The 72,089-nt window shown below is 42.1% G+C and overlaps 1 long non-coding RNA gene across 1 annotated transcript; it reads right to left on the bottom strand.

The window, feature by feature from the left end:
• Positions 1 to 16,830: 16,830 nt before the first annotated feature.
• Positions 16,831 to 52,954, bottom strand: LOC131495030 (uncharacterized). Its single transcript, XR_009253730.1, has 5 exons — positions 52,809 to 52,954; positions 28,975 to 29,033; positions 18,191 to 18,287; positions 17,218 to 17,273; positions 16,831 to 17,125 (listed from the first exon to the last, which is right to left on the bottom strand). It is a non-coding gene; the product is annotated as an uncharacterized LOC131495030 (long non-coding RNA).
• Between the last annotated feature and the right edge of the window lie 19,135 nt (positions 52,955 to 72,089).

Consider the following 72,089-nt stretch of genomic DNA (forward strand, 5'->3'; position numbering starts at 1 on the left):
ACCCAGCCATCAAAAAGAATGAAATTTTGCCATTTGCAACAAGGATGGAGCTAGAGAGTATTATGCTAAGTGAAATGAATCAGAAAAACAATCACCATAGGATTTCACTCATATGGAATTTAAGAAACAAAACAAACGAGTAAAGTGGACACAAAAGGCAAGGAAGTACTCTATGGAAAACTGATGGTTACCAGAGAGGAGGTGGGTGGGACTGGGTTAAATAGGTGGAGATTAAGGAGTGCACTTGTGATGAGCACCAAATGATATATGGAAGTGCTGCATCACTGTACTTTACACCTGAAATTAAAATTACACTAGGTTAACCCATATTTAAACAAAAACCTAAAGATGTAAAACAAAAATTAAAATTCTTGAGGGTTTAAAACTTCAGCTTATACTTCAAACCTGGTATTAACAGTAATAACAGCTAACATCTACGGAACATTTACTTTGGGAGTTTCACTGGGCGTGGTTTTTATGTTTTCTCTTGTCATTTCCATAAACTTAGTCATGCAGCTGTTTAGGGTCTCCAAACTATGTCCCACTGTACTATACTCACACCCAGGCAGCGTCATTTCATACGTAAAGTCTTGATATAGGTCAATGAACATTTCAATGCACACATGAACTTGTACCAATATTAATAACTTTCCCTAACACATACCACTTAGTCTGCCACTGTGGACACTAGGCGCCTGATCTGAATACATATCTTACAATACTCTGAGTACCTTTTAGCTCAGAACTTTATCATCCCAGCAATTAAAACAATGCACTTCAAATGGACTCAACCACTACTACAGAACTAGAACCATACAGGAACATTCAGTGTACAGCTATTTGACTTACTATGAAAAATTAAAAAGAGACATTGACATGGGGATTAAGAAAACCCTGGGGAACTGGGAGATGAAACCATTGGAATTTACAGGCACCAAGTTAAATGCATCATCAGGTATGTGCTTATGCTTGTACTGAACCATCACAACGTATGGTACAGGTGCCAACTTCCGACTTGCTCCACACCATACTCCCACTCTTTGTAAGCAATGTGTGCAAGTGTTAGCAAGGGAAGGTCCACGTGCCATCCACATTAGACTCACTCACGTCATTAAAATGTCAACTCCCAGGCACCACCCAAAATATCTGGTGTCTCAGCTTGCATTCCCAGCAGCAGATGCTGAGACCAGAACTGGTAAGGGATCATGAGACAGGGATGGAAAGGAGCATACACTAAGCAGGTTAATGAGTAGTTCACTGCTTTGACATCCAGGGCCAAATTTCTCTAAGTCTAGGAGATGGTTTAGAGCCATGATCTCAAGTTATTTGGTCTCAGAACCCTTTATACTCTTAACACGTTATTGGAGCACAAGCCACACTTTGTGTGAGCACAAGCCAGTCTCTCTCCTCTCTCTCTCTCTCCTCTCTAACCCCTGTGGGATTCTTGCTTTCTTTCTTCCTCTGCCCCTTTGCCACTTGCACCTCTCTCTCTATCCCTCCCACCCCCCAAAAGAAGATACTAAAAAAAATTTTAAGTATTCTCTAAACCCAACATGGGGCTTGAACTTCCAACCCAAAGATCAAGAATCACATGCTCTACCAACTGAGCCAGCCACAGGAATCCCATTAAAACTAATTTTAAACAAACTCACAAGCATACATTCCATTAGCCACCATAGGAGTGACCTTACTAGCTCTAGGAGACTCCACTGTACCCTTAGGGGTAAAAAAAAAAAAAAAAAAAAAAAAAAAAAAAAAAAAAAATCAGCAGCAATGGAGATAATAATATCCTGGTAGTAGTTCAAAATAATTTTCAGCTCTCAAACTCATAAGAATTTAGGGTTCCCCAGAGGGTCCTAGAACATACTTTGAGAACCACTAGGATAGCCAGATCTCAAAGTTGTGTACCATTTAAAGGTTAAGGAACTGGGTTATGCTCCAACTCCCATTCCTGATGGTTTTGAGAGTGCACTAATTCCCTGGAATTTTCCAGCCTGCTGTGCATGCAGGTAAAGATGTCCCTTCAGCCAGAAGGAAAATCCAGGCAGAGAGTGGTAGATGCTTCTGGTATGGGGTCTCTGGGGGCAAACAGGAGGAAGAGGTGCCTGGGGAATACATGCAATGTACGGACAGCATCTGCCGTAACTAGACACCTGTACTTTAAACAGATTCCCTCCATGTTTGATGCACATTAAAACACTAGTGCACTAGGAGCACAGTCTCCTAGGTCCTAGGTGAATCCTCTCCACCTCCATCCAACCAGTATTCCTTTTTGTTTTGATCTTTCTAGTCTGTGTTGTGATGGTTACTTCTGTATCTGAGCATTCAATACTACTTTTAGAGAACTGTCTCCCAGACTGCAGTTGTTTGAAGCTCATACTTTATTAACTACAGGGTCATTCTCAAATATGTTTTTTATAAGTCTTTTAAGGAGGTTTTGATTTCTGCAAATATGCTCTACGAAAATTCTATCACCTACCACTTACAGTTCCAGAACTGGCTGCTTTATTCATTCGCTACTAAAACAACACGTCTCTCCTGCTTCAGTATTCAGTAAGCCATGTGTATGTATCTCTGCTATGATGCAAGAGAAATTTCCAGCCTCTGGTATTTGGGTAGATATACTATCTTCTGGATTGGGCCCAAGAAGAAAAGGATTCATTAAGAAATACTGTTGTCAGCTTCTAACATATTACTGTTTGTCCCAGAGAAAAGTGAAGGTCTCTGAATTCTCCCAATCCACTTCACCAGAGTAGTCAAGGAGACACTATTCAAGTCAGGCACTCTTTGACTAGAAGTAAGAGTGAATGTCTGGGTTCAGGTGCCACTGGCAGGCTCTGTGCACCTAAGCATGGGTGATGCTGCAGGAGGGTAAGGGGAAAGTATGTGCTGGATCCTACTTACACCAACTCACATGAGTCGAATGTGCACACTTCTTTCCAACTCTGCCATCCACAAGGTCTCACTAGTAGCTTGAAACTAGCCATAGAAGGAATATTGCAAATATTTACACTATGAAAATTCCAACTTTTTAAAAAAGAGATCCAGTTGTTAAACACTTACCAGCACACCACAGGTAAGGAATTTCAAGAGGAGGTGGCTTCACTGGCATGAACAATGGTCTTCTGCTTGTCCAGGTAGCTTCCCCACGCTTACACACTACCCCATCTACCACCCAAAACACAGCTCCCTCCAAGGTTTTGAGATACTAGAACGGTCTGGTCCTAAATCCTTTAGCAATGCCCACACTGCTGACACCCTGTTCCAACAGCTCCGTGTACTTAATACACAGATGCTTTTGGGATCTCCTCCCATGGCAACACCATCCTTCTCTTGGTGGTGGTGGCAGGGGGTAGGGGGAATCCTACCTGCTGCTAAGGACCTAATATAAAACCAAATCTCCCCACACTTCTCATCTTTTGGGGGAAGCCACGATCTCGCGGTCCGTGAGTTCGAGCCCCGCGTCGGGCTCTGTGCTGACGGCTCAGAGCCTGGAGCCTGTTTCAGATTCTGTGTCTCCCTCTCTCTGCCCCTCCCCCGTTCATGCTCTGTCTCTCCCTGTCTCAAAAATAAATAAAACGTTAAAAAAAAAAATTAAGAAAGGAAGCCTAGAACTCAGAAAACTGACTGTAGATTATCAGGAAAGCTTTATGTTCTATCCTCTCTCAAATTCTCACCATCTCCAACAGATGCTGAGTCCTAGAGAGATCATCAGCAGACATAATGTTGAAAAAGAAATGTTGAGAAAGTCCTTGAGCAACAAGATAGCACATCACTCAGCAGCTGCACGGTAGCACAGAGTATGATAAAACAGGACTAACTTCATCCTCAAAATGAACTACAATTTTATATCCCATAGCGCATTGGTCCTTCTGGAGGAAGGACAATGTGGTTTAGGAGTTGTTCTGCAACTTCTAGCCCTTTGGCTGGTCACAGAACAGAAAGTCAAAAAGGTCCTGAACAACACATTTTAGGTCGTCCTCATCTCCTAACTTGTCGTATGCTTGCCTGGTTGTGTGATGAGGAATGGCTTACGTCTGCGGAACTTGGCAGTCACCATGAAAGTCAGCCTTGACCAAAACAGTGGCCAAACCAGTTTTTGGAATTCTCCCCCTGACCTGAACCATTGACACAGCCTCTGTCTCCCTCTGTAGGCCATTCCCTCACACCCAGACACGGATCAACAAATAGAGATCTATACTGAACAAGGGCTGCTAACAAAGTCGTGGAACTAGAGCCTGCCAAGGGAAATCCCAGGTCCCTAAAAATACAGAGCACGACCAGGTCTGCACTAGCTCTTCGTATGAAGCCATGATTCAGAAAAAGTAGCTTTTCCATCAATGGGCAGGATCTAAAAGATCAAACAAAGCATGAAGCTTGACTCAGGAGAAAAAGCAACAAAATAAATTAACAGGTCAGTCTCAGGCTGAATGGCTAAATACACAATCTATCCTACCTTGTAGACTCAAGAAAAAAATATCTGCAATCTCTGGGCAAAAATGAGGTCTCAGTAAGATCCCAGTTCTCTGATCACACTCCCACTGGCTTGTTACACTGATGTAACATGGAGCTGATTTTAGTCTACACTATAAGACGACTCCGTGTTGCCTGCCTCCTCTCTAGCCTCAGCGATCGATCACAGAAGCTGCAGCATATTGCAGCGCCTTCTCCTGACAGCAGTAGCCAGAAACTAAATACAGCTCCGCAGATGCATTTCACATGGTGTATTCTTGCCTTACGGAGGGAAGAGTCTGCCAAACTTTCCTGCTCCAGGTCTGAGAGCTGCATCCACCAAGTCCTGAGACCCTAAAGCTGCTCCCTCTAATCAGTCCAGACAGAACAGAAGGAACCAAGCACCTCAGAGGCTTGCCCTATATGTACAGGCTTGGGAGTCTCTGGATTCTTGACATTAAAGCATTCAAGAAAAAAGTTCACATGCAGATGGATAGATTCAACCCTCCAACCTTTTCTCTAGACTGCCCCACTGTCTCCATCATTGCAACACATACTCTTGAAACCACAAAAGGGATTTCCCAAGGCAGTGATTCATTCCTTTTCAAATCATATTTAAACACATTTCTGCCCAAAAAGCACTAATTTGGATAATTCTCAGAGCTGACTAAAACTTAGGGAAACAGCAAACAGTTGACAAGAACTTACGGAGTCAGCCCTAACAGAGAAGAGTGGGGGCAGTGTTGTAGTCTTGGAGAGCCCAGTCAGAACTGGGTTTGCAAGCCATCTCTGTTACTAGTTGTGGACTTCGGTCAAGGAATTTAGCATTTCCATGTCCCCATACCCCCAGTAAAAAACAACACCTACTCCTTGGTTTGCTATAGGAGAAATAATTTCATGCATGTGAAAACTTACCACTTGGCCTGAGTGTATTTAATAAATGTTGTTGTAGGTCATACACTCAATACTCAGAAATGAATAGAGAAATGTCAGGGCTCTTGAGAATTGAGACTATCATAACAATGGTCTATTTCATTGCATGAGGTCAGGTTAGAACCTTAAGAAGAGACTGAGTGAAATACTTTTGTGAACAACTTTTGGAGTTCTCTCCCCAGCCTCCAGGACCCCATCCCACTCACTAGCATGTCCTCCAACAGTCCTATCTATACCACCCAGTTCTTCCTTCCCAACTGCAGCTTAATCAATGCAGTCAATCAGAGGAGAACACTTGACCCAGACAAAGACAATGAGTTTTTGTCTTCTAGGAATTAAAATCTCAACCAGTGTTGAGTAAGTCTCCATGGGTGGCCTGGAACAATAGGATGTTGACCTAGGAGAAAGCATGTGGAATAGAGAAGAGAAATCTGGTCTTCAGAAGGAGAAAACTCAGCAGATATGAAGGAAATGAGATAAAGGTGGAGAAACTGTTTTTTTCATTCCTGAAGCCTGATTGCATTTAGATTCCTTGAGACAAGCCTACACACAACACTAGCCTTTTTCTTGTTAATGCCAGACCAAATAGGTTTCTAGTACGCCCTCTAGGAGAAGATCAGGTGTCAGGTTTAGTCCCTTTTGGTCAAGGAAATTGAAACAGGTGCCCAGGAGGCTTCAAAGCGCTTCAATGCTTCTAGTCTTAACCAGATAGGTTGTTCATTCAACTCCCTTCAATACATTAGACCTTAATATGCCCATGTCTCCCAAATCCAGGCCGGACTTGCCTAAACTCCATACCTGTAAATCCAACTACGTATTAGAATTAACCTAAGAATTCTTCACTGAACCATCTACTGGGGAACAAGCAGAGCACTAGGCATTTTACACACAATTGCTTAGTATGTAGATTATTCTCTTTTTACTTATATAGAGACAAAAGGTTAAGTGACTCACCCAAAGATTTACAGAAAGGAGAAGAGTCAAAGACTGTTTAACTCCCCCACAAAGCTGAGGTTCTTTTCTAATTATACCCTTTATAGCTCCTCATAATCAGCAGATTAAAAATGGACTGGACGTGGCATGGGAAGACCAGAGTTCGAATCCAGTTTTGTTTCTTCACAGTTACAAGATCCCAGGCAGTCACTTCAAACTCTTAGGCTTAACTCTTTAATTTCTTTATCAGCCAGTGCAAGAACAGCAGCCCTACCTACCTACCCCAAATTGTGGGAGGATGAATACATATGTGGAAAGCACTGCATAAATACTGAAGAGTTACACCAATAATCCTGCTACTCAGATCATTTAGCCTTTGTGGTTTCAGCATTTGCATGATAAAAACACCCGATCTACATTTTGTCCAGTCTTTCTGATGCTTAAATAAGATACACATGAAACTTTCGAATTCTAAAGAGCTATGCAAGCTTAAGGGATTCGCATATTAAACTGATACAGATATGGTCCATGACCTCTTAAAGTATGTAGTTTTAAAAGAAGGCAGAAAGTTTAAGAAAGTAAGGGCAAGTAGGAAGCTCTAAATACAGAATAAAGTTTCTATTATTAAGTGTCCTGATCTGTCTCTATTACTGATCTCTGACCTTACCTGAGGCCTTCCTGAACCCGTGGCTTGATGTAGCCACTACTTATGTTCTCAAGTGCCTGCATACTCAAGTTTTGTATACAACTAACTACCTGACAGGTATCTGTTTACACCCCTGTACTCCTCTCTAGACTAGGCTTGGAGAGCAAGCTGTAGCGTAAAATGCCTGACAACTGGCTTGATGGTAACAAAAAGCTTTTGACTGCAGAACACCCACTTGAAAGACATCCATTTCCAATCAACACACTGCCAGTCACACAACTCTGAAGAACCAGCTGTCCCACAGGTGAAGTCCCCCTTTTTATAAAGTCCTAGGTGACCTACGTAATTGACCTTCTGAGTGACCCCACTTCTCCCGCTTTAATTCCTGCTTTTATGTTTTTAGTTTGCCAACAGCAAAGCTCCACCCAGAGGGCCCCCCCCCACGCACCCCTGCTACCCGCGGGCTGGGGGTGGGGGGAGACACCAGCCCACAGGCCCCTGCTGCCCAAGGCCCAGCGAGGGTGGGGGGGCACAAGCCTTCCCTGCTGCCCGCGGCAGAGCGGGGGACCCAAAAGCAGACCCCACCTGCTACCCACTCAGCTACAACGATGTAGCTACAATGCTAAGAAATATAACAAAGATGTTATCTTACACTTCAGCAGGTCCGAAGTCCAACACGAGGTCTCACTGAGCAAAACTCAAAGGTGTCAGCAGAATTCCATTCTTCTCCGGAGTCAAATCCATTTCTTTACCTTCTCCAGCTTCTAGGGGCCACCCACGTTTCTTAACTCATGGTCTTCTTCCATCTTCAAAACCAGCCACGTTACAGCTCTCTGAGCTTCAGGTACCCACACCTTCTGACTGAGCCTCTCATGCCTCCCTTTTCTCTTCTCCACCGCCGCCCCCACCTTTAGGGGTTTGTGATTATGTAATACACCTGGATAACCCAGGCTACTCCTGCTAAAGTCAGCTGATTGTGAGCTTAATTCCATCTGCAAACTTAATTACCCTTTGCTGTGTAACCTAACATATTCCCAGTTTCCAGAGATAGGACTGAGCATCTTTGAGGGTTATTACTTTACCAAAGTGACACTTGAACAAAAACCTAAAGAAGATAAGGAAGCAAACCTTGTGGAAATTTGGGAAGAAGAGCTTTCCAGACAAAGAAAAGTGAAAGCCACGCCATTTATGTGCGTGTGTGTGTTCTGAACTACTCAAGACTTGCATAGACAGTTAGTGTTGAGTAAATACAAACACTATAGGGAATGGATTTTTTTAAGTATAATAAATTAGAATATTAAAGCATTGTTTTGTCCAGAGAGGTTAAACTATTTTATTCTCATCGCTGAGAAAGAATGTTAAGCCTGAAGATAACTACTTAAAATTCATAGATACCAGAACAATACTGGCTACTTGGCCATTTTCCTGTAAAATCTCACAGAATTGCAGATTATGATTGGAAGAGACTTCAGCAACCATCTTGTATCTTTTTTTTGTAATTTTTTTTAATGTTTATTTATTTTTGACAGAGAGAGAGCATGAGCGGGAGAGGGGCAGAAAGAGAGGGAGACACAGAATCCGAAGCAGGCTCCAGGCTCTGAGCTATTAGCACAGAGCCCAACACGGGGCTCGAACCCACAGACCAGGGGATCATGACCTGAGCCCAAGTCGGACACTCAACCAACTGAGCCACCCAGGCGTCCCAGCAGCTATCTTATATCTTAATCAATTAGTATATGACACAGAGTAGCTGCTCAGTAATTATTTTCTGAATACCCTCAGATTAAATGTGAAACTGTAACACCATCACCCCTTTACCCTCTCCCCCTGTTCTCTTATTTTGTGGAAGCTGCCATATGTCCACATGACCTCATGCCTCTACCCATAGATTATCCCCACCATAAGCAACCAGCCCAAGCTGGGCCCATCAGAGCTTTTCCCTGAGATCTTGAACTTGGCACCCTAAAGCCGTCTCTGCTGACTGGCAGAAGTTTTAAGGTATACAATTTGGGAGCTTTCCTGAGACAATATAAGGCCGATACCCAGAGAGAAACAAATGCAAGTCAGTGGCATCTTTGAGCACCTGATTCTAATATTTTCTGAGGCTCTGATGAAGTTTCTGTGCTTCTAAAGCCGTGTTATTCAATGTTTTCTTGGAATCCATGAGCCAATTAATTCTCCTTAGTTGTGCCTCTTTCACTGCCTAAGGACTTGCAACCTTAGACTCACATAGGGAGAATGTGGAAAGGAGAGAAGGTGAAGTCTTTTATCCACAGGTAATATCCACAGTTAGTGAAAGATCCAGGGCTCAACAAAGGTTTCTCCCCCACTGAATCCCCTTTGTGATCTCCCCACTGAGTAATAGATCCAAATGATGGACTCTGCCTTCACGCCATTTCCTACATTTATTCATTCATCTCCACTTCCACAGCCACCTTGCTAGTCCAAACAACCATCATTTCTCACCTGGACTACCATTTCCTATTGTACCAAGAGGGGAAAAAACAAAAAAAACAAAAAACAAAAAACATGCTCTTACATTCCATGCAATGCTCTAGAATGCTTGCTTTTCTAACCCAAACCAGTCCTCCCTCCACCTCACTCCATGTGGTCTAACCATGCAGGCCTTCTTTCAGTTCCTAAACCTCAAGTCTTTTCTGTCTTAGGAGCCCTTATGTAGCTATGTCCTCTTTCTGGAAGGTTCTTCCCTGACTCTACATACCTAACTCCTTCTCACCTCTCATCTCCCTGCCTTCTTCGGAGCACCTATTAAAATAGGCTCTTCTCTTCCTTTTGTATTTTCCATAATACTTTACTTACTGTAAACAATTTTGAATTTGGGATTAAAACAGTGTTTGCTTTTTTAAACAAATTGCTCAGTAGACTGTTAGTTCTACATGGGCAGGAATTTATTTGTGTTACTCACAACTCCACACCTAGGACTCAGCCAAAGAACCTAGCATTCAACATGATTCTTCACTTTCTCTCACACACTACATCCAACCCATGAGCAAATCCTGTTGTCACCACCTTAAAACTTTTTCAAATATGGCCACTTCCAATGTCGTCCTCAACAAAATAACCTCTTATTTCAACTGAAGTATGTCCTCCTGGAAGATCCTCCTGCTTCCTCTATTGGTCTCCTGAAGTCTATCACCCCAAAGCAGAGATCCTCCCAGGAATTCTCTTACAACATAAATCGTATCATGGCATTCCCCTCTTTAAAACCCTCTATGTCTTTTTATCACTCAAAAAAATATCTAGGGGCACCTGAGTGGCTCAGTTGGTTAAGCATCCCACTTCGGCTTAGGACATGATCTCACAGTTCATGAGTTTGAGCCCCGCGTCAGGCTCTGTGCTGACAGCTCAGAGCCTGGAGCCTGCTTAGGATTCTGTGTCTTCCTCTCTCTCTCTGCCCCTCTCCTGCTCACACTCTGTCTCTGTTTCTCTCTCTCTCTCTCTCTTTCTCTCAAAAATAAACATTTAAAAAATTTTTAAAAATATCTAAAACTTGGAAATAAGGCAAGATGTTCTTTGGAAATACTATGTTCTTTCAACATAGTTTACCTATGTTTAACAGGTAAAACAGGTTTTGTTTAACAGGTTTACCTAAGAAATGTTTAATTACCAATGAGAAGACACCTTAATTTGTCTTTGCTATTTAGTTTTTAATTAGAGCTCAGTCTGTGAAGTTCCATGTTAACGTGTACATTTCTGTCTGCTAGAAAAGATGACACCAAAGGTATCGGTTGCATTGTTCTGTAGGATATGAACCAGTGTATACGAAATTTACTTCACCATTTTCATTGAATACTTGACTATATAAATCTTCATTTTTTCCAATCTTCTTTTGAACAAGGTTTATCATCTTACCAGTTCCCTCATTAATTAATAAGTTGTGTAAAATATTAGATACATATTCATTTTACATGTGCCTAAAAGTCATCTTTTTAAAGTTTTGAAAAATTGAACTTGACAGTTTTGGATGTCTCACCAAGTTGTCCAAGTGGACTCATCTGTTGGAGCCAGTTAAACTGTAATTGCCCCAAAAAGGCACCTGGTAAGTATTTTAAGCCCACACACATTTTTTTCCTCCTGAAATGATCCCTGAGAAGCACTACTCTTAGTCTAATTCTACTCTAACGAAGTACGGTAGACGGGGTGACTTATAAACAACACAAGTGTATCCCTCATAGTTCTGGAGGCTGAGAAATCTGAGATCACGGTGCCAGCAAATCTGGCATCTGGTGAGTACCTGCTTTCCGGTTCACAAACAGCACCTCCTCACAGTGTCCTCACATGATGCAAAGGGTGAGGGATCTCTCTTGCACCTCTTTTGTAAGAGCACTAATCCCATTTCTGAGACTCTGTCCTCGCAACCTAATCACCTCCAAAAGCCCCACCTCCTCATACCATCACCTTGGGAGTTGGGATTTCAACAGATGGATTTTGAGGAGACACAAATCAGTATACAAAACATTACAAATGTATTTTTGTCGTTTCTTTTTTACTTTTGTGACTCTGTGGTTTGTTGGGGTTTTTTTTGTCTTGTTTTTGTTTCTAATTCTTAGCCAGGTTTGGTTCTGGTTTCATGATGCCCTATCTTTGTTCAGATGGATTAGGTTCAAGACTGAACCTCTGGAATACAAGCTTAACAATGAATTATTAGAATAATAATAATTGTATTAATAATAATACTGTCTAACATCTGTTGAATGTTTATTATGTACATGTATGAATTATTTAATCCCCATAACAAACTCCATCAATAGGTATTGTTTTTTTTCTATTTGACAGATGGAAACAATACACACATATCATTTTATTTGTTTACAAAGCAATTATGTCATAAATTTTTCATTTCACCTTGAGAAGGATTCTATAAAATCAGAAGTGGAAGAATTCTTATTCCCATTTTGCAGATGGGGAAATTGACATTCAGGTGTTAGATGGCTGATTCAAAGTCTCAAGTTTTCTGCCTCCAAACCCAGTTATTTTTGCTTCCAAAGTCCACCCCCTTAATATAAAAGAGCAAAATTTTGTTTTAAAATGACACTAAAATGAAACTAAAAAATAAACAAAAAATGTTTAGGTAGTATACCCAGAAGGGACATTACCTTATAATAAATTACCCAGAGCCAATTCCAAATAAAATAAATAATGACAAATGATAAGATGGGGAGCCTGGGTGGGTCAGTTGGTTAAGTGCCTGATTCTTGATCTCGTTTCAGGTCATGACCTCATGGTTCATGGGTTCAAGCCCCACATTGGGCTCCACGCTGATGGTGCAGGGCCTGCTTTGGATTCTCTCCCCCCACCCCTGCACCTGCCCCACTCGCTCTCTCTGTCTCTCTCAAAATAAATACAATTTTTTAAAAATTCAAAACTAAAAAAAAAAATGCTAAGTCCTTTCCACAAAACTGCTTCCTACATTTAAAACAGAAAAACACAACATACACATTAACCAAAATATTTTAAAAGATCTCTTTATTTTACTTTGGACAGCATAAAGATGTTTTCTAAACCATTATATGTTTAAAATATCAGTAGTAGTTTTTGGTAACCTCTGAAGTGAACCAAGAGAAATCATTCTTTTTTTTTTTTCAATATTTTGACAGGCTGAGACTATTCCTAAAAGTTATTGCTCTAACTTGAGACAGCGCCAAAGGGGTTTCAATTAAACTAAATTTCCCTTTGTAGGCCTTAAAAATGAACGTTCACCAGACTTCTTGCCAACTCTCCAGGAAGACTTAACTAAAAGGTCCAAGAATATGCTGAACATCAGATCCAAGGAATGTGTCAGTCTGAATGGACTGCATATCATAACCCAAGAAAATAGAATCTCAATGACATTGGGAGAATCTATAAATCCACTAAGAAATTATACCTACTGTACACTGTCATCATAACTGAGATTAAGAGATTCCCATAAGGGCAAAGCTAGACTTACAATTTCAGAGTCCTAACACTAAGAAGTGCTTGTATTTATCAAGAGTGGAGTTGAAATTCACTAAAATTTGAGTGATCTCAAATGGTTATGAACCTATGAATCTACCAAATTCTCTTGGAAAAAATACCAGTGAATGGCCATATACTCAAATGGTGATCATCCTTTGATTTTTTTCCTCTCTCAAATTATATACTAAAATACTTCTGCTATTTTTTCCAAAATATTTTTTGCCTATGGTGTTAAAAGTCCTTGGTGCAATATCTTCCTCAAATTACAACTCCATCACTCTGCTTACTTATGTATGCCAGGCATTTTTTTACTAGATTCAGGATATTTAGAAGGTCAATGTATTACTACTGCCAGTGAGCCCACTGGTGTATTATGAAGGAAACAGATGTGTTGGTACACATAACCTCACACCCATATAACAATTTGTGATAAATGCTAATTCCTATTCCTTATAGAGGTTTTCTCTGATCTTTTCACAAAACCACCACCTTCTCTTCTTAGAAAACATCTTTAGCTACACTTCTATTTAATTAGTACTTATCAGACCTGTAGTCACTTTTATGGCTAAAAGTTCTAATCAATGTCACAAGTGATGCAATGGAGGCAGTGGGGAGTATATGAAAGAAACTAAGGCATCACCAAGACTAATATCAGGAATTATATTTTTATTGGGAGCAGGGGAAACAATGGAGATCTGTTTACAAATTTGTTGTCTATGGCTTTACTTCCCAAACTTTAAGAACAAAGATTTATATTCAAACAAGCCTGCGTTCAAATTCTGTTCTGCCTCTTACCAGTAATAAGATCTTATAAAAGTCTTTATTCTCCTAGCCACAGTTTCCTCATTTGTCAAAATGAGAGAATAACACTTGCTGTGCAGTGTTGAAATATCAAATAATGAGACAATGCATGTAGGGGGCTTGGTGAAATGCCTAGCACATAATATGTATTAGTTTTACATACAATCTTGGGAGTCTTGTAGACTCTCCAAAGATAACCCATGGTCTCCTGACTCCCCCCAAAAAATCTATGAAACCTACATAAGAACTCCTGCTTACACTTTTACGAAAAATCCTCAATTACCCTGCAGGTCACTTTTATAATTCAATAATCCCATGAGTTTCAGCATAAGGATGTCCTGAAGATGAAGAGTACAATTCAGACCTAAGAATCACTGGCTCAGAGAGGCACTGACAACAGTTTATGCTGGGCTGGTAGCCAAAAGAATCAAATTTAAGGGAAGAAAAGAGGAGTTTTATATAAAATATAGGGAAAACAACCTATAACTCGTTACTTTTCTCATTCATTTAGTGCAAATCAACCGGCCACAGAGTCAGTGTTTAATTTACTCTCCTATCAGATGACCCATCTTTATAACCCCATGCTCATTACTCCAAATCTAGATGTGTGGTTTGGCTGTGTATGAAGGCTGTAACCATAAATGTCAATGTAAACAGACATTTTTTAGAAGGGCGATAAAATCAAAACAATCTATTTTCAGGAAACCAGTGTGCAAATGTATCATAATTTTTTTTTCTACAATTTATAAAACTCTGGTCAAAGTACTTGTCAGGAAAAAAAAAATGTTTCTTTTAGCCCCTCAGTCCTATTCCAAGCACAGGTAATGGCAGTGTTTAGTTACTGGATAATTTAATTACTGGAATAATTTGAAGTTCTGGAGCACTAAAGGTTAACAGTAGCAACACAAACTCAAATTTAGCTTACCCCTTGATGAGACCAGCTCAACCCCATACCTAATAACAGCCATACAGAAAAAAGGGCATACTCATTTCTGAGCATAAATGTTATTTATCTCAGTCTCTGTACTTCTCACATGGTGTGCAGCAATGAATCAAAATTAGGAAACACATTAAAAACAAAAATTAACAAACAACAACAATAACAAGAAAAGAAGGAAAAAAAAAAAAAAACAAAAAACACCACTGTCAAGAGATAAAGCAATCAACAGAACCAGACTCAGATGACTCAGATGTTGGAACTATAAGGCCCAAACTTTAAAATAACTACCACTGATATGTTAAAGAATATACTGGAAAAGTTAGAGCACATGCATGAATATAAGGGGAATTTCAGCAGAGATGTGATATAAAATAAGAATCAAATGAAAATGCTAGGATTCAGCAACTGAAGGGGTAATGAATTAGGTGATGGCTGAGCTGCTTTAACCCTGACATTCTATGATTCTAAGACAACCACACCTAGAAGGTAAGTGAAGAAAAATCAAAATAAGGAAATGCATGGTTTACATGCAGAAAATATGGGGCAGCTGATAATTTCCCAATGGGATTGTTCCTTCACATCTGCAATTTAAAATATAAAAAGAAATGAGGAATTACTGCATGCACCTCTGGTTAGGAAGTAAATTCTATCAACATAAAAAAAAAATGCCTAGTGGGATGCTGATATGAGCCACTAGGCTCTCTCTTCTTTAACAAAGGCAATTCATGAGGCTGCACCTAAAAGCAGGGTTGAGTCTGTACTGGTTCTATTTAGATGAAGGCTTGGAGCATCCAAGAGGTTCCTTTAGGGGTCTATATTCCAAAGATAGAACACCCCAATTCAAAGGCCAAAGTTGGGACACAGTTACAGAATCAGAGTCTTAGAACAGGAAATGACATGGTGGCTTCAAGAACAGAGAGATGAGCTAACCCAGAAATCAAACATAGTTATCAAACATAGTCATCAAAATCCAATTATTAAATACAATCAGTAAGAATGAAAATTCCATAAAAGACAAGACATGGTTGGGGCACCTGGGTGGTTCAGTTGGTTAAGTGTCCGGCTTCAGATCAGGTCATGATCTCACGGTTTGCGAGTTTCAGCCCCGCGTCGGGCTCTGTGCTGACAGCTCAGAGCCTGGAGCCTGTTTCGGATTCTGTGTCTCCCTCTCTCTCTGCCCCTCCCCTGCTCATGCTCTGTCTCTCTCTCTCTCTCTCAAAAATAAATAATAAACACTTAAAAAATTCAAAAAAAAAAGACAAGACATGGAAGTTCAAGTTGGGTATAGCCAAAATTTGGAGAAAAGGAAGGGATTTAGTTAGTAGTTCTAAGTATAAATAGTGAGAGTAGTAAATTGACCCTAGTTGTAAACACTTTTTCAGTTTTTTCATGGAGCCCAATCCTTGAAGCTAAGGCTGACAACAGCGACTCCAGAAACTAAATTCAAAACAAAAGAATTTTTCAGATAAGACACAATGATGACCTCTACCTACACCTGCCAAAAAAGAGAACTGAAACGATTATCCTGTTGCTAACAATTTAAAATGTTTAAAAACAACTAAAGAACATGTCCAGAAAGTAAATGCATAGAAAATGCCTTATTGTTTCTCAACTAGAGGTGAAATTACCCCACTGGGAGGAGTTTTGGACAGGTAGGAAGAGGGCTGGTTATCATTAAAAACCAGAAAAATGTACTATTAGCATACAGATGGTGCATGCCATGTACTATAAATGCCCTACAGCAGGTAGGGGAGGGGAGGAAAAATGATTTTCCTACTACCCTCCTAGGTTCAATGCAGGGGTCCATGAACTGAACTGAAAAAAGACAGGTTAACAAGGAAAAAAAAGTTTTAAATATGCACATACTGTTTAAAAAAAAGAAAACAACACATCCAAAATGGAGCCACTTGTGTTAACCCCATTTCAATAAAGCAAGACTTAATACCTAACCTAATTGCAATTTCAGCCTCTCCCAGGAATGTAATCTTAACCAGTCACTGTGGAATTACCTGGTCCATACTATGAGGTAATCCCCCAAAGAAAGGTGGCCTCGCCTGAAACAATCAGCAGTTTGCTGCCTCCTCTTGCCCATACTCTTTAAAGCTTCATTCTATTTGCTAAATGTGATGCTGCCTATCTCATGAATCATTGAATAAAGTCAGTAAGATCTTTAAAATTTTAAATTTTATTTTTTAACAGTACACACAGGAGTTCACAAAGAAAGATGTGGCTCAAGATGCTTTTTACCATCTTAGGCTAAACAAAGGAAAAGGGGTTTGGGGCTTCTGAGAGGGGGAGGCAAGTCATGGGAAGTTAAAGGGAGGAAAGGTTTGATAAATAGGACTGTCTTGCTATGCAGGTGAGAGTCTCCCAGGTGATAAGAGTTGCCTCCAGGGTGTAGATCTCTTCCAAAAATGGAGCCGTTTTTACAAATGGAAAGTTCCTTTATGAATGTACATTTCCTTTAAAAGAGGGGAAAATTATACTCTATTTTAAGCAGTTAGTGGGAAATAAAGAGCTTTTCCTGCATTTGCTGGTTCTCAGTGGCCCTTACCTCAAAATGATCCCATGAAATGAAAAGTAGTCCAGCCCAAAATGTCACTATCATCTCTGTGAAGAAATCAATAGGATTGATTTGGGACTCAAGGCATAATAAAGAGGGTAGGAACAAGAGAGACTATTATCTGCCTTGGTGACTTATGAACAAATTAGGAAATGTAAATGTTATGTTGAAAGGTGGCTAATCCTTAAAATTAAAATAATTCCTGATCAGGGAAGCCTTTCTTCTGGGGTGCCTGAATGGCTCAGTTGGCCACACACATGCTCTCTCTCTTTCAAAATAAATAAATAAAACTTTTTAACAAATTAATATAAATTGTTACCTAACCTCTGTGCCTGTTCCCTTATCTGTGAAATGGGAATAATACCAACTACCTAATAGGGCTGTTAAGATTTAATTGAGTTAATATATTTAAATCATTTTGAACAGTACGTGGTACACAGCAATTCCTAAACAATATTCTTTTTATTATATTATTTCTAAGAAAAAAATTAAACCACAAAAATTTCCATTAAAAAATTTTTGTTTGAATAGCCTTAACTCCATAATGAAAGGTCTTCCCCATCAATATAGATGCTTTTCTCCTCTCTAGCTCCCTAAACCTACCCATTCAAGGAAATATATAGTGAAAGTCCTTTCCACCAAACCCCAATGCTTCTCCAAGCAGAGACTGCACAGCCCAAGGAGATTCGGAAAGAACAAGTCTCTGCCAAAACCTATTTCCCAGAAATCATGAGACTGGCACTGGCCCCAGCTATATTCCAAGGTCACAATTAACAGGTAATTAGCAGCAGCCTTTGCCAGTCCAGTAACTATAAGTCCCATTCCTCATGCTGTGCTGTTCAAAGAGCCTTGTGAGTCAACTCTGATGGCACGAGGTACAGTCTTCAATTTTGTGGAAGGTTCTTCGTTGGGTTGGTGGGGGGCACTCACAAGAAAGGTTTAAAGGGGGCTCAGCCCCACCTACCTGCACCACAATGGCCTGGGTGTTTCCCACACTCTGTTCTCATCCTTTAACATTTCCTAGTGATGAAGTTTTGGGGTGATGGTGGGGTGGCCCGGAGCTGAAAGCCAAGAAAGAATTCTTGAAGATGTCTTTGGTGCAAAAAAGATGATTTTATTAAAGCATGGGGATAGGACCCATGGGCAGGAAGCACTGCACTGGGGTCATGATGGGTAACTCATTATATACTTTCAGGTTGGAAGGTGGTCAGTGATAGAGTAAGTCTCTAAAGTATCTTTGAAGCAAGGTTCCCAGGACCTTGAGGGGTTAGGTGTTGCTAGGGAAATGCTATTTATTACCATTTAATAAAACCTCAGTTATGAGACCCTCAGATGCACATCAGGGGGCCATAAGCTTGGAGTATGATTGCCAGCATATATCTTGGGGCAGTTGAGATAAAGGAAGTTGACTTACAGGATCCTCAAGGTTGGGATAATGTTAAGCTAAGGTTCTCTTCTGCCCCCAGGAAAGTGTCATCCTTGAGGCAGCTGGGCTCCTAAAGGGAGGTCACTCTGCCAGTCTCAAGGACTTGTCAATGGGTTATAGGCAGTAAGGGAATTTAATTTTTCATTTGCCTTAGTTTCCCACATTACGATGGAAAGCACTTAAACCCCTTTCCTTTGTTCTTGGGTAGCCAGGAGTGTCCGAGGAATATCACACACATTCATCCTGGGGAGGGGTGTGCCAGCCTGTATTTTGCCCTCAGCTTGCCCCAAGCTGCCTCATCACTAGGACACTGCCTGCACCACTGGATGTTTCCGGTGCCCACTGCCCTTTCTCACAGAGATGCAGTCACTTGCATCTTACATGACTCTTCGGCTTCATTTTACCACAAATGAGATGATTTGGAAGATTGAAAGTCTAGAGACAGTTTGGGAAATCAAATAATTTATATGCTGATTATGTCTTGATCCCTGGGCCCAGATAGGCAAAAGCATGCCATAGAAAGAAGAGCCTAGTTTATAACCCCAGGAGCCTAACTGCAAGTCAAAACAGCAGTCCTAACAATCAGGAGTTTAAAGGGAACTGAATCCAAGGTGGAGAATATTTTCTGAATTCTGCTATAGGTTCTACCTCAATCTGAGGGGGGAAAAAATTCCTGACTCTATAGAATATTTTCTTCTAATTATACGTATTAGTGAGATAAAGTAATTAAACACCCAGATAAGGGTTTGAATCTTGACTCTACTACTTATAGGGGACTTTTTGTAAGTTTTTCATGTCTCTGAGGCTCAATTCCTTCATTGTTAATGATAATAGTATTGATGGGGTTTCAGAGTAATGGAGATTTGGAACTGACAGCCAAGAAAGAATTCTTGAGATGTCTTGGTGCAAAAAAGTGATTTTATTAAAGCACAGGGACAGGACCCATAGACAGGAAGAGTTGCACTGGAAGAGTGACTGGTTACAGAGGAAGAAGGTCGGGGAGGTAAAGACAAGGGGAAGTTTCATATGCTAAAGAAGGATTTTCATATGCTAAAGAAGACTCACAGGATACTGGAGGCCTTAGCTATTGTCAGGCTAAGGTTGTTTTTCCCTCTAGCAAAGCTTTAACATTAAAATAGTTGAGAGTTCCCGGAAAAATGTTTTACTCTGCTGACCGCAAGTATTTGTCAATGAGCTGCAGGTTATAACGAAATTTAGTTTTATCTGCCATTTCCACATCACTTTGTTTTCCACATCAGTATTACCTACTTCATAGGTTTCCTGTGAGGATCAAATGTTATAATGTATTTAAAGCACTTAGGAAGTTCTTGGCATATAGAAAATATTCAATAAATGGTGGCTACTATTACTACAATTATTACTTTAATTAGCATCACGACCATTAATTACTGTATTGCATTGCTCCTCAACCAAATTGATGAAGGAGCATAAGGCAAGCTGAGAGCAAAGCACAAGCTAACAACACCCCCCAGGTGGGATGTGTGTGATATGCCTCAGGCACTCCTGGCTGCCCAAGAACAAAGGAAAGGAAAGAAAACATATGGTTAATTGATAGAGATCACAGTCATGCAGGACACAAGTCTCCATCAGTTTACAAATATCTTAGTAAATTATAAGAAAAAGCAGTCTTATCAATAGCCTAATCTCCAGAAACCTACAGACTCCATTTCCTGGAGCCCCTAATATCACGCTCTGCTCCATAGTGATGCAGGGAACTAATGCAAGAAGGAAATGGGAGGTAAAATTAAATGTCCTTATAACCTGCAGCCCATTTACAAATACTTGAGGTGAATACAGAGTATACCATTTCTCCTGGAACCCCCCCACTGTCCTAATGTTAATGCCTTACTAGCAGAAAAACAACTTTAGCTTGACAATAGCATGGCCTCGGGTATCTTAGGAGTCCTATTTAGCATATCAAACTCTTTCCAGAGGCCTCCTTCTTGCCTTTACCTCCCCCCAACTCCACAGTATATAACCAGTCACTCTTCACAACTCCAGTGCAGCTTTTCCTGCCCAGGGGTCCTATTCCTGTGCTTTAATAAAATCATGTTTTTGCACCAAAGACATCTCAAGAATTATTTCTTGACTGTCAGCTCTGAAACCCCACCACTCCAAAACCTCATCAAAATAATGAGAAGCTTGCTATTAGGTATATTGACAAATAGTTCTTGATCTCCTACTATGTGCTAGATATTATCTTAGGGACTGTACATAATGCAGAGAAAGTTTCTCCCCTAATGAAGTTTACATTCTGCCATGTTGTGTGTATTATAATTAAAAATAATATTTGGTCTTTGTCCCTGGTTCCTGGCATGTAATTCCCAAAACCCTTGGATTTCCTCAGTGGTAGGATTGTGTTTTGTTATTCATAATGATTCCCTTTTGACTATAACTGAGTTTATGCTAAGGAGGTGACTCAGGATTGGGGCTGGTCACCAGAAAAAATCAACCACAAGATTAGAAGTTTAGAAATTTCAGCCCATACCTGAAGGATAAGGTGGAGGGGGGGGGGGGGGTGGGGGGGGGTGGGGGGCGTTGCTGAAGATCAAGTTCAATCACCAATAGCCAATGATTTAATCAATGGTGCCTACAATAATTAAGTTTCAGTAAAAATTCTGAAATGATGCAGCTAAGGGAGCTTCTGGGTTGGCGAACATGTCAATGCTGGCACAGCCTATGCATCTCCTCCATTTAGCTATTCCTAAGACATATCCTTTATAATAAGCCAGTAATTATTAAGCAAAGCACTTTCCTGAGTTCTGTGAATTATTGAACTTGAGGGGAAGCTCATAGCAACTCCTGAATTTGTACTCAGCCAGGCAGAAGTGTGTGTAGCCTGGGAACCCAATTTTCAGCTCTCATCTGAAATAGGAACAGCCTCAAAGGACTGAGCCCTTAACTTGTGGGGGTCCGCATTTACTCCAGCTAGTTAGTGTCAGAAATGAATTAAATTATTAGATACCAGTTGGTATCAAGGAATTGGAGAATTAGTTGGAGTTTCATAAAAACCACAGTGTGTATGTGTAATTGTAGCAGGATTCTAGCACAGGGAGACAGGACACTGAGGCTTTTCTGTCCAGGAAACAACTTCATTCATTGTGCTGGTACGGGCTCAGTGGGTTCATACCCAAAAACCTGAGCCCTGACCACAGCGGGGTGTAGCCTTTTATACAATTTCTACTTTTTTGTCTCCCCTATATGGTGACATATAGTCTGACTGGACACAGTCCAAGTTATAGAATCGTGTCAGAGCTATGCATACGTCATAGGAGCTGATTGAGCCATGTTGCTTCCTTTGTTCTGAGGAGACTTCCACCATATTCCTCAGGGAGGGACTCTACCACATTATGGGGGGTGGTGACAAGATACAATAAACAGTGAGATGGACAGACAGATGAGAGAGATAGGACTCACTCGTTTCAGATAATGGTAAGCCCTCTGATGAAAAGGATAGGGTAGTGTAGGGGAGGAAAAGAACTTTCCCTCTACCCTTGTCAGTTCTTATTTGACACCCTGTAATAAAAGACAGACTTACAAAAGCAAATCAAAGTATACATGAGAAATACCCAGGGACTAACTCCTTGACGTGGCTTAGAATTCAGACTTAAATACCATCTTCATGGGGAAAGGAGAGCAGGATATAAACTTTTTAAAGGAGAAGAAACAATGTTTAGGAAAGATAAATGGGGCCTTAGAATAGATGGGAGGTATGATAGTTTCTGTCAAAGTTTGGGTGTGGTGTTGACTTCTAAACTCCTCTCCTATCAGTCAACCTTCCCTGGTTGATGAGCCTCCTAGAGAGAGGATTTGTAACAATCAAGATCCTTTGGAGGATCTGTCTGTAGGTAGGTGAGCAGAGTTCAGAGAAAACCTGTGCCTGCACTGGCTGTTTGTTAAGTGCCTACACTCAACATAATCGATATACCAGACTGGTATGTTTTGAGGTAGCATGCTCTGCTGTTGTTGAAGAATAACAGGTGGTGGCCACATTTGACAGGTTCACTGGGGGAGATCTCTCAGAAGAGGAAACACTGCTAAATGCAGCAAGTATATGGCTATCACTGAATCCTTATGCACCAAGCAGTATTTTCTTCATTTTATAAAGAGAGATATGGGGGCAAAGTGAGATTAAATCATGTGCGTGGCCACCCAGCTCTTAAGTGGCAGACGTAGAATTCTCACCTCGTTCTGTCTCACCACCCCAACATTCCTTACCTATTTCAATCTGGTCCTTGCTGTCCAATAGAACGTTCCACAGGGACAGAAATGGTCTGTATCTGCGCTGCCCCCACAGTCTGTATGTGACAACTAAGTACTTAGAATGTGGCTAGGGTGAGAAACTGAATTTTTTATTCTATTTAATTTTAATCATTTAAATGTAAATAGCTATAGGTGCCTCCTAATTTCTATCTCGGACCGTGAAGGACTAGGATGTCTCCATTGTGTGATGGCTTGCATCACTTAGGTCTATTTTGCTGACAATCCAGCACATTTTGATCCTACCTTCCTTCGGAGAAAGATGTTGTCATCTGGCAGCAAACACACCTGCTAAAGATTAGCTACAGTAAACCCTCCATAGGCCTGTGTCATTCTAATTAGTCACTGTGTCTCAAAAGTACAGGATATTAATTCTGTCTTTATTTCTTTTTATATTTTACATACATGTTTTTTAATGTCAAAAAAAGGCCAGTGTTTCAGGCACACCCAAATGCCAGAAGCCTATTAAACCAAAGGTGCAAAGGAGAAAAGCTGATTGAGACCACATGGCATTTTCATAGAAAAAATCTTAGAGAAAAGAAAGGCAGCATGAAGGAAAATCCTCTGCCTTATCCATCGGCTGCAACTGTAGCAACTCAGGTTGTCAGGTAAACTCACAGACAGCAACCACGGATGAGTTGACCTACTCTTTTGGCACTAAAACCTAAAGCAAAAAGACCAGTGTTGCAATTAAAAACAACAAAAACAACAGCATAGTCTAAAACCAAGCTCTGGAATCTTCTCCATTCTGACGGACTGACATGAGTCAAGCTATGGGGACACCACAGAGCTAGCTCAAGAAGTGGTTAAAAATACATGCTATGGGGTCACACAGACCAGAGTTTCGGATGCAGCACTATGCTCCTCCCTAACCCCCATCTCCTCCTGAAATCACACACTCTGGGACATTGCCACATTTTGCCATTTTAACACTAATCCTTCAACATCAGATTGCTAATCACTTACCCTGGGGGATTCCAAAAAAGGGAAGGCAGGTCCTTACTCTTGAGAAGCTTTCAATCTGGTTGACGGTATGTAGCCAAAACACAGCAAACAAGCTGAGATTAAATGTTTGCAGGCAGTGTGGATTTGTCGGTAGGAACAGGCATTTAAAGACAGGATCCGTACAAGGGACAGTTTAAAACAATAAACATTTTGTAAGTAATCTTGTTTCTCTTTTTCACCCTAGTGGCAGAAAAGCTCAGAACCAGATCCGAAGTTCAATTATTTCAAATACAATATCCCATGAAGTATGCATGCTTGTGGTATCACCATGCCCTTGGAACTGTGATTTGAGAGGGGGGAGGGGGTTAGTTTTCAATTTCCATTTTATATTTTTGCTATTATTTGTTCTCCAAGTAACAGACACCTTAATGAAATTATCTGAGATATAAATAAATGATAATATAGACAGAAACCATCAGGGAATACCCATCTTTCAATTTATATACTTAAAAGGTATACTATACTTATGAAATGTTTGAAGACACTCATAAAAGTGCGCACACTCCAAAATCTGACACTTAGGCAAAAACACAGAAGAGGAATTAAGTAAAGGAAGCAATGGTAACAGATTTCCCGGTGCTTGAGAATAAGAAAATACTGTAATTGCCCAAAATGTTTTCTCTAAATTTGATAGCAGCTCATATTTGAGAAAAGAGAAAAAAGGAGGGGAAATGCATTATTTTTCAAAGACCATATATACCAATGTGGCCACCCCATACCAATCTCAGTGAGAAATCTTTGAGCACATACTGAATACCCATGACAGGCTGAAGAAGAAAATTATAACTCGCTACACCAGGAATTCACAATGAAGCAGAAAATTCGGCAACTTACATAAGCAATGATACAGTTTCAGACCAATAGCACTACTCCTCTGAGAGGCAACACACAATTACTGAAACTTCCATGACCCCAGTCTCCTATTTTACCTGTTTTCTGTCATGTAACCCTAGCAACCAAACGAGGGGATTATTTCTCTTCCTCGTTTCCCAGAGTAGCTATGGTGGTTTTCACCAAAAGAAGTGCCATGGGACTGGGGTCCAAAGGGATGAGTAGAAGTACCCAGTGTGGGATATAAGAAAGATATTCCTGAGGGGAAAATAGCCTGTGCTATTTCCAGGCACAGACATTCATAAATCATAGCATTTGTGGAAGGCATGTCGTGCCCTGCAGCTTAAAAGTACAGAGTATGAAGGAAAGTGGTAGAAAAGGAGATTAAAAACAAAGAAAATCATGATGTGTTATATTTCCTTGCACATGTATTGACTTCATAGTTCAACAACGACACAACAGTTATTGCACATGTCAAAAATCAACATTTGAAATCCAGAAACCAGAGGAAAAGACTAAAATATACTCATAAAATAATTCATTGTACTAAAATATTCGCCATATATGTATACACACACAAGAGATTAATATCCATAATAAAGTGTTTCTCATGCGTACTTATAGGCAAACTATCCGAAGAGGTAATTCGCAGGTGTACCAACTGCCAGCTAATACATTAAAAGATAACCAGCCTTATTAGTAATCATACAAATTTAAATTCAAACAATTAGAAACTCTTTTTACCTAATAGATGGACCAAAAAAATAAAAGATTAATATACCGTAGGGGAGGCAAAACTTCAGCTCCACCCATCTTAAGTTTTTAAGCTGGGGCTCTTTAACGAAGTGACAAATCAACAAGAGAAAAACATTTATTAACTCATGCAGTGCACATCTCCTGGGAGGAACTTAGAGGAACTCAAAGAGGCAGCCCAGGATTTCAGCATATATAGCATCTTCAACTAAAAACAATAATGTGTAGGGAAATGATAGGTCCAAGTTTTAGGCTTCCCCAATGACAAACTGTGGGATGGTGAATATGTGGGAGGAAACGAATGAAGTAAAGTTTGTTTGCAGATTCCTCTGGTGCCCTCTCTGGACTGATAAGAACCTGTCTCCAGTAAAAGGAGAGTTTGTATCTTGCCTCTACACAAAGGGGAGCTTTGCTCCTTTTTAATTGCCTTCAGCTCAAACAAATTGTTATGTCAAAGAGGCATATTTTGGGGTGACATATTCTGGTTTTCTTCAATATTATTTTCACAAATATTGTAAAGAAAAGGTCACTTCCTTTTTTTAAGTTTTATTTATTTGTTTTTGAGAGACAGACAGAGAGAGTGAGTGAGGGAGGGGCAGAGAGAGAGGGAGAGAGAGAGAGAATCCCAAGTAGGCTCTGCACTGTCAGCACAAAGCCTGATGAGGGGCTCGAACTCACACACCGTGAGATCATGACCTGAGCCGAAACCAAGAGTCGGACTCGTAACCGACTGAGCCACCCAGGCACCCGAGAAAAGGTCACTTTCTTTCACTGTTGGTGAAAAATATAAACTACTTCAATATTCTGCAAGAGTGCTTGACGTTATTCATCAGAACTTACAAGGTCGATCCTGTAAGATGAGTAATTCAACCTCAGAGAATCTGTAAAATCCATCCTACCAAAATACTTTCACTTGGGCACATAAATGTATACATAAGGATGTTTGCTGCAGCATCATTTACAACAGCAATAAGATAAAAACAATGGAAATACTTATAACTCATGTTACAGTCATGTTACAGCTACACTATGGAATGCAGTGCAGCCTTGAGAAGAAACTACCTTTTAAAATGAAGAACAACAAGAACAACAAAAAATGAAGAACATTTAGGGGCACCTGGGTGGCTCGGTCAGTTAATCATCCAACCCTTGGTTTCAGCTCAGGTCATGATCTCATGGTTTCCTGGGTTTGAGCCCCACATCAGGCTCCATGCTGAGACAGTGCAGAGCCTGCTTGGGAGTCTCTGTCTCCCTCTCTCTCTCTGCCCCTCCCCCACTCACACTGTCTCTGTCTCTCTCAAAATAAATGAACACTTTAAGAAAATAAATAAAATAAAATGAGGAACATTTATATGTATCATCCTATGTACATTTATATGTATCACTACAATTAGTGCTGAATGAAAAACACTAATGAGTAGTATTTATAGAATGAATATACTCATGGTTCTTGAAAAACTAAATGTGTGTATATTTACAAATGTAGGCACAGAAATTAATGAAAACAAGTATGGAAGAATAGATAATGAAAGGTAAAGTCCCCATCTCTGTGGCAGGAATTAGCTGGTGAGCCCTGTGAAATGGTGCATAAGGCAGAAAGAAGAGCAAAGGGAAAAGAAAAAAGACTTTACTTTTATTCTCTATGCTTTGAAAGCACTTTAATTTTTCTATGATTAAAATGCATTCATGGATCTTACTTTTCAAAATAAAAATAAATTAAAAGTACTTATATCACAGCGTGAACATGTCACCATCATGGTCATCCTGGATTACCAAGGCAACTGCATTGCCCAGACTGGCCAGACCTCATTCTGATTTAGCCACCCCAGAGAAGCTCATCTAAGTACTTCTATATCCCTTAAGAACCATAGATTCTCAGAATTCTAATGTATTTGAAAAGCCATCTACTCAATCTCTTATTCAAGTGCTGGAGGTCCCTCTTGAACATCTCTGATCTCCCAGCTTTTACTAGATTCCTCTTCTAGTGACAAGAACCACTGCTTCCCATGGCCTCCTATTCCATCTCCCAGCATCTCTGCCAGAAAGACCTCCCTTGTATTAATCCAAAATAAGTCTCCATCTCTAATCCTGTGTGCTCTTCTGAACAGCTTGTAAGTCTCTCTTCCCTGAGGAGGAGAGAGGAGGTCAACACTATCTTCCCCAGGTGAATTAGACGAGCTTTCTCCATACTTAATGTTTGTCACACCACTAAGCATGCTGTATTATAATTGTCTGTATACAAACAGACTGAAAGAACTGAACATCAAGCACCATATTCCAAGTACCAAGATCAAGGTCAGGCTCATGGGAGGTGTTCAGGAAATACTTGACAGATATGAGGATGGGTGGATGAATAGATGAATGGATAAATGGATGGATGGATGGATGGACAGATGGGTGGATAGACAGATGGGTGGATGGATGGATGCATAGATGGATGGGTAGATGGATGGACTTTTTAAGTTATTGTTTATTGAGCACTAACTTTATGCTTGGAACTCACTCCATCTGCTAAACAAACTATGAAGTAGGTATTACTATAATTATCTCCATTTTACCACTCAGGAAACAAAGGCTCAAAGAGTTTTGTTCTTTCTAAATAAGGCCCTATATTTAGCAAAGTTGGAATCTGAAATTTGGATGGATGATTACAAAGTTTATACTTTGAACTATTTCATCACAGTACCATGAATTAATGAATGAATGAGAGAATGAGGGAGTGAACCAATCTACCAAACAATTTCTTATAGAGTCCCACTGTTTCAAAAATTCTCCATGTGCTTTGGAATTGTTGTAGTTTTCAAAAGGACGTACAGCTTTGATTGGGCTAAGAACGCTTGCATTCAATCAGTTCAAAAAAAATTTTTTTTAAGGAAAAAGCCATCATCAACCAGCCATTACTCTCTATTTTTATAGGAGGTGTGAAAGTAGACAGAATTTATCTCTAGCTCACCACTTTGAATTTGGAACAAACCTCAAATCTCATCGGTGGGAATCTGACAGGTACAGCAGTGGAGTGTTAAAACTTACATGAACTTCATTTAAACTTCATTTGGGTTCCTCCCTTATTTTGGAACGCTTTACATCAAATTTTATAACAAAAGGAGAACATGCAATTTAAATTAAAGAGTTGGCGGAGGAGGTTTGGGTACTTTCCAGCCTGAATTAGCAAACCCCAAAGGCCTCTGATTAGCTTTTCCCTCTGTTTCTTCTTAGTCTGATCATCAAAACCATGGATGAGAATAAAGCAAATCAGCTAAACTGCCTACTCCTCCTTCAAGATGTAAGTCTATTATAGACGAAACATATCTTAAAGGACATTTTGCAAATACTTCCCAAATCTACTGGGATGGCCTAATGATCTTTATTCTAGTTTGTCCCATTCTTATAACCAAGCACAGTAATCCTAGCCACAAAAACGTAAGATAATTTTAATATTGCACAGATCCTACCTTGAGAAGTGGCTTTCTCATCTCCAATAGTGGCTGTTCAAAGTACACTTTTTGTATTCCTGAAATACAGAAAGATAAGAAACGATTTACTAATTTCAGCCCTGTATTCATTCTAACGGACACACTAAAAGATACATTTGGGGCAAGCAATGAAAAGCTGTAGTTTGGAAATTCACCTAAAAGACCTATAATCACTCTCTTAAAAATTCATCATTGGTTTTGTTTGTTTGTTTGGCTATACTTACATGGCACATACATATCTGACTTTCTCTAGAATGTCCAGGAGTCTCATTGTCTAGTGAAAAACGCACAGATGGGCTCTTGGCGCTTCTGGTTCTAGGCAACATAATAGAGATCAGATTATGTGTTTGCCTCATTTTTCTTATCAATGAAATGGAGCTTCAGTGACACTCAGATTGGGATAAACATGACTACCCTAAGACTCTCCTTCACTGTGGGTTTCCATAGTGGGAGCCATGGGCCCTGTATCATCCTCCCTATGGTTCCCTCACTCCTCTACCACCTGTTCATTATCAACCACACTAGCACGCCAGAAACAGTTATACTGGAAAGGGGAAAGTCACCATGCTGGTTCAGGGAAGCTCATCCAAGCTCAGGGAAGAACTGAATCAGTGGATTACAGATATACCTGCCTCTATGTGCCATATGTAACAGATTAAAGCAATTCATCATGTATTTATCAATACTTCTAATTGGCTTATGTTTCATACAAATTTATAAAAATTATTTTTATGAACTATATTATCATTTAAATGATCTATGATAGCTATCTCTTCACTGGATCCTGTCTTAAAATTTTTAAAAGGCAAATAAGATGGTAAAATAGTAATGCATCAAAGTCAAATACCTCTATATAACTCAATGGGAATGTGACCACCAGGTAAAGAAGAAAGAAACATGCTTCCCAGGTCACAAATTAGTTCTGCCTGTAAAGATTCTGTTTCTTCATGATGAAATAAATAATGATGACATAACAAATGGCATGATCTACCATATAATAATTTAAACCATGGCATTTTATCATTTAATCAATCGAGACTCTCAACAGTATTGTGTAGGTTTACAGAATAGGTGTATATGTTGCAGATAAAGAAACAGAGTGCATCAGAGTGGTCAAGGGTCTTGCACAACAACAAGTGGTTAATAGAATCCACTCCTACTATTTCAAGACCAGGACTTCTTCCCCAATGTCAATATTCTACCCGCCCCGCCCCCACCCCATCAGGACAGAATCTGATTATGGTGCTATCGAACAAGAAAGGACTCTTAAATCATTCCCACCTTCCAGGAATGATTTCAGAAACATTACAAAAAAAAGATCAAGTTTAACTAGCTTGTCTGCTCTGTGCTGTTGCCTCTTCACATAGCTCCCACATTTGAAATGAAGAAATTGAGGCTTAGAAATAATAATTTTCTGGCAATCCCACAGGTTATACACTTGTATATGTGTGAATTGGGTATCAAATCCAATCTTACTTCAAACATATCTTACTTAAAACCATGCTGAATAAAATGTAGCAGAGAGCTGGATTTTGAATCAAGCCAATTTAAAACTCCAGCCCTACCAACTACCAGCCATGTGACTTTGGACTCCTAAAAGCCTCGGTATCATTTGCCGTAGATATTAAATGAGATGGTGTATACAATATAGTACCTGTGGGGAAAAGAGTAGCTAGTATTATAATTGTGATACATCAAACTGCTTTAAAGGAATGTATCATGAACCACGGTATTTCAGGCACCAGATTTGAGATGGAGCTGAGGGGTCCTCTCAAAACACCAATATGCACATCACATAAAAAAATATCTCTTCTGTAAGAAGCAGTGAGGGACAGAACCATAAACACATCTCCAGGTTCATTAAGCCACCACCGTGAGCCACCGTCTCCTGTCCTGGAGCCCAGCTTCTTTCCTGTTTAGCAGTCCAGTGATTTGCTCTATCATGAAATCACTGCTCTGGAACATGTGTAAGGCTACCAGTTTGGGAAGGAGATTGAGAGGTGGGGGAGAGTGGTAAGCATAATAGTGCATACCAAACCAGTCCCTATAGTCAGGCTTTATGCTTGGAGATGAAAGCTTTCCTCTGAAGAGGTCACCAGAATGGCTATTGGCGCTAACAATCAAAGGATAGTCTCATAATATGAGATACACAATGATAGAAGCCTGCTGTCAGAACACAAGAGGACTCAAAGGGAAGGGTGAGCTTCCTCCCAGGCTCCAGAGTCCCCAAAGTAAGAATTAACAACAGGGAAGAAGGTCCTCATTATCACTTGTTCCTCCTACATCCTTAACAGCTAAAGGCAACTGATGCCGATTCATCATGCCAGGAAAGCCTTGCCATGGTCATCCTCCAGCCTCTGATGGAAATGGAGAAAGCTCTCACAGATTTGTGTGGGAATCCCAAGATGTGTTAACTTGGATGAGTAAGCCCTCTAAGTCTCAAGCTTCATCTAGCAAAATTTGTAGTAAAAATATACTATTATTATTACTATCCACTGTTACTGTTCATATTATTTTTATTACCCATACTAAAAGAGACATATTGCTCAAAATTGATTTCTCTACTATAATGATTAGAATATCTCCTACATTGCCCATTTGTAACTCAAGATCCACTCTCAACCCTTCTACTTTGCCCCCCCCCCCAAAAATCCTCTATCAACTGTATCAACATGTTCCCTTGCTCTTAGCTTCCAGTTTTGTTCAACCAAAGTTGAAAGTCGGGGGGATCATAATATCAGACACAGAAGAGAATGAGGTTGGGCTGTTTAGTCTCCTGACATCCCCTCTGCCAAGCTGCTGTGAGTTAGCTATATTCCTCTCCCAAAAGCCACAATTCCGATCAGGCAGCTCTTTCCTTATGTATGTCTCTCTCTGTCTCTCTCTCTCTCTCTCTCTCTCTCTCTTTCTCTCTCTCCAGGTTATGGTACTCATTCTTTTCCCTTTTGCCTTTTCATTCCTGGGAATGGTGATAGCTCCACGCCCTTGGTAGCCAAAGATCCTGCAGTATGCCTTGTTGTTTCCTTAAACCCTGTTTACACCTTTATAAACAGTTTCTGTATTAAATGGTCCTCAATTGTCCAACTGGAATGAGCCATCATTTTCCTATTTTCCTACCAGGGCCTTGACAAATACAAACATTAACTGGCTAATTTGCATAATATAGCAGTTCATCTTGCTAGGTCCAAGATATGGAAGCAGAGCATCAATAATTGACCTCTGCTTTTTTCATAATTCCCCTCTTCTAAGTCACCATCCACTAGTTCCTTTCAGTCATGGAGATCAACCTTCTGTCCCCTAAGCATGGCCCAGACTCTAAACTTCTGTTCAGTTAACTTTAGCCTAAAATGTGACTTAACTTTTTGTAGTTCAATCATCTGTTGTATCTCTTTTTTCTTTCTTTTCTAAATGGTCCTTCTACTTCCTTCCATCTGTGCTTGCCTATGCTAGCCATTCTCCCCTTCTCCCTGATTAATAGGACTCCAGTTTGGTGCTGGTATGAGGCATTGGTATACTCAGGGAAGATGGTTCCAGATGGATGGATCATGATTGGCCTAGTCCAGCCATTGTAACCCCTTTCCTCTCTTCCAGTGACTGTTAAGGTAGTGGCCACGTGACAAGATCTAGACTATGGCAATTGAAAAAAAAAACCTGCAGAGGGATAAGGGAAGCAGTATTTTAGGAGAGATGTTCCTTCCTAAGAGAAAGAAACACAGGAACAAATGTTCTTTTCCTTCCTTCTTTCCTTCCTTCCTTCCTTCCTTCCTTCGACTTTGATGTTGTTATTGGAAGATGGACATTTGGAGCTTAGTCAGCCATCTTTTTTACTGAGAGGGGAAGTCAACACAATGGGAGAGAAGCTGATCCAGAACCTTGACATCACTGAGCTTCTGAATCAGCCATCCTCAAAATTTCTCATCCTCTTCCAAATTTCTCATTACATGAGATAATAAACTTATCTACATTAACCACTTTTATTTGATTATTCTGTTACTGATCACCAAAAGGATATTAAATGACATTCTACACCACACTAGCTGAATTCCCACTATGCAGGCATATTCCTCTTATCTATTTCCTCTATTCAAGGCAGCTGGCAGTTCCATAAAACATCAAATGTGTCCTAAAATTCCTAAGAAAAAGAATAGCAGCGGGGGACCCATGGGGAGTCTCCTTTATGCCAGAACCCACAGTCCCGCACAGGTAAGACTCTGGCTTCCTATTCCCAAGTTCAGTATCTTCAAATCCTTTATCTTTCCTTTTGAGAAAATACAGATGAGACCTTTCTATTCTGCAAATATTAACATCATACACCAAAATCAGGGGCCAGCAGTGGCTTCATATGATTTTATCTACAGGTAGCATTTAGAAGTTTTTAAATAACTAGAAGGAACTCATCACAATGGGTAAGATTAGAAAAACAGTGGACTAAACAAAATAGAAGTGTATCTCCTTTTCATGTGAACAAAGGCATGTGTGGAGCCTCCATAATTGGTAGGCCCTCCTAAGTTCCTTCTGGCTGATTGTTCTGTTATCTGCAACATGTACTTTTATCTTGCACTCTTAAGACTTCTGTTCCAGTTCCAGCCACAATTTCTGAGTTCACAGTAGGAAACAGAGAGATAAGCAGACACATCCTCCTCCTTTAAGGACACTTCATAGAGTTGCAAATCCAGTCAAAGCTTCAATTCAGGGCTGGATATTTTCTGTTTGTTTCTCTATCACATCCACTCTCCACCCTTTTCTACTCTGTTTTGTGCCTTGAGGAGTTCACCTGAATGGATGACATCAATGGGCTCCCTTGCTCTCTGCCTTTTGCTGAATGTAGCCAATGAGAGATACACTTAGGAGATGATAAGGTGGAAGATGAGAGGTTGAGGGAGCGATTTCCCCAGTTTGCTTCCTTCCAAGTGGCTAGGGGTTGGCTCTCTCCCTCCCATATAATGCATGAGTGGGAACTGCAAACACTAAAGGGTACACTGTCTGTAGAGAATATAAAAGCCATAGTAAAACCAACTAAAGGTCAACTTTTTATTATGACCGTGCACAATTCTAAACAATGCCAACGACAACACACTCTGCCTGCCAGGACAGACCACTCCCACCACCACTCCTCCCTCATGATAGCCACCGCCTCTCCCAAAGGTCATGGCTCCTGTCAATCATCCCTCTCCATGGTGATTCTCTCTAGGTTTGGTAACCTAGGAGTGGCACTAGCTGTCTGCATATGCTCCTCTGAGTTTCCAAAACTCCTACGCGCAACTTTGTAACAAATAGTCACTTTATTAATTTGGCCAATTCCCCAATATGAAGGTGTCATATATTTATTTCTCGCTGGCACCCTGGCTGATCCCACCCAGAAATAAGGGAGTCTTTATTCTGAAGGAGTCATGAGCCCAGATAAAATTTAGAAGTTCGTCACTGAGAGAAAAGGATAAACTAGATATTGGGAAAACAGCCTCCGCCATCCTCATTAATGCTTTTTTCCTTATTTGAACTTGGAGATCACAGATCTACAAGATAAAATACTCTTATGATTATTCCCAGCCAAAACGCTCATTCCTCTAACCACTTTTTCTGCTTCCCTCCAAGGAAAGTTTCAAGAAAACAAGCTAGATGGGAGCAACAGAATCGTACCTGCAGATAGCTGTCCTAAAGCCAAGTAGAAGGAATCTGATTCAGTCCTGCTTTCCATCTACAGGTGCCCTTCAGTAGAGGCTGTACTCACAGCATTGAACAACCAGCCTACCAATGAGAATGGAACCCTGGCCAAGTGGAACAGACACTGTCTTGTGTGCTACTCCCATGCATATCTGTTGGATATCTGTACTTTGCCTAGGAGAGCTAAAGGGATGGCAGTTTGGCCTCATCCCTGTACCCACAGACTCTGGGCACCTTCTAATCCCCGTGTCTGTTTTATGAAGTCAGGCCTGTCTATACTAGCCCATCCTTGGATCCTGGGCTGGATCAGCTTCACAAGAGGAAAGCCAACTTGACAGCTCCTATTTCTTAACCATGAATTCCAGCCAGCCCTCACTTTTAGTTTGTCAGCATCCACATAGCCACTTCCTTGCAGTACTGGTCTTATTGAGGGAAGACAATGTTTACAGGAATAAAATGGCCTAGGATGAACAATTAATTGGAGAACTTTTGTCTCCCTTCTTAACCCCCAAATACGGTAACTAGTAAATTTGGATTTCATTGTCTTATTACAAAACAGTCTGCCCTGAGAGAGCATTTGAAAAGAGTCTCCACAGACAATGAGATATGCTTTTCAAAGCCTTGTGTCACTGTCATGGCAATCAGCAGACAGGCCTCTATTGTGCAGGAGCCCTGCTGCAGGGCCCAGGGAGCAGGACTTCCTGGGAGTGGGCTGCTGTTGTTGGCTTGTTGCTACAACAAAGCCTCTGAAAGAACTTCCTGGGGGGCCAATGTTCAAAGTCCTCACAAGTTTGAATACAGGTCTCCATTCTCCTCCCTGTGCTTGACTGGAAATTCCTAGCTTTTCTGAAAGAGAGACAAAGCCTTACATGGGGAAATGTGGAGGGTGAGTTTTGTTTGGGCTGGTTGTTTTCCATCTCTGTGCCAGATACTCCACACACAAGGTTCACCTTGAACCTTCAGAAAAGCCCAGCAAAGTAAGCGTGACCATCCTCATCTATAGAAAAGGAAACTGAGGCTCAGAGATGTAAATAACCATGTGGCCCCTCAGAAGCTGGGAAGCAGCCGAGCAGTGACTGGATCTCAGGCTGGCCTGACTCTAAAGCTCCAGTCTCCATCTCTGTTAGCACCTTTCCCAGAACTGCTCAGCAAGCCGGGGGTGAGACCCCATGAATACAAACCCTCAACTCTGGCCTCCACAGCAGACCAAGTTGCTGCCTTGGAGTGGAAGAAGATCATATTATCATGGTGGCAGCATGACAATGCAGGCCAGTTGCCTGGGCCGAGAGCAAGGTGATCATCAGCAGAGGATGGGGTCGTGGGATAAGATGGGTTTATCAATTATCGTTTGCTGTATGACAGCAGGCTTCAAAACTTAGTGGGGTAGAACCACCACAGTTGATTATTTCTTGTGATCCGTGCTTTGACTGGCAGTGCTTCTGCTCCATGCCATGTTTCTCTAGCATCACTCAGGCATCAGTATGATGTCTGGGGTGATTTGGAAGTTCCCAGAGGCCTCTCTCAAGAGTCTGGACGTTAACGCTGGCTGTTGGCTGTGGGGCGGCAGTAGTTTGTTAGGTGGTTGGTATTTGTGTGTGGAATTTCGGCCTCCAGTATCTCTGCACGTGTCCTCCGTCTCCAAGAGGATATAGCCTAGACTTCCTTACAGCATGGTGGCTCGTTCTAAGTGAATGAAAGTAGCAGCAACCAGCTCTCCTACGGGCTAGTCCCAGAGCTAGCACAGTATCTCTTCTGCCACATTCCATTGGTGAAAGCAAATCACAGGCCAGCCCAGGTTCTATAAGAGAATTAGACTCCATATCTAAGTAGAAGGAGAAATATGTGCAGAGATAAAAGAGAGGACCTACTAGCAGCCATCTTGAGAGAAAATCCACCACAGCGAATGTATTTAAGATTCTCTTTCAGGAGAAATATGCCCTGCCGAGGCAATGGAGAGGAGTATTTCTTTGCAGCTGTGGTGAACGGGCGCCAGCTAGAATGCCAATACTGATTGGTCATGGCTGCCTGGGGTTGGTGTGCATGGAAGAGGATTCTGAGGTAGCATCTGGGTCCAGTAGGAAAAAGTCCCTCAACTGAATCATCTATCCATCCATTCCTCCTTTGTTTCAAAGATATTTATTGAGTTCCTGCCATGTGCCAAGGACTCTTCTAGGTGATGAGAGCAAAGCAGTAAAAACACACACAAGCACTACATCCTGTCTCAAGGGGTTGACACATCTGTGGAGGAGACAGGCAATAAATAAATAAATATAAAATATGTTAGGTCGAAATTAGTCCTAAAAAAGAAAATAAATGTGTATGAAAAGTAATAGGTGTATTAATCATGTCTTTTTATTTTCTGTGTTTCTAATACTTGACAATTTGGAGCCTGGTTGACCCTGGAGAGACTGTTCTTTCCCAGTCTAGCCAATTCCTGGACACAGTAAGGGACTGGCCCAGGGGCATGCCTTTCATATGCAAACTCACTCATCCAGAACCCACAGGCTCGCCTCCCCACCCCCACCCCACTCAGGTACCAGACAATCGGGGAGAGCCCCCACACTCCAGAGCCTGCTGAAATTATTCAAACTAGCCAATCCTAAACCTGATGACCTTGCCTCACCTGTTCCTTCCCATGGAAACCACAATAAAGGTTCTGGCTCACATTTCCCCTACTCCCCCTGTCTCCTACCCACCCTCATGATTCCCAAGTGGCCTTGTATGGCATGGCATGCCCCTTCCTCTTGAAAGCGGTAACAAAACTTCTTTTCAATGGCAAGTGTCTCCTGATCTGTTGATTTCACCACACCTGAATAATAATAAAACCTATATTTAAAATAAAACAATAAGGATCTTTCTAATAGGCAATATATGAGCAGATGCATGAAGACAAGAATTCAGCAATGAGGGTAAGGTGGAGAAGAGAGAATGGTAATTCTAATTACATTCCAGAGAGAATGGTAAATGCAAAGGTCCTTAGAAGTCATTCTCAGGATATTTGAGGAATACTGTGGCTGCAACAGAGACAGCAAGGGGGAGTGCTGAGAGATGAGACCTGGGAGGCAGCGGAGGCAGAGAATGAGGCTCAGCCATGGGGAGCAAGGGGTGTTTCAAGCTACTCTGTGCGGGCGCTGTCCTGTAGAAATGCAGGGTGAGCCATGGATACGAGCCACATACGTGATTGAAATTTTCCAGTAGCCACATTTTAAAAAGTAAAAAGAAACAGGAGCAAACAATTTCAATAGTAGATATTATTTATTCCAACATATCAAAAATATTATCACCTCAACCTATAATCAATATAAAAATTATTAATGAAAAATCTTACTCTTCATACTGAGGCCTCAAAATCCAAGTGTGCATTTTATCCTCACTGCACACTTGCTTCAGACCAACCATGTTTCAGGTGCTTGATAGCCCACACGTGGCTAGTGGTTACCACACTAAACCACGCTCTTCCGTATCATCTAGACCAGTATTTCCTAAACTGGTCTGTCCCAGAAAACTGTTGTTATTAATAAATACATTGAGAGAACAGACAATTTTCTCTGTGCTCGCTATAAACTGAATATCTGTGTCCCTCTGCCCTAAAACTCATATGCTAAAACTTAATCCTTAATGTGCCGGTATTTGGGTGGGGCCTCTGGGAGCTTATTACATCATGAGGGTAGAGCCCTCATGAATGAGATCAGTGCCCTCATCAATGAGATGAGAAGGCCAGCCTTCCTAGGTGAGGACACAGTGAAAAGACAGCTATGAACCAGGAAGAGGACTCTCACCAGACAATGTATCTGTCAGCCCCTTGATCTTGGACTTCCCAGCGTTCAGAACTGTGAGAAACACATCTCTGTTGTTTATAAGGCACCAAATCTATGATATTCTGTTTTTTAAAGATTTTATTTATTTACTTTGAGAGAGCGAGCATGAGCGGGGTAGGGGCAGAGAGAGATGGAGAGAGAACCCCAAGCAGGGTTTCTCTGCCAGTGCAAAGCCCAATGTGGGGCTCGAACCCATAAACCATGAGATCATGACCTGAGTGGAATTCCAGAGTTAGAGAATTAACCGCTGAGCCACCCAGGTGCCCCTACAATATTCTGTAAGTGACTAAGTGCTCAAACAAATAAAAGCAGAGAAAACACTAGTTAAACAAATTTAAAATTTTTCTTTGAAAATGATTTTCAGCTGAAAGAAACAGCAAAACTGGGGCTATGCCCCCTTGTTCACTACACATTAGACAGACCCAGGATTAGAGTCCAGCCGGACCACTACTAGCTGTGACCTGGGTGATCCACTAAACGCATCTGAACTGTACTTTCCATGTATCTAATATATAGACCTTAACACCTATGCCACCAAACTGTTCCAAGGTTATATGAGAAAGTGTCTCCCTAATCTCAAAACATTTTACAAATGTAAGAGATTGCAATTACTGTAGCTGCTGCCTCCAGGTGAGTGCCAGAGACAGAAATATTAACCTCACACAACAGGCAAGCTGTCCATGCAAAGTGAGGTGGAGTGAGGTGGAGGAACCACTAAGCTGGGGAAAGTGCTAAGGAAAGAAGCATCTGGACGCTGATGCCCAACTCACATCAGTGGTCTCTACACACTTACATTGCTTACTGTACCAGTCAGGGTCCCAGAAGAAAGCAGCACACTCTAAATCATTTGAAGACAGGACCATTTTCAAAATGTAGCATGTAGAGAAACTACATGAGGAAACGCAGTACCCCAGGACTAGGGGCTGTGAGGGCTGGTACCACCCTTAATCCTGAAGGCACACAGGGCAGGGGCAGTAGATAGAATCTGGAGGCAGAGGGAGCCGCGTCGAGAGACTCGCTAGATGTGACCCTCAGTTCAGGGACACAACCAACCCATGGGAACATGTCAGGGAGGGAGCAGATGGAATGAATACCCTGACCTCGCTCTCTTTCCTCCCTTCGGTAATCTGCCAGGAATCCACATTGGCCAAATCCAGAAATCAGAGGACAAGGAAATATCGACACGGTTGGTGCAGAGGCACCTCCCAAGGCAGAGTAGAGGAGGGTTCCTCCTTCTGGAGGGCATCTCTGGAAAAAACACAAAGGGCATCTAGCACTGTCTCTCCCATATATAGACAGAACGCAGGCACATTTGGAAAGGCAATTGCTGCTTTTCTGAGTCCATGAGCTCAAAGGAATTTGAAAATCCTGGGGCTCTCTTGCCACCATAGGGGAAAAGCCTATCTGAGAACGAGAACAAGCAGGGGTAGGCAAAGCCAAGTGATGGAGGAAAAGAGAACTCGGATGACACACTCTAAACCCCTGAATCCATCCATACATGAAGCCACACAACCTACAGTGAGCCATAACTGAAGCTAGATTCACCAGTATTATAGGCTGATAGAGTATATTTTTCTTAAGCTAGATCACATCGCCTTCTATCACTTGAAACTAAAAGATTCCCAACTGACACTTCTTACTGTAAATGAAGAAACCGAAATGCCAAGAAACCAATTAACTTGAAAAAATTCACATGTACACTAAATGGCAGAGCTGTGATTCTATTCCAGTTGAGCTCCAAAGTCTGTGCTCTCCCCTGCACCCCACAATGCCCTGGAGCCTCTTGTTCTCCCGACCCCTGCCACGGACGGTGATTTTCAGACACGCACGATTCTACTTGGGCCACAAATGCCTCTAGATTACAGACCCCACTGGAGCTAGAATTCCCACGGCTCCTCCACCCTCTCTGGCTTCTCGCACTTCTTTGTCATGCACCTTACATCGTCCTCCTCTCCAAAAGCTGGTCTTCACAATCTAAACAGCTCAAAGAAGAGAGTTGTGACTATGTCGTAAAGAGAGGAAAATAAATCTCGCTGATTCGGGATACAACTCAAAGGCAAATCTCCACAATAGCCCTTGGAGTAAATGACAAGATCCATTCTCACTGATGGCAGAATGCCATATTTTGACAATGGTTTCAACATGAGCAGTCTGCTGGGAGGGCGGTCTTGGTGATGCTTCTTGAAAAATCCTTTTAAAAGATGCAGTATGCTTTCCCACATGCCCATTTGTTCAGAAAAGGGAGAAAATGTCACACAGGAAAACTGAGATGACTTTTGAAAACCTGAACAATGACAGCCATTGATAAAAGCATGAATGTAGTAAAAAAAAAAAAAAAAAAAAAGTAACACTCCCTTCTCCCTTGGTAGAAATTTCAAAACACATTATGTTCTTGGCCGTGGAGTACACTCTGTCTTGGTAACTGGATCCTCACCTTGTAGGCAAATCAGCCAGACAAGAAAAAGACATAAAACAGAGTGGGGAAACAACCCCTAAAATTCCTCCCAACACACACATGCACACACATGTACACACACAATCACATACACACACACCAGGAAATTTACCCAAATGCAACAGAAACAGAGAGTGCACTCACTGGCTTTGGAGACAGAGAACACTGGGTATGAATCTTGACTCTGCCACAATACAGTATGTGAACATATTTAACCTCCCCAAGCCTCATCTGTAAAATGGAAATAATAACCTACCGCTTTGGCTTGAAGATTGTAGATGGCTATATAGATTCAGTAAGATGACATAGCTATTGACCCATAAATCATAGTGATTGTTAATTACTCTCCTTTGGAACTGCTCAGGTCAGGTCTCCCTCATAGGTCTTCAAGCACGTCATAATGGTGAAGCTTTGGTTTCAGACAAATCAGGGTTCCAATCCTGACTTAGTCAACTCCTAACTGTGACTTAGCACAGTTTACCGGTTAGCTTTTGCTGCTTAAGAAACAACCACAAAATCTCAGTGGTATTCAGCAATAAGCACTGATTTCTCCTGAATGGCTATGGGTCAGCCAAGAGTTGGCTACTCCAAATTAGACTAGGTGGCTCTTCTTCTTCCTATAGCACTTGCTCACACACCTTCAGGTTGGCCAGGAAAGCTTTTCTGAGGTGGCTTTGCTCCACACATCTCCCTTTCTACTCCTGGGATCAGCAAACTATATTTATCAGCATCTGGGCACATTTTCATGGCAATGGTAAAAGAACCAGAAGGCAAGCAAAAACACACAAGGGTTCCACGGTCCTAGCTAGGTACTGGCATGCCATCACTTCTGCCAAATTCTGTTAGTCAAAGTTGGCTCACACCCAAACCCAAGATCAAGGGGCTTCAAAATACTCCTATCCCTTTAGTGGGAGGAAGTGCAAAAGTTACAAAAGGGTAAAGAATCAGTGAGGATAATGTAATCTGCCTCAGAATAGCTACATAACCTGTCTTGGTTCCTTAATCTGTAAAGTACAAAGCGGATTCTATATTTTTTTGAGAGAGAACAGGGGAGAAGCAGAGAGAAAGAGAATCCTCTCTGGAGGCTGGAGGTGGAGCCTGACATGGTGCTTGGTTTCAGGACTGTGAAATCATGACCTGAGCCAAAATCAAGGGTCAGATGCTTGGGGCACCTGGGTGCCTCAGTAGGTTAATCGTCCAACTCTTGATTTCAGCTTAGGTCATGATCTCACAGTTCATGAGATAGAGCCCCACTTCAGACTCAGCACTTACAGCACAGAGCCTGCTTGAGATTCTCTCTCTCTCTCTCTCTCTCTCTCTCTCTCTCTCTCCCTCCCTCCCTCTCTTTCTCTCCCCCTACCACACACATGCTCTCTCTCTCTCAAAACAAATAAACATTTTTTAAAAATAAAATAAAATGAAACTGGCTTTAAAAAAAAAGAGTCGGCCACCCAGGTGCCCCAAAGTAGATTCTTTTAAATATTAATGATGTATGTGTGCGCCCACACAGTGGACAGCACAGTGCCAAGCTCATAAAGAACACTGGATAAATGTTGGCTACTAATAGTAATCAGTGAAGTGGGAATAGAGTGATACCCTGTCCCCAATTTTCTATAGTTTTCTGGCCTGCTTTGCCCACTCAATCATTTATTAACTCTAAATAATATTTCTTGACCATCCATATAATTACCATGTGCCAGAAACTTTCTCAGTTTGCTGACCACACAATAGAGTGATTTCAATTAATATTTTTATGGCATTTTCACACCCACAGTCTTATCTGATTCTCATAACTACCCTTTGCTGTAAGTCTTATTATCCCTATGAAATAAAAGATGGTCAGCACCTTAGCTCTGGCTAAGTATCTCAATGATCTTTGGCAGACAAGCAGCAGACAAGAGGTCACAGCACCATGAGGTCAAGATTCTGTGTCCAGGCACTACCAGGCTTACTTCAGGATGGGACTGCCACTTGGAATCTCCTTCTCACCCAGAATTCATGGGTTCTAAAAGGTTTTAAGCAAACATCACAGTATCCTGTGCCACATGGTGGCATTTTTTTCTCTTATTCACTTACTTATGGAACAGTTAATGTCTGGCTTATGTTCTGAAGGATGATGGGCTTTATCCTGGAGAAAGAAGAAATGGGAGATCAGAGAAGGACTGGGCGTTACAGACAGAAGTACAGCGTAAGCAGAGGCAAATGGTGGGAAACTTCAAGGTATGCATGAGAAAGTGAAGAAGTTTCATGAGAAGGCATTCATTTCAAGGCTGAGATGGAGAGAAATGACATCGGAGAAGTAGTCTGGCATTTGGTCAGAGAAGGCCATGTAGGTCATGCAAAGGAGCTTGGATGTTAGATTATAAACAGTGAAGAGTGGCTTGAAGGCTTCAAAAAGGCGCATGATGGAGACAAGTCTGAACTTTCCAACAGGCTGTGTGCCAGCTGTGCTGGTAAGAGCTCTGAAGAGTATCCCATCGTCGTAAGAAAACAACCGGCAGGTATGCCACTTGGCTACACTGGAGAAATGAAGTGGATGGAAGAGCTGGTAGGGTTGGGGTCGGGCCCACCCTTAGCAACATAACAGGTGAGGGGACTAGTTCTACAAGCACGAAAGAGGGAGGGGCCTGAAAAATCAGAGTTGCATACAGCAGCCCTGAATGGCCAGACTGCAAGGAACCCTGGAAGGCATTTCACCACCCCTCTCCCTACAGGTGAGAAAAATCATTGCCTACAGAGTACATACTCCGGTCCCACAGGAGCTTCCTCAATGCCAGCCCTGTGCCTGCCTCACCCCGTCCATACATCCCACCTCCTCTCAAGTCACATAGGGCACCTGAGTACCTATGGTGTGCAGGTACTTCAGAGGTCAGAGGACCAGAGACCTTGGGACATCCTGTTACTAAGGAACCCCTGTCTGTCTCAGTGACCCCAGAAACTACGAGTAGCAGCATCACTGCTCCTCTTCCTTGGCATGGCCCCCAGCAAGCCCTTCTCTCCTTGTACTCCCTGCACTCTGGGCCCCCATGCAGGCCAAGGAGACAAAGACACCAATGGCACACAGAACCAGCATCAGCTGTCCTAAGAACAGATCCCAGGATCCAATGGAACATCTGTGAGTGAGGCTAAGGCTAATCTTCTAGGAGGAGATAGTGAGATAAAGAGAATGAAAGACCTCAGGAAACCAGACAAAGAGTGGCTAAGGAAGCCAGCCTAACCTTCCAACCTGTCCAATGGATACTACCTTAATGGTCCAACCCTTCCTGTCATAGCTTTAATCCTCACACATCTTAAAAGCCCCCTGGAAGCTGTCTTCTGCCTTCTGATCCAAGTCTTTACTGAATGAAGGAGTCTTCAGTCTGACTCTGGTTCATACTTAAACATCAATATGTATGACTTTGGCCATGCATTTCAAGGTCTCTAGGACTATTTCTCATCACTAAGGTAAAAGGCTGTTAACATCACCAGCCCACTAACTCATTCACACAATTCTCCAACACCCTTAGCAGAAACTGCGCTTAAAATATACCAAAGGGAGGCTACTTGCCTCTAGCAAAATGCAATTGTTTTCATAAATCAGAAGAAAATGGAGGAGATGATTGACAGGATAAATCTAAAGGAATACATCTGGGGTTCAGGGTCTGTTGGCAAATAATTTTGTCTCTTTCCTCTCAGAGGTCTATGGGGAATAAGGTGTATATTATTAGAGGAAAAGACTCTCTTCAGAGAAAGATCAGCTGTGAAACAGGTAGCTCAAAAGACCAAAGGCAGGCACAGTGCCCTCTGTTCTAGCACTGAGGTGCCCCATGCAATTAATGTCACCTCTGCGGGCTGTGAGGCTCTGCTCTGGAAATAGAGGGAATCAGACAGGGTGATTCTCCAGCTCTATGATTTTAACCTGAAACCAGATTGAGGAAGATTAGAAATCAAAGCTCATGACCACAGAGGAAATCAAACAGAATCCCTAGGCTTAATTCAGTCTCTTTATTGTTTCTTTGTCTAGCTTCTGGTTTTTCTTCCTTATGGGCAATCTATCTTCCCTAAAGCTTAAAAAAAAAAAAAAAAAAAAAAAAAACTTGTTTAGTAAAAAAATAAAAAAAAGCTCCCAGAGGGAGGTCTGTGGGTTTGTGGGAAAATGGGACAAGGACGAGCTGTCCTAAGGTAACAGAGACAGAGAATCTAAGCGGACTCCCGCTCCAGGCCCCCTTCCAAGCTGGACGTGCAGGGCAATTACAGAACATCTTGGAGGAGCCTGGGCCTCAGAACCACCCGCAAATCAGCCCCAGGACTGCTCTGGCCCGTCTCCTGCTGCTAGCTGGCTTGGCATCTGCTGTGTCAGTTGAAGCCTCGTGTGGTCTGCACGGCACACGGATGCAGAGCCAGGCTGTCACTCAGACTCTGTGACGCTCCCTTGGCACGTGAAACCCAGGGAGCCACCTCACAACAAATGCAAAATACAGGCTTCTGCTGGGAGCTTCAAGGGATGTCAAATTTTCTGCGGCTTATTTTGAAATCCATCTAAAAATCATTTTTGTTTTCTACAAAGATACCTTAACAGACCCCTCCAATTGGTTAGACATTTAGGTTTAGGGAATTTTGACACTCCAAGGTTAGCCACAAAAACTGAGTAACTGGATATTACCTAAAAGCTACAAAGATTGCTCTTACAGGAAGGGAGCTCTTATTTGCAGTGGAATTTATATGTTCTGTGCTAAGCATGTGACCCTCACAGCTGTCTCTAAGGAAGCATTTTGTTATTGTCATTAGATTTTTTTTTTTTAGCAATTTTAAGGTTACAGAAAAACTAAGCAGAAGGTACAGAGTTTCCATTTCCCCCTTACCCCCCACCCTGATCTCCCCTATTGTTAACATCTTACATTAGTGTGGTACATTTGCTTAAATTGATGAACTGGTATTGATGCTTTATTCTCTTTTTTTTTTTTTAAGAGAGAGGGCGCAAGTGAGCCAGAGAGAGAGAGAGAGAGAGAGAGAGAGAGAGAGAAAGAAAGAAAGAAAGAAAGAAAGAAAGAAAGAAAGAAAGAAAGAAAGAAAGAAAAGGAAAGGAAAGGAAAGGAAAGGAAAGAAAAGAAAAGAAAAGAAAAGAAAAGAAAAGAAAAGAAAAGAAAAGAAAAGAAAAGAAAAGAAAAGAAAAGAGAGGCTGGGCTCACCAGAGGCTCATGTTTCTACCCAAAGCAGGGCTCAGGCTCACCCGGTGTGGGACTTGAACTCACCAACTGTGAGATCATGACCTGAGCTGAAGTCAGATGCTTAACGACTCACCCACCCAGGTGCCCGACACTTTATTCTTTACTAAAGTCCATAGATCACATTAGACTTCACTCATTGTGCTGTACATACTACAGGTTTTGACAATAATGTATAATGACCTGCAACCACCATTAGTCTCATACAATAAATAACCTCTGTGCTCTGCTGATTCATCCCTCCCTCCCCACTAAGCCACTGGCAACCACTGATTATTTTACTGTCTTAAGGAAACATGTCCATCTACTTTCAAAGATGAGGAAACTGGGCCTCAACGAAGTTAAGAAATTCACTTACCAAGTTAGCAGGAAGTCAGAGATCTACTACGTGCCACATGATTCCAGAGTAAGGCCTACCACCATGCATTCATCCACCCGCCTGCCACTTTCTGAATACTCTTTTAGGTGCCAGGCACAGAGCAGGTGCTGAGAACAACATGAAGACTACAACAGCAAAGCTCTACTTGTATGCGAAGCAGACATTAAACAAATCAATGGGAAGTCCAAATAAATATAAATAGTGACAAATGCTTAAAGGAAAACAATAAGACATAAGGTATACTAAGAATGCTCTACAGGGAGACCTAGCTTCTGTTGGAAGGTTGGGGTGGGGGTTCTCAGGGAAGATCTCTCTGAGGAAGGATGAGAAGCAATCCTTCTGGGGCAAAGTTGGAGGGTGGGGAAGAGGGGAGTGAGTGTGTTCCAGAAACAGCAGTTCTCACAAAGACCACAAGGTAGAACAGAAATTGGCTCTTTCAAGAAACTTGCCCTTCCCCAGAGAAAGTGATCTAAAGTCAATTTTCCAAATTTATAACTAGTCAAGAACACCTTTAAACAGATTTCTATGATCTAGAAAGTTCAAGAAAGTTCCATGAAAACTTACCCTTACTCCCCAATACTAGGAGAGATGCTTACCATTAATATTCATGAAGAGTTTTACTACAAGTTTGACAGGTTCAAATTTTATTTTTATCCCCATTTTATAGAAGAACAGAGACCTGGAGAGAAGTAATTTTCCAAAGATCATGAAGACCATGTGTCCTCTGTAGTGAAAGAGTAGCCTTCTAAATATCCACTCCTACATCAAGAAATAAGTGAGGAATGCAGTGCCTGGCACAAAGTGGTCATCCAATCAATATTTGAAGGATTAAGGCATGAATGAATGAATGAATGAATGAATGCCACTGGTATCCAAGGGCTGTCAAGAAGGTAGGTTGATAACACAGAAGGAGCAGTGGTTCTGGACTCTGTCACCCTGGCGGGCCATCTCTCCTCCAACAAATAACCTTGTTTGTCTCTTCAGCCTCAGTATCATCATCTGCTTTTTAGGAAGTATATTATTTAAAATCAACAGATGCCTGGGTGGCTCAGTCGGTTGAGCATCCAACTCTTGAGTTCAGCTCAGGACATGATACCAGGGTTGTGAGATCCAGCCCTGCGTCGGGCTCCACACTCAATGAGGAGCCTGCTTAAGATTATCTCTCTCCCTCTCCTTCTACCTCTGCCCCTCCCTTGTTCACACTCTCTAAATTAGTTAATTAGTTAATTAATTAACAATAAACCTTTAGGGGCACCTGGGTGGCTCAGTCAGTTAAACGGCCAACTTTGGCTCAGGTCATGATCTCGCGGTCCGTGAGTTCGAGCCCCGTGTTGGGCTCTGCACTGACAGCTCAGAGCCTGGAGCCTGTTTCGGATTCTGTGTCTCCCTCTCTCTGACCCTCCCCCATTCATGCTCTGTGTCTCTCTGTCTCAAAAATAAATAAACATTAAAAAAATTTTTTTAAATAAAATAAACCTTTAAAAATAATAATAAATTAAAACTGAAAAGATAGCCAACACATTTTTTAAAAATTGAACATAATAATGAACTACCAAACTTTGGAAAGACAAAGGAAGAGGGGAGGGAAGGCAGCCACAGGCTTATCTGAATTCCTACATCCATGGATTCACGGTTCACTCAGTCTAACACTGCAAATACTCATACACAGTCACCTCCCCTCATGGCAGACATTACTAATCAATCATGACACGCTTTCTCACTGAGCCCATATGAAACCTCTGAGCACAGTGCTCCAGGAAGCCACTAGGACACATCATCAGTGACTCACAGGATGAAATCTATTCGTGAGCACTACACCAAAAACAGACTTCTTGATTAAGAGCAACTCCCAGTGAAAAACTGGAGACTAAGACTTGGATCTTACTGGTGGAGCTTTAGCAACTCTGAAATTCTCCACTTGGACACAGGTCTTCATCCATGTCTCAGTAGTACCTAGGTTTTCCCTAACTTTACAGCACTTTCTGTTTTCAAGAGGGTGGCAAATTAATCAGTTAAGACATCAAACATCCCCCTAGTTTGAAGTTACTAATGATCTAAATCTTGTAGTAAAATTTCATTTCCCTAGAACTGGAAGTGCCCCTCTCTGGGACTCTTCCTCTCCTTCTTTCCCTGGTCAACCACTACCTCAGAGTTACTATGCAGTCTTTCCTTTCATGTTTTGTATTCTGGTGTGTCTGTCTCCCTGTAAAATTTGGGCAGCACTTTTTACATATATGCAAAATATCACATTTTGGAGATCAATCCATGCTGATACACAATAGATCGAGTTGATTTATTTTTATTTCTATAAAATGCTCAACAGTGTATAACACAATCTACTTTCCACTGTTTTGTTGATGAACTTTTATACCACTCCCAAATTTTCTCTATTACATTAACACTGCACTGAACAACCCTGCACATGTTTCCCTGTACATATGTGCAAGGATTTCTCCAAGATGTGTACCTACAAGCGGAGCAGCTGGGTCACAGGGTATATACAGTTTCAACTATACTAGAATTTGCCTAAGTTTTCAACTTGTGATTATTTCTTTACGAGTCTGACTCCTAGATTGTGAAGTCTTTAAGTGCCTGGAATACAGTAGTAGGCACCCAATTAATATTTGATGTATAAAATATTACATAAAATAAGAGCGTAGTCAATTCCCCTAAAAGTTTATTATTCCCTCTCCACTGAAATGATTTTAATATTATTATGTGCATGTCGGTCACTGTTCTAAGAACTGGAGATGCGTCATAGAACAAAACAGACAAAAGTCCCACTGTACATTCAAATGGTGGCATGTGGGTCAGGTGGGAAATGCTTAGGATCAAGACTAAGGCTGTATACCTGGGAATGAAGAGCGATAAATCTTACTTGACTGTATAGCTTTCAATGCAGTTGTGACAATTCATATGAAAAAATGTGTCCAGCGACCAACCCACCAAGTTCCACCCAAAAATACTGGAATACAGGAGGGTAGAGTGACCAACGGCAGGTCACTTAGCACTCATATCAGCAATGCCATTAAAAATATAAAACAGGGGCACCTGGGCGGCTCAGTCAGTTAAGCGGCAGACTTCAGCTCAGGTTATATTTCCTGGTTCGTGAGTTTGGGCCCCGCGTCAATCTCTTGGCGGACAGCTTGGAGCCAGGAGGCTGCTTCAGGTTCTGTGTCTCCTTCTCTCTCTCTGCCCCTTCCCCTCTTGTGCTGTCTCAATCTCTCTCTCTCGAAAAATAAACATTAAAAAATTAAAATATATGTATATATATTTAATAAAGCCCCCACTATGCCTCGGCATTACCTGGGGTGTTTAAATTACTACAGTGCAGGCCATGCCCCATGGATTCTTATTTAATTGGTTGAGAATCAAGCACTAGTTTTGTTTTGTTTTTATTTTTCAGGTGATTCTGGGGCACCTGGGTGGCTCAGTCAGCTGAGCATCTGGCCCTTGATTTCGGCTCAGGTCTTGACCCCAGGGTCGTGGGATCAAGCCCTGTGTCAGGTTCTGCACTAGGTGTGCAGCCTGCTTGGGATTCTCTCTCACTCTCTCCCTCTGCCCCTCTCCCTGACTCATGCTCGCTCTCTCTCTTTCTAAAAAAAATTAATTTTTCAGGTGATTCTAATGAGCCAGCATATTGAGAACCACTGTATCAGATCTCCCTGTATTGCAGACAGCACTAGCCAATCAGATATCAAATACAGCAGAGGCAACAGTGTCTATAAATAAAGACTTCACTCCTAAACCATGGAACCGTTGAGTTCAGAAATATCTACATTCCCGGGTTAGAGCATCTACAGTCTGTAGACTATTCTAGCAACAAAAGGAGTCAACATTTGCTTTCATAACTACTTAAAATACTCTAGCCTAGGATTTCTGTCACTGATCAGGCAGTTGAACTTTAGAATTCAGTAACTTTTAGTTATTTGTGATATGAATTGATACAGATGATATGTTGCCATTTGGAAGTAAATATATCTAAAGCTATGTCCCTTAAAAGCAAACTTTTTCAACATGAAATACCCAGAAACCTTTCAGTTAGGTCAAAATCTCATCAAATGTTATTAAAGTTATTTTATGGTCCTTGTTTTTCCCCCAGTTTGGAGAAAAGCTCTTTGGAAAGTAATCAAGATTGTTTCTGCCATGTGCCAGGAAATGAGCATTCTTATTCCAGTTCTCATTGGCAGGAATGATTTTTTTCTAGTTGTGATTTGTTGACAGTTTCAGGGATCAATGATTAGAATGGACCGATTCAGAGGAGTGGGTAATTTTTTTGGCATGGCAGTTCTTCTTTTCTGTCAAACAAGTTAGGTGGTAATGAAGTGGAACTCGCAGGGGAAAAAAAAGTATTTTATATATTATAAAAGAAAAATCCTTCCCTCTCTGTTGTACACCCATAGTTAAACACGTCAGCCTAGTAAATAACAACTAGCCTGTAAACTGGGTAGTGACCCATCAGTAAAAAATGCTTGACCCATGTGAGCTCATTGGCTCAGACCTGAGAAAACCTCCTTCGTGTTTGGATACTACTTGGGGAGCTTGTTTAATTACATCTGTCCTTTCTCACTTCCCAGGTTGGACAGGACATAGTCACAAAAATAAAAATGAGTATCACCAACACACACTTTAATTTTCTGCTGTCTTTATCTTACTTTTGACATCTGTGTATATTCCAGGAAAGTTCTGGCCATTGCTCCGTAAGAATGATACAACAGAGATGGAAAAGGTCCAGAAAAAAATTAAACTAATGATCAAAAGATTTGGCAAGCTGCCATATGAAGACAAAGAGTCAAAAAAATAAAACCAAACCAAAACAAAACAAAACAAAAAAACACCTCACAGGCTGAGGACGGATATGGTTGAAATCTATTAAACCATCACAGATGTGGACAAAACAGCTACATGTTGGTTCAGCAGATCCCAAGTACCAGTATTAGAGAACACTCACCTTGAATCCCTAAGGAACAGATTCTAATGAACTGTATAGGAATTCCTGACGTACAAAGCAAGAATTTAGTAAAAGTGGGTTTTAGTTCCTCCATTTCACAAATAACAAACCTGAAGGTAAGATTTTAAGTGACATATGAGGCGGCACCACTAGTGTATATGAATGTAAATAATAATAATAATAATAGTAACTAACGTTTTTTAGGTAGTTACTATGTGCTGGCTACTGTGCCAGGCATTTTCATGCATTTTCTTTTGCCCTTTTATTTCCTACAACCACTCTTTGAATTAGGTACTGCTATCACCTGCTTTATAAGTGAGGAAGCTTAGACTCTTTAAGAAACCATATAAATATCTCAAAACTCACAGCTGGGATGTAGTGGAAGGAATTTCATAAACCAGGCCATCTGATTCCAATATTCACACTGATCAGACCAACTAACTGCAAATCCCCTGAGCCATTTTACCTCAGTGTATACACACATCCTTGTATGTATCCCCAAAAAGATTTGACTGTAGAAATGCAAATTTAGTAAGTGGCCACCCTGAGATTACAATTCAAGTCATCTGAACCAAGTCTGGTTGTTTCCTCTAAGCCAGTTACTTTATTTTGAACAAATAAAAGGGAGTTTTTACATCATAGGTAGTAAAAATCATGAGCCTTAGGGCTCTTGGGTGGCTCAGTCGGTTAAGCGTCCAACTCCTGATTTCGGCTCAGGTCATGAACTCACTATCATGAGACTGAGCCCCGTGTCCTGCTTGGGATTCTCTCTCTCCCTCTTTCTCTGCCCCTTCCCCCCACTCTCTCAAAATAAATAAGCTTTAAAAAAAAAAGTGAGCCTTATTAACTCCAAAGAAATGGTTCAGGCTAACATATCAAGTCACTTCAGGAAGACTTAAAACCTATTCAGTTTGACACGGTTTATCAAGAAAAGTTAGAAAACTAAGGCACTTCTATTACCTAGGACAGTAACATCCAGGAAGACAGCTATGCCCCATCCTACCCCTTGTCAGAAACATATTGCTAAACTGGGGAGCTTATGGGTCCAGCACAGAAAGCAGTTCTCATAGCTCTGAGGAATCAAAAGTCAGAACTGCACAAAGCAAAATGGAGATATGGGCCAATGTAGTTAGCTCAGCCTCTAGATGGGATCTGGTTTCCAAATCACCATGTCAGGAATTATCAAAACCCAAGATCGATGGAAATTATACAACCTTCCACTTGATCCATTTGTAAGACTTCCCTGAGAAGAAAACAAGAGGCCCTCGAGCTCTAAAGGGACTAAGTATTCTCAAAGCTTATGCCTATGCTTCCACTCCCGTCTTGGACAACTTCGTTCCTTTACCTCTTTGGATTGGTTAACTCAGGGCCACTGTCCATGTCTCCATCTTCTCATACTTCTTTCTGTTCTTGATTTCTTGGTAATTTTGATGGCTGGCTCTGATTTCTCTTTTCTCATATCCAAAAGGACTGCAGAATTCCAAAGGGCTTATGAACCACAGAAAGCCAATAAATACAACAGCTTGAGCAAAAACAATTTCTTTCATCTGTGGCTCTTGAATTTAAGGTTTATGTTAGGCACAGTTTCAGGAAATACATTTATCCTCTGAAAACATCCATTGTTTTTAGAGCAAAATATTGTCATTGACAAAAATATATAAGACCCCCCCATTGAAGCCATTTGTTTCCTCAACAATAACCTAGAGAACACATCATGTGCCATGCGCTGGAAAAAGTACCGTAGAAATATGAAGATGAACAAGGTATGATCCCTGTCCTCATGAGAAATCCTGCCTTGAGTAGGAAACACTCAAGTGTTTTCAGTGCACGAGTCACTAGAATATGGCCTAGAAAGTGCCAACAGGCAAGGCAGTCATGCCACGACTCTGGTGCTGTGCTGAGTAAACGTATGTAAAATTTAGTGCTATGGGAAGTCGAAGAAGAACATGCACCATGAGAGACAAGGATGATAATCCCAGTTGTAGTGGGAGTGGGGGTGGCAGGTGGAGATTTCGAGAAGCCATTTTGGGACATAATCCTCCCAAATGCATCCAAGATGAAGAAGCTCATAGTTTCCTAAAAATTATAATTTTTCCTATCTTCATGTCTCTCCTAACTCTGCCACAATCAGTCTGAAAGGCCCTGCTCTCTTCTGGAATCTTGGCCTGCCGTTAAGTGAAGAATTCAATGGGACATGCCTAAAGAATCGAGAGGTTTAACAGGAGAGAACATCAGTCATTTAAGAAGGTAAGGTAGAGGTCTTTGTAGAAGTGTTTTGCCTAGAGGCCCAGAATTTGAAACACCACCACTACTTGTAGCCTGCAACTCACAGAACAGGAAGGGTAGGTGCCAAAACCCAGGCTCCAATAGGCTCTACCCCCTTACTGCAGGATTGGAGCATTTTAGGATTGGTGTTCACCAAACATCATTCCTTCCAGTATGTGTTTTTCTCAGCTCAAGTACTGATACCCAAAGATCTCAAAGGCCTGGAGACACCCTTAAAAATTGGACTGCTGGCTGCAGTCCAATGACATCACCAAGCCCTGGACAGAAGCCCAAACTATAGCCCAAACTATAACCAAGAAGAAGAAATGTTTGTATGCAAAAGCCATTTCCCTCCCTGTCTCCTCCCTCTTCTAACAAAATCTGGCCTTCAGTATCCAGATATCCAGACAGGAGACCTGAACCATTTGGTTATATTTGTTCCTTTTCCATGTAATTTCAACATCTCCACCTTGGAGATAAGAAGAAATTCTGGAAGCAGCAACAAGTCTTTCAGCAGGGCTTCATCAGCTACAAACAGTCCTCATATACACTTCACTTCCTTTTGGTCCATACAACACTCCTGTTGGGTCCGTTTTATTCATCCCATTTTATAGAGGAAGATCTGAAGCTCAGAGAGAATAATGGACTTAGGGTGGTGTGGCATTCAAATCCTCTAACTCCAGACCTCACATCCCTTTTCCGTACCCCAGAGCCTCTCTACCAACATGATTCCAGTCAGGTGGAAAGGCAAATTGAACAAGGCCAGGAAGTCAACTCTTCAAAGAGAAATAACTCAAAAAGCTAAGAATTATATACACTCCTTAATATAGTATCAGTAAGAGGAGACAGCAAAAGAGAGGAATATAGAAACCCTTTGGGGACAATAAGCCTCAAAGAGTTTCAAAGAATATATAATGGATTCTCACTTATTTCTCCCCTCTCTCTCCTTCTATTCCAAGACCTCAGTTTCTCCTCAAAAATATTCACAAAGGAAGCACTCGGCTGAGGAGACCACTGCAAGCTGGCTGTGTGATTCCATGCTCTCTCAAGGTGGTAATCATCATTTTTTGTATGAAAAGTTAGCCTTCTGGGGGTCTCACGGTAAGAGCCACCATGAATCAAGGGTCTGCTGCAGGCCAGGCGCTGGCAGAGAGGTTCACACATTGGCTCACGTGTCCACCTGATGGCTTTGTGCCCACCTGTCAGCAGCCTTTCACGCTGCCTGTGAAGTGGCCGAGCTTCGGAGGATGGCAGTCAGCATGCAAGACAGCGAGGCCTGCAGGCTACGGTGCTCCCTGGACCGTGCCCACCGGGTCACCTCACCAGCTGTACACACCCTCCCGCCTGCAACTTCTCCAAGGGAGGATCTTAAACCAACGGGCAACGCATCGGCCCAGAAACCCAGATATCCAGTCTCGTCGTGAGAAAAACAACAGACAAACCCAAATTGAGGGTCATTCTATAAAATGCTTCACCAGGACTCTTCGAAACTGACAAGGTCATGGAAAATAAGAAAAGACTGAAGAACTGTCACAGACCAAAAGAGGGAAAAAAATCGTGACTAAATATAATGTCACATCCTTGATAAGATCTCAAAAGAAGAAAAAAGACTTTGGTGGAAAAGCTGGTCAAACCTGAATAAAATCATTGAATTTTAATTCACCATAATGTAATCCTCTAGCTTGGACAAATATGCCATGGTAATAGACATTAATAGGGAAAACTGGGGGAAGGTATGAAAGCTCTCTGGACCATCTTTGCTACTTTCCTGTAAATCTGGAAGTATTCCAGAATTAAAGTTTATTTAAACAAACAGTTTTAAAAATCAATGCAAAAACCTACTCAACATCTACTCAACACCAGGCACTGTGTAAGGCACGAGAGTCACAACAGTGAACAGGAGAAGCTCTGCCCCTGCTGCCCAGGGTCAGAATCTCATGGAAAACAAGCACAACCCTAGCAACCTCAAGCACCCTGGCCTTCTAGGTCAGACTTTCCTTTAACACGGAAGTAAAATTGTTCAATTCCCACCCTTCGCTGGCTTCAAGAAATTCAGTCCCCTCACAAATATTTCTGAAAACTTTGGGAAGAGGATGAGGACACGGTGGTGGTCACCTTTCGTCCATTTTGCTCCAAATTCCAGCTCAGGCTACTCTTTGATCATCTCTGGTCTCTTTGGTACCTGCTCCTTCTGGCTGCTGCCCTCCTCTCTGTACTGTTCTGCATGGACACAGCAGAACCCATCCGCTTCCTTTCCCACAGTATTATTAACTCGAGTGCTAATTACCAATATATACAACTGTCTTTGCTGATAAAGAAGTGAATGACAGCACAGACCTGGAAACTCTACTATGGGCTGCAAACATCACTGTGATTAGACTACCCAACAAGGGGGGTGCCTTCCTCTCTCTCTCTCTCTCTCTCTCTCTCTCTCTCTCTCTCTCTCTCAGGTTGGGTTATTTCCCTCTAGGGCCTAGCATACCACTTGCTGCTAGATCCTTTCTCCCTGCACCAAGCCCCTTCCCTATCTAGCAAATCACCTCTCTGCCCAGCTGCCTCTGCCTACCAGGAGGAGAAGAAATGAAAATCCCCATGGTTGATTACACAAAAGGATTTTAACACTTTCTTTGTTACAAACATTGGTAACTAGACTCCCTCTGGGGCTTGTCATGGAAAGCATGACAGCTTAATGTTGTTTTCCTAAATAATGGAATAGTTCTCTCTCCAGAGAATTTTTCTCTGCACCAATGTTAAAATCCAGGCAAGCATATAATCGTCTTTTGGTTGGTTGATTTTTGTCTTCCAAATGAGCACTTGTTCTCCATTGTTAACATTACTATCTCAGAGGTCATTAAAAGTTGCTACTCATTCATGGAATTTTATACAGTGCATTCATAAACACTACTTCAAATATTCCTCATATAACCCATGTGAAGCACATTTGTTCTTATCCTCATTTTACAGAAAAAAAAAACCCACTAGCATAAGTGATTTTTCTGAACTAATGCACCTGGTGAGGGGAAAATCCCGGATTGACTCTGGGATTTTGGATTCTAAGGCTAATGTTTGTTGTACTGCATGCTTGCCGTTAGTCACATAGAAACTTGGAAATCTCAAGAGTTGGAAGCCATAGTACAGGCAAGCTATCCCTTTCAGCTGCTCAATACACGACATGTCCCCACAGTGTCCAGTTCATACCACTTCCTGAGCTTCTCCATAAACAATGCCATCAGAGGATGTGCTCCATGACTGAGCGCTCTCATTATTAACAATAATAATCAATATTTGGATGGTTCCTTACATCCAGGCTACAATGTGTACTGACCTCTCAGGAAATCCTCACAATCTCCTTCTACCTGGGTATTATTCAATAAACAACAACAAATATTTGCTAGCCCCTCTTGGGGCAGGCTTTGAAGCCACTAAGGTGGCTGAGTCTCACCGCCTCCAGCTACATGTTTGAAAAAGGCTTTGAAGGATAAATAAGAGTTCACCACACAAAGAAGAACTTTTAAGAAGAAAGATGGAGGGGCGCCTGGGTGGCTCAGTCAGTTAGGTGGCCGACTTCGGCTCAGGTCACGATCTCACGGTCCGTGAGTTCAAGCCCCGCGTCGGGCTCTGTGCTGACGGCTCAGAGCCTGGAGCCTGTTTCATATTCTGTGTCTCCCTCTCTCTCTGACCCTCCCCCGTTCATGCTCTGTCTCTCTCTGTCTCAAAAATAAATAAATGTTAAAAAAAAAATTAAAAAAAAAAAAGAAGAAAGATGGAGTACAAATGCCTAGCCTAATCCAAGTAACACAACATAATCCTCGGCACTGTAATCTGTTGCTTTATACACATTATTTCGTGGAGCCCCTATAATAGCCCTCTTATTTAAGTATTATTAATGCTGTTTCATAGATGTGAAACTCGAGGAACTTGGAATTTACCCAAAATCAGAGAGCTAAGGAATGGCTGGGCCAAGATTTAAGCCCAAGTCTGTATGACTTTAGACCCCCATCTTTCAGCTTTATGCAGAAGGCTTCTCATGCTTGAATTCTGCCAGGCATGAGAAACTCAGGGCGGATAAGATCCCGCCCTTAACATCAAAGACTTACACTCCAGGCATCCTGAGAACTTTCCTCTAACGTGTACCAAGAGATGTTTTACTCCCTGCACAGAAACACAAGAAAAGACCAGAACCACTAATTCTGGCTTTTCCATTATCCATGTTCAAAAGATTTATGCCTGTGTTCGTCAGTGGCATCACCACATACGCAAATAGATTCACTGAGAAGTCAAGAGGGAAGACAGGAACAGGGATTCCTGTAATTCAGAGCTGCCAAAGAGGATGCTGTAAACATAACCCACAGGAATATTTAGCTTAAACTTGCGAGGGGGATCTCTAGGAGATCACTTGAGGCTTAAGGCTTCCTCTTTCACACAGCACTTTCTTGGCCACGAGAAATCATGTTCGGGTAACAAGAACGCTGAGGCTCAAAATGTTGAGAATTGGAACCAATGAGGAAATCCAGGAGAGGGCCTTACATCTCCAGGATGATTTTTAAAACGGTACCAGGAAGTTTAACAGACATCATTACTGTACATGAGGTTTGTGCAGAGTCCTGGACATGCAAGAAGGCAGGAAGCAAATACGAGAACTACCATGGGGCTTGCTAGGGCACGTGCAAGAGAAGAAGCTCCTATTGCTGTTTCAAAGAATAACATCTTCTGTTTGGTATGCATGTGCTAATTCATGAAACTATTGTAAATATGAAGTAATGCATGGATGGAATAATCTTCAGTATTATCTCATTTGAACATGTGAATGCCAAAGCCAAAGTATTTCAGTTGTCCCCATTTTCAAGATGAAGGAACTGAGGCAGGGATCTATAGCTACTAAGTCTTGAAACTGGCTCATTTCCCTCATAATGGTTCCTTTCCTGAGACTTCCTTTCTCTGTGTCTTTCCTAACACTGGGCACTGTTGGACTCTTTGATAACGCTTTCTTTTGCTCAAATACAGGAGTTTAATGGGTTCAAACTGGCAATCAAACTCACAAGACGCAAAGACTATTAATCTAGTGCTATTTTTACTTAGCTTCATGGAACAATACTGCACAGAATCTTCGGCTCAGTGAGAAGCCAAGCAGCCATATGCACGTCCACAGCTGTTTTCCACCCTCATCCACACAGATGAAAGCTAAAGAGGGTGAGGGCCACCTTGACCAAAGAAACTACAGCCTACATTTCCCACCATTTCTTTCTTTAGTGTTCTAGTCACAGAGGCCCAAGGCCTGTATGCTACCTCACCACTCCCCCAGACCAGGGGCTGTCCACTGAACTGCAAAGAGATGTGGCATTCCACATGTACCTTAAATCAGTAGTTTCCAAGGACTCAGAGCTGTAAGAAAGTGAAGACCAGGTCATTCTCTGAGACAGGCCTCTGGATAAGCCCACACCTGATGTCAACACTTTACTAAGAATCTTATTGACATAGAATCTCTTTTTTTTAATTTAAAAAATTTTAATGTTTATTTATTTATTTTGAGAGAGAGAGAGAGTGGCAGCAGGAGAGGGGCAGAGAGAGGGAAAGAGAGAGAATCCCAAGCAGGCTCTGTGCTGTAAGTGCAGAGCCTGACATGGGGCTCCATCTCATGACTATGAGATCATGACCTGAGCTGAAATTCTTTTTTTTTTTTTTTTTTTTTTTAATTTTTTTTTCAACGTTTTTTATTTATTTTTGGGACAGAGAGAGACAGAGCATGAACAGGGGAGGGGCAGAGAGAGAGGGAGACACAGAATCGGAAACAGGCTCCAGGCTCCGAGCCATCAGCCCAGAGCCTGATGCGGGGCTCGAACTCACGGACCGCGAGATCGTGACCTGGCTGAAGTCGGACGCTTAACCGACTACGCCACCCAGGCGCCCCGACCTGAGCTGAAATTCTTAACCAACTGAGCCACCCAGGCACCCCTAGAATCTCTTTTTTGTATTTGAGTTCTCAATCAAGTGAGAAATAGGACCAAAGAGACTGCAGATGGGGAACTAAAGTAGCATCATTACCAACAGCATAATATTGGAAAGAATGGCTCAGATCTGCAGGCAAATGAACTCAAAGCCCTGAATCTTAGAATTAGAAAGACTTAGCCAGCAATAGCTGCTGAGACAGGACATGCCATGGTAGGGCAAGTGTCCATGCTGCAGAGGCAGAACAGCCTGGGTGCTCACTAGGGCAGGCCTACACACAAGATGAGGAGGAAGAATTCGGCATCCTGCAAGACTTCCTTTGTATCTACACAGGCAGGTGGTCAGCAGCTCAGAAGAACACACAATAATGATGAATGAGTGAGCAACGCATCTCTCTACTTAAAACGATAAAAAGTAGGAAGGGCTAAAGTAATTAAACTATTTCTCGTGCATATACTCATTGACCCCACAGATCTTGATTGAGCACCCACTGTTTTCCAGACCCTGGTCTAGGTGCTGTGACTACAACAACAAGCAGGGTGGACAATGTTCTTGACTTTGTCAAACTTGTACTCTCACTGGGGCAGCAGACAATAAACAAATACACAATTAGAAGACCAACATGCTGACATGCAGCAACCAGTTCCATGTCAGGGATGGGAAGAGACAGACGGAGCGTTCAGAGAAGACCTCACTGGGAAGGTGATGGGGTCCAGCATTCACACACACACACACACACACACACACACACACACACCTAGAAGAAGAGCCTTCCAGGCAAAAGGAAGAGGGTAGGGGTTGAGACAGGAGTCTTGGGGAATGGCTAGGAGGCCAATGTGCCTGGAGCTCAGTGAACAAGGGGGAAAAAAGTCAGAGGTGGCTAGAGGCCAGGCCAAGTAAGAATAGACGATGGTCGAGGCTTTTCTCTGCTCTCTGCATGCTGCAGGAAAAGAGAGACAAGGGGACTGAACAAACAAGCATCAATAATCAGAATACAGACAACCTGGACACTCAGCATTTTAGTGGCAATTTTGAAGAAAATTGGTACATATATATTTTTTTAATGTCATTTCAATGGAATTGAAAACGTGGAATTCTTGAGGTTTGGGTATATGATGTAATTCAGAACTGAAGAGACAAACGAGGTCTCCCTGCAGTCAAGAAGGAATCTGATACTATGGGTTATTAAAAGCCATCCCTTAAGTCTAAACTAAATTCTTCCTGCTGTCACTTAGAGCCATTTCTTCATATTATGTCCTGACAGCAGGTAATAAACCAGTGGATTATTTGCAAAATACCTTCTGAAGAACTGCATTTCCAAGAGAAATTCTGCCAGGTCACATATAACAAAAGAACAGAGCAGTCCATTCCCCATATACACCCCCAGATGCTCCCAAAGATACACATATATAAATACATCCATGCACAGGCACACACACATGTGCAATTGTGCACACACATAAAACAGCGCCAACAATGACAGCAATGAATGCCAGGCTGTCTGGCTGGGTGCTCAGTTCCTCTTACCTAGCATGTTTTTAGCGCCTTGCATAACAATCCATAAAATAGAAGCTCTCTCCTCTAAGAACCTTCACCTCCTCCCACACCCCCACCCCACACTGCTTCTGTGCTAGTGCCACCTCTGTTCCAGGTCAACAACTCAATTGCTCAAGGGCTCCTGACCACAAATCCTAAGAGGGAACAAATATCCACATACACATTCTACCCATGAACTAAACACAGGACGTTATTCAGTTCACCTGATGTAGGTTTAAAGCATTCCAGAGTCATTCCCAGGTCACCTCCAATTTTCACTGGTCCACCAATAATTAAAAATTCTCTTCTAAATCCAACACTTGGAGGCATTCTCTTTTCTTACTACTTTTATCCCTTTTAACAACTATGTGTGCTGGTTAATCTTCACTTATGACTCCAGGTTCATTCCCCACCTCTCCTGCCCTACTGGCCCGAAGAGACTGACACTCTTGGGGGGCTCTATCACTCAGTTCACCCATCCTTTGGCTTTCCAGTGAGTTTGGCTAAAAGGGGCACCAGACGGAGGAGACAGCAATCAGCGCATTTCTCCCCTATCCCGTCCTGCCGTAACTCTGGAGCTGCAGCCAAACATTCCCTCCTCCATGTTCCCATTAGTTTTGCCAACACTATTTTCCCCCTTTTCTCCTTCAACCCTAGAGGTGGTAACAGCTTCCCATTGGTGCTAGCTCCTGGGTACAACATCCTCTGCTGATTTCCTCAACCCTCATCACACTGCGGCAGGTTGTTGTTTTATTAAAATGTGTTCAGGCTAACTATCCAAATAGGATTCTGTTTTCTTCCAGAATCCTAGGAATATACCAGACCTAATCTATTTTCAGTTCCTTCAGTCCCTGGATACTTGTTCACTTTTCCCACTGCACAGAGTGTGATTCTATTTGCCTCGCCTCTAAGTCAATGTTCTTGACCATATTATTTTTTCCCTTGGCTTGATATTCAGCTTCATCCTGAGCTTCTCAGAAATTATTCATTCACTTCCTCAAATAATATTTACTGAACATATAAGGACGTCAAATAATATAAATGCAATCATGAATAAGACACGGTCCCTGCTTTCAATTAGTTTGCTGTCCAGAGAATAAAAAAACAGGAATAAACTAGAAAAATATTAATAATAATAAGGAAGACAAGAATAAAAGGAAGAACATAAGACTCAATAAGAGGGACAGCTAATTTAATCTTGGAGAGCCAAGAGAATGGATGCCCAATGTGAGATCTCAAGAATAAGAAAAGTTGGGGCGCCTGGGTGGCTCAGTCAGTTGAGTGTCCGACTTCGGCTCAGGTCATGATCTCACGGTCCGTGAGTTCGAGCCCTGCATCGGGCTCTGTGCTGACAGCTCGGAGCCTGGAGCCTGCTTCAGATTCTGTGTCTCCCTCTCTCTCTGCCCCTACCCCCACTAATGCTCTGTCTCTGTCTCTGTCTCTGTCTCTCTGTCAAAAATAAAAAAAAAACATTAAAAAAAATTTTTTAGGGGCGCCTGGGTGGCTCAGTCGGTTAAGCATCTGACTTTGGCTCAGGTCATGATCTCACATTCCATGAGTTCAAGCCCCGCGTCGGGCTCTGTGCTGACAGCTCAGAGCCTGGAGCTTGCTTTATATTCTGTGCCTTCCTCTCTCTCTGACCCTCCCCCATTCATGCTCTGTCTTTCTCTGTCTCAAAAATAAATAAACATTAAAAAAAATTAAAAATAAATAAATAAAAATTTTTAAATAAAGAATAAGAAAAGTAAAGAGTAAGACTGAGAAGAACATAAGCAAATGCTCAGGATGTGGTAAGAGAGGGTATTGAGTAGGGCTGGAATAGAGAGCAAGAAGAGATAAGACTGGGAGAAAAGATAAGGCATCTCACAGAAGGCCTTGCAAGCCTTTCATAAGAGTTTGGGCTTTATCCAAAGGTCGATGTGCAATCACTGAAGGGTGTTAAGCCAAGAAATACCATAACTAGATATGTGTTTAGGGAATTCCCAGACAGCTGTGAAGCAGAGAACGGATGGAAGGGAGTAAAACTGGGCCTAAAACGGGGCTGACCTGGCATACACAGTTTCAGTGAAGACTGGAAGAGGTGGGCATAATTATAAAAATGTTTAGATGTTGGGATTAATAAAACTTGGTGATTATTGGGACGGAGAAGATGAGGGAGACGGAGAAATGGACAGACACATGCAAATCTAAGGCTTAAGTAAGAGTATGCTGGTACCACTCACAAAGGTAGGATACATAGGAGGAGGGCAAGGGCAAATATTTTTTAATAGCTCAACTGACTTCGAGGTCCTGGCTGGCCTTCCTGTGGGGCTGTATCTGTAGGCAGCTACATGCACAGGTCCAGGGCTGAGCAGGGACATGTGGGCTAAGTCATGCATATTGGTTGGCCTGTTACTCAGAGCCCTCACTCTCTCGTTTCCTCCTCTCTTTGCTCTGAATGAATTTTCAGTAGTTACCCCTGGTTCTTCTCTCACCTTGAGCTTAATCAGGGTCCTCAATACTTTCTAGACACATGTTTTCTTTTAAAATGCTCACATCCTTGGGGCGCCTGGGTGGCGCAGTCGGTGAAGCGTCCGACTTCAGCCAGGTCACGATCTCGCGGTCCGTGAGTTCGAGCCCCGCGTCAGGCTCTGGGCTGATGGCTCGGAGCCTGGAGCCTGTTTCCGATTCTGTGTCTCCCTCTCTCTCTGCCCCTCCCCCGTTCATGCTCTGTCTCTCTCTGTCCCAAAAGTAAATAAAAAACGTTGAAAAAAAAAAATTTAAAATGCTCACATCCTTTTCCAGAATGCCTACAACTATAATTTATTTAAAATACAATTTGGGACATAACCAACTTGCTTCAGGGATTCCTTCTCTCCTCACCCACCCCCAACCTTTACTTTCAGGCTGGCAAGGGACTCCTATCTTCCAAGCCCAAAGGAGCAACCATTTCCCCCCTCACACATGTAATTCAAGGTCCATCCCTGACTTTAGCCAAGGTGATGACCCCGGGTCTCCTTTAATGTTTAAGTAGGAGGTATTTTCAATAACCAAGGCCATGAGTAAAAGATAAACATTCCCACCCAGAGGCACTATCAATCATTCATTCAGAAAGGCAAGGGCTCCTGCTCAGAGAGTAAAACATTATGAAAAGCAGAAGCATCTTAGGCTAAGAGCAGGTGTACCTAAGCTTCCAAAAAAATACCCTCTCCCCCTTTCCCATTGAGCTCAGCCCCCAGAGGCCCAGGATAAATCTAAATCAACCTTCCTCCAGCCAAAGCCAAATCTCTGCCAAGAGGTAACAAACATATTCACCGGCCAAAGCTAAATCTTCAGCTCTGCTTTTCTCATCAACTACAAACTGCACCTGGGGCTGAACCCTTGATCTCTCCCCAGTGAAGGAATGAGCAAAGGAACACACAGGTCCTTGGAAGCTGGACATCGGTGTTCTCCCACCCTTGTGGGCCAATGCCTCTTATTTGCTTCACTTCAATTCACCACGCATTTATTGAGCACCTTGTGTGTTCCAGGTTCTGCGAATAGCCTTTCACACACACGCTCACAAAAACTTATGTATAAGTTACCATCTCTCCACTTGAAGAGATTACTATTTGAAGAGGGTTAAAGATGTATAGTAAGTAATTGCAACATATGATGATAAATAGTAACTGTTAAGCGGGGCGCCTGGGTTTCTTAGACGGTTAGGTGTCAGACTTCGGCTCAGGTCATGATCTCAAGGCTCGTGAGTTCAAACCCTGCTTCGGCGTCAGGCTCTGTGCTGACAGCTCAGAGCCTGGAGCCTGCTTCTGATTCTGTGTCTCCCTCTCTCTCTGCCCTTCCCCTGCTCATGTTGTTTCTCTCTCTCTCTCTCTCTCTCTCTCTCAAAAACAAAAAAAAAACAAAAAAAAAACCATTAAAAAAATTAAAAATTAATTTAAAAAAAATAGTAACTGTTAAATGCCGGGAATAAATTCTCCCTGGGTTGATAGAAGGTAAGGTAGAGAGAGCTGGGGAAAAGTAAAAGGAAGGATGAAATTAATCACATGGCAAAGGAAACAATATTAACACACTGCGCCTGGAGCAGAAGACAGAAGGGGCTTCATCTGCCATGAGGAGGAATGTGGTCTTCAGTCTATAAGCATCAAGAGCCCTTAACACAGGCATTCTCAGGCAGTCCTCAGACTTACAGAGCAGAGCCACGCAGTGTGATCCACAGACCACAGCCACAGAGATGTGGCCAGGCCAGTCCATCAAGATGAGAACTGAGAATGAGCCTTTTCAAACTCGACACTGATATGCAAGCATGTGATGAGAGGAGTCGTATCAGACCAGCTCAGATGTGGTCATACTTGTGGGAGAGTCTTAACCGGTGTGAGCTGGGAATAAGGATCGATTTGTGACAGATTGAAATTTTGAAAAATAAGTAAAATCTTGTCCTTTGCCACAGATAATTCAAGGATCACTGTCCCTAGAGGGGGTTGTTGGTTGGACTTTAAAGTGTCTTTGGCATTACATGTAAAACTGTGTGCAGTTTGAGAGGTTCTTCCTCTCTTTTTGCTTTTTTTTGTTTGCTTGTTTTTGAGAAGGCTCATAGCTTTTACCAGATTCTCACATGGATTTTCAACATTGAGAAGGGGACTCGGGTTTGTTCTGTGTGTTCGGAAGACCTCTCCTGGCCACCGAGAGTCCGGACTGGCCTGCCCCCACAGGTGGGAGTCCCTCGGCCCCTACTCGGTAGACGGCACCACTACTGCCATCGCCAGTCACCCAACCTCTCGATTTATAAATTAAGAATCAAATATAACGATAATAACACATCTACAGTGTTTTATACATTTTTCATGCTTTTTATCCCTTTGCTTTTCTGTCTGCCAAGATCTTCCTTCCCTCCTACCCTCCTGGCTGCCTAGCAAATCCTTACTCATCCTGAAAGACCCATTTCTGGTATGGCCACCTCTGAGGAATTTCATAACACATCTCTTTGCTGTGCTCACTAAAGTCCAAGTACATACCTTTATCGTAACCATCACCGTATCTTCTTGTAATTATTTTCCTTTATGCCTACAGCCCCCACTAGAAGACTTTTGAGGGCAAGATTTGGGACGCACTCATCTTGTATCTCCAAAGGCTGGTATAAATATTTTCTTGATCCCAAGAAGGTGGATCCGATTGACTAGCCCGGGTCATAGTACTTTGTGTCCTATTGATGGACAAGAGTCCTAGGAGGGTCAGAGCACCAGGGGGCACGACCTGCATCAGCTGCCCTAGCTGTGGGGCATGATCAATCCTGTGGCTGTGGGGGATGGGAGGAGACACAACGACTAAGAATGGCCTGGAGGGGCGCCTGGGTGGCTCAGTCGGTTGAGCGTCTGACTTCAGCTCAGGTCACGATCTCACGGTCCGTGAGTTCAAGCCCCGCGTCGGGCTCTGGGCTGATGGCTCAGAGCCTGGAGCCTGCTTCCAATTCTGTGTCTTCCTCTCTCTCTGCCCCTCCCCCGTTCATGCTCTGTCTCTCTCTGTCTCAAAAATAAAATAAAAAAAAAAAAAAAAAAAAAAAAGAATGGCCTGGACACGAGGCAAGCTCCCTACAGCAAAAGCAAACTGCTGTCATCAGAGCACAGAGAGAATCCTGAGCATGAAAAACAGCATCTCCCTACTGAACCTGTTCTACTCATTTATAAAATGAGATAATTTTAAAGAATTAATCACCCTATAAATTTTTGTAGGAATCTAAGTACTGTGCCACCTTTCATACTTCCTTTGAAAAGAAACCAAATATGTTTGAGTGTGGAGAGAACAAAGGGGGTGTGGGGTGAAGACTGAAGACACTGCTGAGACACATTTCATCCATGGGTAGAAGGCTGCAGTGTTTTATTGCACATCAAGAAAATCGGTAAAAATCTGGATTGGGTTTCTATCTAACCAACCGTAAAACTGTATACAGCCTTGCATCACTTACAGTTATTTCTGAGGCATTGTTTACAATTGTCTATATCGGCTGGCCAGTTTCTTTGGTACTACTGATTCCAACGTTGTATCATTTATCACTCATAATCAGGGTTTCTCTGTGATGCATAACAAGGGCTGTAGCAGATAAAAGGAAAATCCAGTTAATGTTGAAAGCTTGAGAAGAAGGCAAGAGTCTACATTTGATGTTTTGGCTCCCTTTCCATGGACCACATGCTTGTCACACTCTTAGATGTGTCCTGTGAGGGCTGGGACTCACTGTAGAAGCAGTAGGAAGAATATCATAAAATAAACATACCTCTCCTTCTGGGCACCAGGGTCTGAAAACAATGAACAAATGTCACCTGTTTCTAACCTATTTCTAACTTCCTGAGAATAAGGACCTTTTCTCTCTTACTTCCTCTTACATCCTCGGTTTCTTATCTGGTCCTTGAAACATAGAAGGCACATCTTAAATATGTGAATGAATGAATGAATGAATGAACAATTTCTAAGAGTTCTATCCTCTTTTGTAAAATAATCAGGCAAGAATTAAAATCATACTATGAAATTAATCAAATGTGGTTCACCGGGAATAGCAATAATATATAAATACACATAGCTTACCACATGTACCGGTGATTCGGCTACAGCTATAGAATGACTGGAGCACTACCTAAGGTGCTAGAGAAAACTTACCTAGGAATAATGAAGGTGACATCTAGTTTGGCTATGCATGTCTCGTGTCCTATAATCCACTGCCTTATTGGCTAACAGTTTGGATGCCATGCTGGTTCCCATGGGCCAAGTAGGACTGACCACCCACCAGCTGGGATCAGAGCTGATTGCCATGTGCATTGACAAGATTTCTCAGATTGTAATCTTGTGGCTATTCAAAGTTTAGTCTTTTTTTCTTTTTATTTTGTTACCATTTTTTTTTTTTTAAGAAATAACATGCTCTTGAGAGAAATTGTATAGCCAATGGGAAGTACAGAAAAGCAGGGAAAGTATCACTTGTTATTTCTATTATCCATTCAACAAATAATTCTGAGCATTGTTCTAAGTGTCAGGGATGTAAGTGTCAGGGATATATAAGATAAATAAAATCTCTGTCCATGGGGAGCTTATATTCTAGGGGGTGAAGAGGGGCAATAAACTGGTAAACAAATACAGATGTAATTATCAGGGTGGGGCTAAGGACTAGGAAGACAAATACTGAGAACTAAGGGCTTGGACAAAATTCATAAAGGGCCCTTGGAGAAGGCCCTTCTCCTCAAGGACATGTAAGTGGAAAACTGAAGGAAGGCCCAGGGAAAGCATTCCAGCTGGCAGGAACAGCAAGCACAAAGGTCCAGAGGCAAGAGCATTCCTGGCATGCTTTTGAACCATGGAGGAGGCCTGAGTGGTTGGATGTTAGGGGCAGGGTACTGGAGATGACTGAGGAGAAGTTGAGGGCCCATGGCCACTGGAAAGATTTGGGGTTTTACTGTGAGAGTGACAGAAAGCTACAGGAGGATTTTGAGCCATTTTATCTTCAAAATAGTCACTTTGGAAGCTGTAAAAACAAGATCTTACAGGAGACAAGGGCTTCCAACTTGAAAGCTATTAAAATAGTCCAAGTGGGAAGAAATGGTGGTTTGAGCAAGGGGGCAGCAGTGAAAGATTGAACTAGCTAATGTACATAAAGCATTTGGCACAGTGTCTAGGACAAAGAAAACCCACAATATCCAGCAGCTGCTATTATTACTATTGTTTCTAGAGCTCCTCTTGCCAAGACCTGCAGATGAAAATCCCACAGATGAACTATTGGTTCCGTGGGGCCTGAATGAGCCTGCCATTTGCTCTATCTTATGTGTTCTGTTTTGTTTTGTTAATTTTTTAAATGTTTATTTGTTTTTGAAGGAGAGAGAGACAGAGCATGAATGGGGGAGGGACAGAGAGAGAGGGAGACACAGCATCTGAAGCAGGCTCCAGGCTCTGAGCCGTCAGCACAGAGCCCAACGTGGGCCTCGAACCCACGAGCTGTGAGGTCATGACCTGACCCGAAGTCAGACACTTAACCAACTGAACCAGGCGCCCCTGTTTTGGTTTTTTTTATGTATGATTTTGGTTGATTAGAAACCTTTGCCTCATAACAACCTGTTATTTATCACATTGTTGGAACGAATGCCATTGTAGTGTTTCTAAGCAGAATAAAGAGTGTGATCCCTAGGAAGCTGCAGTTTTTTTCTTCTGGGCTGAGTGTCTGTGTGTGTGAGTGCAGGGGTGTGCACATCCAGCCCAGGACTGTGCCACAAACACCCAATAATCAGCAGAAGCTGCAGCCAGCTTCTATTTGCCGGAGCGGCCAGCATCAGTGATTTCTCAGTTCCCGTTCTCATCTGTGAAATTCCACGGACTCTGTTTCGTCCGCTCACCTCAGTTATCCCTTTGCCAGACACATTAACCACATTAACTCAGACTCACATAGCAGGAGAAACTGTCCAATCCCCTTTCCCACTTCTTGCTTTTTAGCTGCCCCACTAAGCCAGGAATGTTGCTCTATCCATCTGGTGCATAATTCCCACTCACTTTGATGTCTTCCAAATGTTATCTCATAAATGTTGAGAACCCATCTGGGCTCAGGGAAACCTCTCTGGGAAGATGCTGCTTAAGCCAATGCGGAGTAGAGAAGACTAATGACTTGCAGAGACACTTGCTCAAAGCTATGGGCTCTGGCTTTGGGGTCTGCTAGAGAACCATGCTCATTTAGACGTTTATTTATTCTTGAGAGATTGAGAGAGAGAGAGAGAGAGAGAGAGAGAGAGCATGAGCAGGGGAGAGGCAGAGAGAGAAAGAGAGACACAGAATCCAAAGCAGGCTCCAGGCTCTGAGCTGTCAGCACAGAGCCCAACACAGGCTCGAACTAATGAACTGCGAGATCATGACCTGAGCCGAAGCCAGACGCCTAACTCACTGAGCCACCCAGGCACCCGAATCATGCTCCTTTTGATCCCCCAATCTTTTACGGGTGAATTCTTTTCCCTTCTGAAGCTGTCTAAAGGTAGTCACACCCCTGTGACCTTGTTTGTGGCCTTGTTTTGCAGCGATGTGTGCATGGACCCTCAGAGACACACAATAAAATGGGAATGATCTGGGAATGAATCTACTTACAGCTAACTCTGAGCCCGGCTCCCAGTGCCCCCCAGGAGAGCAGAGAGGAGAATGACATTATCAGACGATGAAACGGAATCGATGGATAGAATCGTGGCATTCCAGCTGGGGAATGTGAAACCCAACGGGATGTGAGTCAAAATAACTGAAATGGAGTCCTGGTTTCATTCTGCTGTCTATTAGCTGTGTGATCTGTATTAATTGACCTAACCCGCTTGAATCTGTTTTTCTCAGAGCTCCTCATATGTATGCAGTGCACCGGTGTGGGATCTCACAGACAGTAGGTGAGGCGATATTTGGTGGGCCGGTGCAGTGGTCTGTCAGCACTGGCGACGTGCTTGCACCTGCCTCTCCCCGAAGGGAGCTCTTGCTTAATCATCCACTTGGTTCTCAACTGTGACAACACTGAATTTGTCATCAAAAACCTTCCCATAAAGAAAACTTCAGATTCTACTTCTGAATTCTGTCAAATATTTAAGACAGAAAAATGCCAATCTTACCCACAAACTCTTCCAGGAAATACAAGAGGGGGGAATGCTTCTCCAACTCATTTAATGAGGTCAGTATAACCCTGCTACCAAAACCTGAAAAAAAAAAATTATAAGAAACCACATTACCACCAAGAAATCTCACAAACTGGCCATAAATATATGGGTACGGTTATTCGTCTCCACTGTGCAGGTGAGCAAAGCAAGGCTTAAAGAAGTTAGGAGTTTGCCCAAAGGCACAGAGCTAAAAAGTGGGAGATGTGGAATATAAACCAAGATCTCTCAGACTCCAGAATTTCTACTCTCAACCAGCATGTTACAGGTTAATATGATGTAGATATGTTAATATAATGCGTACTGAACAGGCCTGAAAGAAAAAAAAAAGAAAGGAAGGAAGGAAGGAAGGAAGGAAGGAAGGAAGGAAGGAAGGAAGGAAGAAGGAAGAAAGAAGAAGGAAAGAAGAAAAACAAGAAAGAATTGAATGGCTACAGATAAATTTGGCCTCTGGGAGGTGAATGAGGGAGGCGTCTTGGGCCCTGGACGTGCCAGCCTCCTCCACTTGAGCATCGCATCTAACGGCTCCTCCCTTGTCCCCAGTCTTGCCCTTCCTTGTTCCTTTAAGCTCCTCTGCCTGGCCAGGACATGCCCGCCACCAAGAGACAGACTCTGGGCTTTCAGAACTGCAGAAACAGCTCAGTTAAAACCGCCAAAGTCACCACTGTTTAAGAGTTTCAAAGCCCTGGAGACACATGTGTTCTAGAAAGGCCCAGCTTGAAGCCAAATAAAAACTGAGGTGGTTTGACACACAGCCAGAGCATGTCTCGCTCATTAATGACACAGAGTCCTGCGTGCAGAAAAATGAGTGCAAGCAATGAAGTCTCATGTGCTCTGCTAGATGTGCCTGGAGTTTCATCGCCACGGCCCCATTCCCGGCCTGGTCCTTCAGGTGCCCTCTGGAGCAATCTCTCTCGAACTCCAGCAGGGGAGACAGAGAGCGGCAGAGGATTTTGGAGATGCATTTCCACAAAAGTGCCCTTCGGCTGAAGAGTCCATCACTGACCCATGCCCAGAAGCAGAATGACACCCACCCTCTTCTGCCCAAGCCTGGAAAGCCCCTCACCAGAGCAACTTTTTACCTTTAAACCCACAGAACCTTATCAGAAGGTGTCAGGAATGACACAAAATTAATAACACCCAGTTCCCAAAGCCACCCTCGATTATCCACCCACAAGCAGAAGTGAGAGGGCACTTCTTTTGCATCAAGACAAGAAATTATCCCTAGAAGATGAGCCACTCTGAACTCTAAAACCGGT

Source organism: Neofelis nebulosa, chromosome 14, assembly GCF_028018385.1.
Source record: "Neofelis nebulosa isolate mNeoNeb1 chromosome 14, mNeoNeb1.pri, whole genome shotgun sequence".
Classification (NCBI taxonomy): Eukaryota; Metazoa; Chordata; class Mammalia; order Carnivora; family Felidae; genus Neofelis; species Neofelis nebulosa.